This window comes from Neoarius graeffei, chromosome 5 (assembly GCF_027579695.1).
Source record: "Neoarius graeffei isolate fNeoGra1 chromosome 5, fNeoGra1.pri, whole genome shotgun sequence".
In the NCBI taxonomy this organism is placed as follows: domain Eukaryota; kingdom Metazoa; phylum Chordata; class Actinopteri; order Siluriformes; family Ariidae; genus Neoarius; species Neoarius graeffei.
The window spans coordinates 64291201-64363289 of NC_083573.1; the positions used below are offsets into that span (position 1 = coordinate 64291201).

The window sequence follows — 72089 nt, forward strand, 5'->3', positions numbered from 1 at the left end:
GCCCGTAGTCAGCTGGGATAGGCTCCAGCTTGCCTGCGACCCTGTAGAACAGGATAAAGCGGCTAGAGATAATGAGATGAGATGTATGTAGTATATATTTATTTTGTAATTATATATTTATATAGATATTTATGAAGTGTATATATGGTATAGAGTATATTTTTTTTGTAGTTATATAGATATTTATGAAGTGTATATATGGTATGTAGTATATATTTATTTTCGCAATTATATATTTATATAGATATTTATGAAGTGTATATATGGTATATAGTATACAGTTAGGGCCATAAATATTTGGACAGAGACAACATTTTTCTAATTTTGGTTCTGTACATTACCACAATGAATTTTGAACAAAACAATTCAGATGCAGTTGAAGTTCAGACTTTCAGCTTTAATTCAGTGGGTTGAACAAAATAAAAATGTGAGGAACTAAAGCATTTTTTAAACACAATCCCTTCATTTCAGGGGCTCAAAAGTAATTGGACAAATTAAATAATTGTAAATAAAATGTTCATTTCTAATACTTGGATGAAAACCCTTTGTTGGCAATGACTGCCTGAAGTCTTGAACTCATGGACATCACTAGACGCTGCGTTTTCTCCTTTTTAATGCTCTGCCAGGCCTTTACTGCAGCGGTTTTCAGTTGCTGTTTGTTTGTGGGCCTTTCTGTCTGAAGTTTAGTCTTTAACAAGTGAAATGCATGCTCAATTGGGTTGAGATCAGGTGACTGACTTGGCCATTCAAGAATATTCCACTTCTTTGCTTTAATAAACTCCTGGGTTGCTTTGGCTTTATGTTTTGGGTCATTGTCCATCTGTATTATGAAACGCCGACCAATCAGTTTGGCTGGATTTGAGCACACAGTATGTCTCTGAATACCTCAGAATTCATCCGGCTGCTTCTGTCCTGTGTCACATCATCAATAAACATTAGTGACCCAGTGCCACTGGCAGCCATGCATGCCCAAGCCATCACGCTGCTTCCGCCGTGTTTTACAGATGATGTGGTATGCTTTGGATCACGAGCTGTACCACGCCTTCGCCATACTTTTTTCTTTTCATCATTCTGGTAGAGATTGATCTTGGTTTCATCTGTCCAAAGAATGTTCTTTCAGAACTGTGCTGGCTCTTTTAGATGTTTTTTAGCAAAGTCCAATCTAGCCTTTTTATTCTTGAGGCTTATGAGTGGCTTGCACCGTGCAGTGAACCCTCTGTATTTACTTTCATGCAGTCTTCTCTTTATGGTAGATTTGGATATTGATACGCCTGCTTCCTGGAGAGCGTTGTTCACTTGGTTGGCTGTTGTGAAGGGGTTCCTCTTCACCATGGAAATTATTCTGCAATCATCCACCACTGTTGTCTTCTGTGGGCATCCAGGTCTTTTTGCATTGATGAGTTCACCAGTGCTTTCTTTCTTTCTCAGGATGTACCAAACTGTAGATTTTGCCACTCCTAATATTGTAGCAATTTCTCGGATGGGTTTTTTCTGTTTTCGCAGCTTAAGGATGGCTTGTTTCACCTGCATGGAGAGCTCCTTTGACCGCATGTTTTCTTCACAGCAAAATCTTCCAAATGCAAGCACCACACCGCAAATCAACTCCAGGCCTTTTATCTGCTTAATTGAGAATTACATAACGAAGGAATTCCCCACACCTGCCCATGAAATAGCCTTTGAGTCAATTGTCCAATTACTTTTGGTCCCTTTAAAAACAGGGTGGCACATGTTAAGGAGCTGAAACTCCTAAACCCTTCATCCAATTTTAATGTGGATACCCTCAAATGAAAGCTGAAAGTCTGGACTTTATGTCCATATCCATTATATAACTATAACCTGAATATGTTTCAGTAAACAGGTAAAAAAAGAAAATTTGTGTCAGTGTCTGAATATATATGGACCTAACTGTATATATATTTTTGTAGTTATATATTTATATAGATATTTATGAAGTGTATATATGGTATATAGGATATATATTTTTTTGTAGTTATATATTTATATAGATATTTATTAAGTGTATATATGGTATGTAGTATATATTTATTTTTGTAGTTATATATTTATATAGAGGGTGGCACGGTGGTGTAGTGGTTAGCGCTGTCGCCTCACAGCAAGAAGGTCCGGGTTCGAGCCCCATGGCCGGCGAGGGCCTTTCTGTGCGGAGTTTGCATGTTCTCCCCGTGTCTGCGTGGGTTTCTTCCGGGTGCTCCAGTTTCCCCCACAGTCCAAAGACATGCAGGGTAGGTTAACTGGTGACTCTAAATTGACCGTAGGTGTGAATGTGAGTGTGAATGGTTGTCTGTGTCTATGTGTCGGCCCTGTGATGACCTGGCGACTTGTCCAGGGTGTACCCCGCCTTTCGCCCGTAGTCAGCTGGGATAGGCTCCAGCTTGCCTGCGACCCTGTAGAAGGATAAAGCGGCTGGAGATAATGAGATGAGATGAGATATTTATATAGATATTCATGAAGTGTATATGTGGTATATATTTATATAGGTGTATTAATGTAGTTAGGATTTCAGGGTAGTTAAAAAGGGGTGGGAAATTAAAAAAGTATTGTACCTCTTCCCACTCCTTTTTCGAACAATGTGCGGTGTTTTGTAATGTCTTAGCTCTTTATGTTATTTTATTTTTTTAATTTCTCGTTTTCTTTCTTTTGTACGTACAAATACTTATACATGTTTTATACATCTCATCTCATTATCTCTAGCCGCTTTATCCTGTTCTACAGGGTCGCAGGCAAGCTGGAGCCTATCCCAGCTGACTACGGGCGAAAGGTGGGGTACACCCTGGACAAGTCGCCAGGTCATCACACGGCTTACACACAGACACAGACAACCATTCATACTCACATTCACACCTACGGTCAATTTAGAGTCACCGGTTAACCTAACCTGCATGTCTTTGGACTGTGGGGGAAACCGGAGCACCCGGAGGAAACCCACGCGGACACGGGGAGAACATGCAAACTCCACACAGAAAGGCCCTCGCTGGCTACGGGGCTCGAACCCAGGACCTTCTTGCTGTGAGGCGACAGCGCTAACCACTACACCACCGTGCCGCCATGTTTTATACATGTTCGAAATAAATAAATTCATTCATTCATTCAAAATAAGAGTATTATTTCAGATTTTTCACTCTGAGCTCTCTCATGCCTGATACACGAATCCCAGAACCTACATAACTGATAGAACAATATCAGCATCAGACCCTCGGCCAGCTGAAAATGTCTTTCATGCTCTTTTCTCCCCATGAGAATTTTTGAAAAGTTGGCAAGTATGAGCTTTTAATATGGATTTTTAATAAATATTTAGTGCATAGAAGAGCTCAGTCTTGTCCAGTCCACTCCCAGCCAGTGGTGTTTCAGTACTGATCCAGAATCACAAGCACATCACTATTGTTATGATCCCAAGTGGACACGTGACTTTTGTTTTCTGGTTGTGGCTGAGCAATACAGCTTTTCAGTCTCATCTGCTTCTGTACTTCATGATTACACGACTCGTGCTTGTCTGTTATTCGTAAATAAACCTGTATAAGACGGTGCACGACCTTTCTAGCCTGTTTACAGTCAGTGCCCCAGGCTATGGGGGCAATAATAATAAAGAGCAGCGGGTTGGACTGGCTCTTACATAACCACTGTGTTTCCTATCATTGTGCAAAATGTTGAGCCCATGTCGTATAATGTTGAGTAGCAATATGTCGGAATACATAGCGTAGGCCTATTAAAGCACGGATATCAGAGTCAAATCACTGGGGAAATGAATAATAAAGAGACAGTAGACTAGCTTACCGCTGAGTGCAGTATTGCGGGTCCCCTACAGCACACACACACTGCTAACACACATGCTGATGAAGGAGCACCTGCCTCTGGACTGGGAGAGGATTTCACCCCCCTCTCTCTCTCTCTCTCAGTCGTGAACTATGAGACAAGACTGAGGGGGGTGTATAGATATAGACACTGCCAAGCAAACAGGACTGTACCATTCCATACAGGAAACTGGGTGTGAGAAAAGGGAGGGCTGGTGCTTCCAGTCAAACGGTTCAGAGGCCTGGGAGAAACGTTGGGTTGCCAGGTATGTCTACAAACACATCACAAAACCAGCTCAATGCTAATACCCTTCCAGCAAGGGCGCAGATGGCACTGGGGACGGGGGAGACATGTCCTCCCAGATTTATAGTGACCCCTATCTGTCCCCCCCCACCCACCGTCCCTACGTAAGGCGCCAAACATAGGTAGAAAAAGTGAGGATTAATGTTCCGTTAGTTAGGCTAAAGTCCTCTGCATGCTCTTGCGACAAGGCTTTCGCAGATAGCTTTTCGCAGACAGTTGTAATTTATCGTTGAGCGGGGAGTAATAGGCGTGCGCGATGTTATTCACCGCCACAACGCAAGGGGGCGCAAAGTCGCGAAATCGCTAGGAGTAGTTGGTGGGTGTGGTTAGTGGAGTGTTTATCCTCCGGTTACTTATAATGACTAGAACTGGAGTCGTATAGATGTACGTACTTCCTCACTTCCTCGATCAACCACTCTTCGTGCTGCCATCTTCGCTCGTGTTTTTAATAATGGCGGTCGTGAAAACAAAACAAACCGGGAAAGTAGGGAAGCGGAAGTGCGTGTACAGCGGATGTAGAGTGGACCAATCAGAGCCCTCTTGTCTGCGACGCTGTCTGCGAGGCTTCTGCGGTGGTCACAATTTTTGGGAGGTGCGCGCAGAGCGTCTGCGAAGGTGGGGGAGCTACGCAGACGCTATCTGCGGCGCCGTCTGCGAGGACTGGGTTGTCAGCATAAATTGGCCTTTACTTACACTGCAGCACAAAGTTGAAATGGCAGTAACCTTGTCTGTGATCAATCCACATTACACCGATTCAAGAAGGGGAAAGGCCGGAGCAGATCCCTGCAGAGTTGGGAAAGCAAGGTGTTCAATTTTCCACGTGATTCTCGGTTAATAACACTGCACAGCTTGTCCACTTGATAGTAACGGTGTTTCTGCTACGACTAATGGTGCGCTCAGTTGTACTCGTAAGTTGGAAGTTTGAAGTCGGAAAAGCACTGAAATCTAGCATCTACCAGCATAAAAGTTGGGGTTTTCGTTTCATTTCATTAACTGTCCATTTTTTTTCGAATTCCATGTTCCATGATGTCCCAGTTTTTAAACTGGGAAGCGGCGGAGAGATGTTTTTGGGACCTACTGAGTCTGCTTCTAGACAGTAAATTTGTTTGGCTGCAGAGGGATTTTTTTTCTATCAATTTTGTCTCATCTCATCTCATTATCTGTAGCCGCTTTATCCTTCTACAGGGTCGCAGGCAAGCTGGAGCCTATCCCAGCTGACTACGGGCGAAAGGCGGGGTACACCCTGGACAAGTCACCAGGTCATCACAGGGCTGACATATAGACATAGACAACCATTCACACTCACATTCACACCTACGGTCAATTTAGAGCCACCAGTTAACCTAACCTGCATGTCTTTGGACTGTGGGGGAAACCGGAGCACCCGGAGGAAACCCACGCGGACACGGGGAGAACATGCAAACTCCACACAGAAAGGCCCTCGCCGGCCACGGGGAGTCGAACCCAGACCTTCTTGCTGTGAGGCGACAGCGCTAACCACTACACCACCGTGCCGCCCTCTATCAATTTTGTTTATTGGAAAAAATACTTTTTATTTTTATTTGTGTGAATCTGTTGTTCAAGTGTTTATACTTCTGTTTTCATACACATTTTATGTTTCTAATCATTTACATGAAGGCACGAGTGTGAATCATTTCAATTTTATTTTGCTATTAATTTTTGGACATTCCCTTTTTGTTAGAAGTTACAGTTAAAGTTTCTGTGATGAGATTCTTCATCCTGCTGAGACATGAAGTTTTGGAGCATGATTAACATACCAGACAAATAACAATTTGATCATGTATGGCTAGTGTTGACCAGGTACGCCTTTGTCTACCAATGTTCATTCAGTTAGAAAACTCACAATTCTAATGTATATTGAAGCTTCAGTACATATATATATATATATATATATATATATATATATATATATAGGGGCGGCACGGTGGTGTAGTGGTTAGCGCTGTCGCCTCACAGCAAGAAGGTCCTGGGTTCGAGCCCCGGGGCCGGCGAGGGCCTTTCTGTGCAGAGTTTGTATGTTCTCCCCGTGTCCGCGTGGGTTTCCTCCGGGTGCTCCGGTTTCCCCCACAGTCCAAAGACATGCAGGTTAGGTTAACTGGTGACTCTAAATTGACCGTAGGTGTGAATGAGAGTGTGAATGGTTGTCTGTGTCTATGTGTCAGCCCTGTGATGACCTGGCAACTTGTCCAGGGTGTACCCCGCCTTTCGCCCGTAGTCAGCTGGGATAGGCTCCAGCTTGCCTGCGACCCTGTTGAAGGATAAAGCGGCTAGAGATAATGAGATGAGATGAGATATATTATATATATATATATATATATATATGCATTTACACAAAATGGAATCATTTACCGACAGCTCAGTCCCCCCCAGTTCAAAAATCCTATCTGCGCCCTGCCCTTCCATCCATCCAAGGGAGTAACTTTGATTTTGACATTGGTGGGGACACAAAAGTGATCCAAGGCAGAGCTTCCGAAAGGTGTTTTTTTTTTCCATTAGCAATCATAATCATAGGGAGTTGGTCTTTGGATCCCAGGGTTGCAGGTTCAAATCCCACCCTTATCTCTCCCTACATCTCCATCCATGGCTGAAGTGCCCTTGAGCAAGGCACCTAACCCAACATTGCTCCAGGGACTGTAACCAATACCCTGTACCAAAATAGTAACAGTAAGTTGCTTTGGATAAAAGCGTCAGCTAAATGTAATGTCATGTAATGAAAGTCAAGGAGGCAACTTCAGAGTTCTCAGCTTTACTCATGCAGGATGTTAAGGGCTGCAAAAGTGCAACATACTGTCAATTAACATACATTGAACATCAAGAACATTGAAACACATAACTGTAACATGTAAGTACACATAAATGAAATGTAAATTTCATTTATACACTTACATTCTTGACTTTGAAGAAGAATGAACGAATGTCTCGTTTCTTGGGAGGGGGGCCGTCATCCATGATACTCAAGTCAGCATGCGAGTCGTAGGGCAAGCATGCATGGACATCGAAGTCCAGCTCAATTTGTAGGCTGATGGAGAGTGGGGGGTGCGTGGGGTAGGTCAGGTGTGTACGTGTGAGATACGGGGGGGTCGATGGGCGGGTAGTCACGGCTGCTGTGGGAAGTGTGCTGCTTTTACAGCAGATGGAGTGACAGCTGGGATAGCCAACCATGTACAGTAAGTTAGCGAGAAACAGGTAGCTAATCAGAGAATGTATATCTACATTAGAGGGGGGATTATTAGCAGTGTCATACATTTAACCCTTTGTGTGCCATATAATCATTGCTCAGGTTAGGACATCGGTTTTATTGATAGTGATTACACAGTAGCGGCTGAATATTGGTAGGGACACGTCCCTAGCGTCCCTACCCAAAATTACGCCCTAGCATCCATCCATCCATCCATCCATCCATCCATCCATTATCTGGGTTTTCATTAGTAACCGATTGCCAGTCAAAATCATCAGTTGTAATGACGTCTGAATCGGTCGTTTTTCAGCCAAATGCAACTTTCCCGTAATTGTTCGAACTTTCTCGTCGGACTTATTCAGAGCATTTTTTAAGGATATTCCACTAGGAGACCAACTGGTCTGGGCAGTACAATCACAGGCCCCAGAGTCCATGCGGCTGCACCGCTGCAGCATATTCTGTGATGCAAATTGCCGCATTACGAATCCTCGTTTCAGCCAGCATAATATCAACATAGTTAATGCAGTGCCAAGTTACCATAACTTCATCATAAGTATGGTAAAATACTAAAATTACACTGAGTTTAAGTTATTGTTTTATCAACTTTCATAATATTACGTATTTTAAGAAACAGTGAAAAATAAGAAATAAGAAAATCTTCAATTTTATTGCTCAATGTGAAACATAGTATCAAATAACTATATTTAGTCTATAATTCGGAAATTGGAACAGTCTTGACAACCCAACTTCAATATTTCTTAAAACATTCCAAACCAAAGAAAATAGTCTTATGAATTTGGACCAGCAATTCAAACATCTCCCATAATCCCATTTCAGTTTTACCCTTCAGCATCAATCTAACATAACTTGGTTTAAAATTTGGTCTCCCCGTGAAGCTGGTTTGGCATTGACTAGGAGACCAAATCTGGCCACTGGGAGACCATTTGGTCTCCCAGTAACTATGTTAAAAAATGCTCTGGACTTATTTGATAAGCAATGCCATTACTTGAGCACAGTTTGGTTGCTGAGGCTGTGTACGTGTGACTAGATAAAATGTAGGAACCGATTGGCTAATCCTTCTTATATCGTCCAATCATTTGGCGCGTATTAAATTATAGCATATCACATGGTTCCCACATGGTAAAATAGCGACCCTATCCTGTATGGTATAGCGTGATGGCGACTGCGAAAAAATGAATGCGAACGCTGTTCGATTTTGGTTTCGCAGAAAAAACTGGTAAGTCTTGCGGAAAATGCCTCCTCGGGTGCTTTTAAAGTGGTGCACCGCCACCCTTCCCTTGGCCAAAAAAATAATAATAATAATAATAATAACTTCATCAGTGTGAATGGTTGTCTGTGTCTATGTGTCAGCCCTGTGATGACCTGGCGACTTGTCCAGGGTGTACCCCGCCTTTCGCCCGGAGTCAGCTGGGATAGGCTCCAGCTTGCCTGCAACCCTGTAGAAGGATAAAGCAGCTAGAGATAATGAGATGAGATGAGATAACTTCATCAGTATACACCAAATAAATCATAAAGTATTTGCTGTATTATAATTTTGTAACTATTTAACATGCAGAAGACCATTAAACGAATGCATACGGGGCTACCTGAAGTGGCCAAAATAACTAGCCAGCAGCTAAATCACTTTGCGGGTGTTTGTAGCATTATTGTGCAATGGTTACGCTTATCTATCGTCTTTTCTGCCATACACAGTTAGTCATCATATAACAGCGCACACACACACACACGTTAGTTAAGTTCAGGTCTTTTATTTTATGTATCTGTGATCGTGTAGGCGAGAGCTGCATTTCCCTGCTGCTTCAGTGTTTGTTTACTGCAGGACTTCCAGGTTCCTGAGTCAAAGGACCTGAACTGCGGAGGCCGGGGTGGCATTGTAGTGCCAGTCTCGGGCATGTGCACCAGCTTGTGCATGGATTGGAGTGATTTCACCCAATTAACATTATGTGTATTGTTAAAAATATATGCGTTTATTGTAATTGGGTATTTTGTTTATGCATGGAAGTTCATTTATTTTTCACACACAGAAAAAAATATAATTAATTCAGGGATGCGCAACAGGTGCATCAGTCTCAACGGAAATGTCAAATGAGTCTCACATTGACAATAAAGATATGTACAGTGAGAATGTGTTAATTTTTTGTAAAATGATTTTAACAATGATTTAGCATTTCCTATCCATTTATTGGCCAGTTTCACTCTCAAAAAAGCCCAAAGTCCGTCAGCTTAAGGGGGACTTCGTCCCCTTGGCCCCCCACTGGGGCCCTGCCCCCTCCTCCACCTTTTATTTTTGAAAAGTGGAGAACCCTGCCCAGTTTACATTTTAAAAGTTATTGCTACTTTGCATGTTTGTCGTTATACTTTCGATTTCTTCGTTCTGCAAGCGTTCATGTTATGTTCTGAGTTCCCAAATCTTGATTGGGCTTTGTGGCATACGAACTGTAATTGCCATGAGATCCAGGAATGACTGTTGAATTTCTATTTCAGATGGGCCATGGAAAGCTAACGATTGGCTGTTAGAAATTGCGAAATTCGTTTTCGGCCGGGGGCAACACCACTACACCACCGTGCCACCCCTCAATACTAATACGAAAAAACAAAATTCCCTCCAAAATAATTTACCGTGATTTTCACTCTTTTTACCAGAAGACCAAAAAAAGGAATTTCTGCCTGTTTTGGAGGTGCCAGTGTTCAGCATTGAATTTATTTGCGATGTCACACCCCACAGTAGTGAATATGGGTCAGTGGTTATTGGCTATGAAATGAAAGTAAACACTCACAGCAGTTTTTCATAAGTATTCCTTTCCTTATTTCACCTCCTACCGTACGTTTAAATGTTAATATAGATATTTAAGTACTGCCTAAAAGTATGAGAAAAATATGTGCAAGGACACAAAATCAACCTGAATAGAATAATAATATTATAGCAAATGAGCCATCGAATTGTGTAGTGTAGTGTATTTCGCGTCAACAAATTACTGTATTTTCTTGTGACTGTGATACCAATAATAAGATATGCATCACAGTTACGAATACATATTTATTACTTTCTTTGACACCATATGCCATGCACCAGAAACAACACCACGACATTTATTGTGCTGTGACTCTGCTGGGTGCGTGGTGGGCAGCAGTGAACCAGGGCTTTCACTTTACATCTTTACTACTGTATGAAACCAAGAAGCCTTTATTTGTCACATGTACACTCAAGCACAGACTTAAGCACACAGTGAAATTTAACCTCTGCATTTAACCCATCTGAAGCAGTGAACACACACATGCACACATACCCAGAGCATTGGGCAGCTATGCTACAGCACCCAGGGAGCAGTTGTGAGTTAGATGCCCTTACTCAAGGGCACTAAAGCCCAACCTCAGGCCATGGCTGCCCCATGTTGACCTAACTGCATGTCTTTGAACTATGGGGGAAACCGGAGCACCCAGAGGAAACCCACGCGGATACAGAGAGAACATGCAAACTCCACACAGAAAGGTCCCCATCGGCCGCTGGGCTAGAACCTAGAACCTTCTTGCTGTGAGGCAACAATGCTAACCACTACACCACTATATTTAATTATGATTGAATATCAAACTTGATATGTACAGTTGTCTGGTTACATCTTTCATGTTCATGCACGTTGGAGCTCAGAGCGCGCAGCCACAGATTGAAAGCAAGCACACACCATTAGTACTAATTACCATGCACCTGTTCCTGATTAGAGCGCAATCACAGCGTATACATATAAGGACCATCAGTAACACATAGACTTTGTGAAAACCTTGTATTTTGTATACTTTTTCTAGTTTTGACCCTGTTTGTGTTTTTGAACTTTGAGTATTGTATTACCTCTAATATCCTGTCTGTGCATCACTTGATCACTGCCTGTATTTACACTTCCTATTTAACAATCACTGATTACTTCAGTTACTTCTGTTGTGTTGACTAAACATCTTTTTGTAAATGTCATTTTAGATCATTTAAATATTTTAAAACTGTGTCTACTGTCATCTGTACAGAGTGCATAAGCTTGCTTCTTTGTTTTGATGATGATGTGACAGTGCAGGAACGTTGCATACATTGAGTTTCAGTATCTGATGACAAACAGAACTGATCAGACTCTGTCATATAGCTTATACAACAATTTTATCAAAGCCTGACTTTCAGTTTGTGACGAAATCACACTTACCGAGCAAGGTTTCAGACAGCCTGAACATTTACTGCTATAAAGTGGCTCAATTTGATCAATGATCTTTGCAGGCTTTGCAGATAAAGTTAGAAATGAAAAGTAACCTAAAATTAACATAAACTAAATTTACACATTGTTTCAATAAGATATATATTTATGTATTCTTAAAGTAGAATATCAAAGCTTTGCATGATTTGGCCATAATAACATCCGATGGGTCGCTACACATATAGGTTAACCTTCACTGAGGAATACTAGTAGCCCCAAACGGGTTAGTTATCATTTCAATTATATTTTAAACTTTTCTGGATCCCAGACCTAACATAAAGCTCAGACAAACTTAAGTATGACCTTTATGAAATCCGCACAGGCTCAGGAAGGACATGTGGAGCTCAGGAGAAACCTCAGTGCCTCAAGCTTTAAGCTGCGGCTAAATTTTTATATTTGTGATAGTTATTTATTTTAATTATAAGTCTATGGAGCTTCGATGCTAACAAAAGTATTTGAATGTAAATTTAGTATATTTGAAGTATATACACGTCACTGTAAAATACAATTTTTTTCATTCCTGTGATATATTTGTAAATTTATAAATGTTTTATTCACTGTTTCAAACCTCCTAGGAATAAGATTTGTTTTAAAACATATAATGCAGTTGCGGTTTGAGGTTTTTTTTTTTTAGTCAGAACTTCAAATACAAAACTCAAAACTTTTAATCTCAGAAATTAGAATTTTATGCAAATGAAGCATCTGGGATTCTCAGGGAAAAGTACATACTTTCAGAGTAGTCGAATAATAATAATAATAAAAGTTTATGTTACATCCAAATACAGTAGCTAGTTTGCTCATGCTTAGTGTGTGCCCAGCATGTACAGGTAATGTTCTATAGCTAGTTACACTGACAATCAACTAGTCTGTACAACATACAGATGTACTTAGATGTACTTACTGTACCTCATTATGGTTCATATCTTCCTTTTTGTCTCAAAGTTCACTTCATGGTGCAAGACTGGCAGACGACTGTGATACTGTGACACTTCAGTTTGAGATTTGAGATGTCTGAGATTTGTGTTTAAGGTTCTCATCTCATCTCATTATCTCTAGCCGCTTTATCCTGTTCTACAGGGTCGCAGGCAAGCTGGAGCCTATCCCAGCTGACTCCGGGCGAAAGGCGGGGTGCACCCTGGACAAGTCGCCAGGTCATCACAGGGCTGACACATAGACACAGACAACCATTCACACTCACATTCACACCTACGGTCAATTTAGAGTCACCAGTTAACCTAACCTGCATGTCTTTGGACTGTGGGGGAAACCGGAGCACCCGGAGGAAACCCACGTGGACATGGGAGAACATGCAAACTCCGCACAGAAAGGCCCTCGCCGGCCACGGGGCTCGAACCCGAACCTTCTTGCTGTGAGGCGACAGCGCTAACCGCTACACCACCGTGCCGACCTGTTTAAGGTTCTGATTTTCTTTTTTTTTTCCCAGTCTGTAATTGTAACCTATAATTTAGAATAATTTGTTTTTAAAGATAAATCTTACCCTAGCAATTTCAAAATAAAGAAGAAAAAAACACTGGCATTTGAAATGTATTCACTATTACATGATCCACTGCAACACTGTCCAGGATAAGGTGGTCACCGAAATTGATTAGTCTCTGTGATCCTCTGAAACCTCATCCAGGATTACTGAAAATGAAGCAGTTATTAAAAATTAATGAGTGAATAATGACTGGTCAAAACTGTACCAGTCACACTCATGTTTCTTTAATAGCTTAACAAGCATTATTTCAATTTGGTCTGTTACTTTTTTAATTTTTATTTTAACTTTACAAATACAATACAAGTTACTCAGTGTGAGTGGTTTGGATTTTACATAAATGGACATTACATTAATGGAATTTAGCAGGTGCTCTTATCCAGAAAGACTGCAGCTCGGAGAGCAGTTGGGGGTTAGGCGCCTTGCTCAAGGGCACTTCAGCCATTCCTGTTGGTCAAGGGAATTGAAACGGAAATCTTTTGGTCCCACGGCTGTTTCTCTAAGCATTAGACCATGGCTTCTCCCCCCCCCCCCCCCCCAGATGTTCAGTGGAACATTTTAGAGGTTAAAAAAAAAGGCTTTGATCCATATTTTCCTAATATTTGAAATGTCATCATTGTCACTGCTGAACCCGATCTGGGCTTGAGCCATGTTTCGTTGACTTGACCAGAATTGCAGCAGTAGAGTGGCCAGTTCCTTTCTGCACACTCACACACACATTCACACCTATGGGCAATTTAGAGGAGCCAGTTAACCTCACTTTGGACTGTGGGGGAAACCAGAACACCCGGCAAAACCCCACACAGACACTGGGAGAACATGCAAACTCCACACAGAAAGGCCCCCTTCAGCCACTGGGCTTGAACCTAGAACCTTCTTGCTGTGAGGTGACAGTACTAAATACTGCACCACTGTGCTGCCCATTTGGGATGTCAGGTTAGGAAGCAATAGGGCTTCACAAATCAGCTGTAGACTGGTTTGCCTCATACTTACAGAACAGACAGCAACGTGTTGAACTGGGGAACACATTATCTGAACCAGCAAATATTACCTGTGGTGTACCCCAAGGATCTGTTCTTGGTCCGCTGCTGTTCTTAGTCTATGTAAATGATATTGCCTCAGCTGTTACTTGTAAATTGCTCCTATATGCAGATGACTCAGCCCTTATTGTGGCAGACAAGAGTCCTGAGGCTATCCAACATAGACTTTCAAGGGAAATGGAATCAATCAGAGAATGGCTGATTGACAATAGGCTCTCCCTACATCTCGGTAAAACTGAGTCAATTCTCTTTGCTTCAAAGAGAAAACTCGACAATATAAATTCAATATAAATTCCATTCAGGTGCAATGTACTGGCGACAAACTTGCATGCTGCTCGCATGTCAAGTATCTGGGCTTAACTTTAGATCAATCTCTGAATGGAGAAAGCATTGTGGATAATATAGTTAAAAAATCCAATGTAAACTAAAGTTTATCTATCGGCAAGTAAATCATGTGACCTGAGAAACAAAGAAATTGCTCGTATTGGCCCTTGCTCAATGTCACTATGACTATGCCAGTACTTCATGGTATTCTGAGTTATCGAAAAAGTTCCAAAATAGACTACAGGCATACCAGAATAAATTAATTCGGTATATTTTGAATGCACCAACCAGAAGTCATATTGGTGCTGAGGAATTTAAGCAGGCCAATATGTTACCAGTGAGTATGTGCATTGCCCAGTTGAAGCTTAATCTTGTTTTCAAAATTCTAAATGGTTCTGCCCCAAATCTTTTGGCCCAAGGCTTCACCTATACAAATGAACTCCATTTAGTCAATGCAAGATCTAGTGCCTCATCCTTGCAGATACCTAGGGTCAAGTCTTTTGGTAAATCTAGTTTCCTTTACACTGGTTTTCAGGCATGGAACAGTCTTCCTTCAGAGTTACACTACATACAAGATCTGTCTAATTTTAAGAAAGCTGTAAAAAGTCTTTATTTTAATCAGATATCACACCAGGAGAGAAACACTTTTGTTTACTATTAGCTTCCATTGTGGTCTGTGTTAATGTTCACTAGTCATGTTTTCTTCTTGTAAATTTATTCTAGTTTTTACTCTGGTGCTATGTCCTTTTTGTTACCATCCATTCATCCATCCATCCATCCATTATCTGTAGCCACTTATCCTGTTCTACAGGGTCGCAGGCAAGCTGGAGTCTATCCCAGCTGACTATGGGCAAGAGTACACGCTGGACAAGTTGCCAGGTTATTGCAGGGCTAACACAGAGACAAACAACCATTCACACTCACATTCACACCTACGGTCAATTAGAGTCACCGGTTAACCTAACCTGCATGTCTTTGGACTGTGGGGGAAACCGGAGCACCCGGAGGAAACCCACGCGGACACAGGAAGAACATGCAAACTCCACACAGAAAGGCCCTCGCCGGCCATGGGGCTCAAACCCAGAACCTTCTTGCTGTGAGGTGACAGTGCTAACCACGACACTCCTTTTTGTTACCATATTATTATTATTATCTCATCTCATCTCATTATCTCTAGCCCCTGTTCTACAGGGTTGCAGGCAAGCCGGAGCCTATCCCAGCTGACTATGGGCGAAAGGCGGGTTACACCCTGGACAAGTCTCCAGGTCATCACAGGGCTGACACATAGACACAGACAACCATTCACACTCACATTCACACCTACGGTCAATTTAGAGTCACCAGTTAACCTAACCTGCATGTCTTTGGACTGTGGGGGAAACCGGAGTACCCGGAGGAAACCCACACAGACATGGGGAGAACATACAAACTCCTCACAGAAAGGCCCTCGCTGGCCACGGGGCTCGAACCCAGACCTTCTTGCTGTGAGGCGACAGCGCTAACCACTACACCACCGTGCTGCCCCATTATTATTATTATTTAATGCCCTGGAGTTGGTGCAGGTGTCTGAGTTGGGTTCAAGTGAGTTTCTTCAAGTGTTTTCGGTAGAGTATCATGGTTTCTGTGGAGTACAGCAGTACAGGGATAACAACAGTGTTGTATAGTTTGATTTTAGTGGCAAGTTTGATGTCATGGCGGGACCATAGCCGTTTGTGCAAGGCACCGAAGGCTTTGTTCGTAGATTGTATGCGTCTATCCACTTCTAAGTCACAGCTGTTGGTACTTGTAACAGTGCTGCCTCGATAAGTGAAGGATTCAGTAAGTTTCTGAATCCTGGCAAGATAAAATCCCTGATGTCGATGTTCTGAAACAAGCAAACACCATAAGTGTAGAAGTGATCATCACCGCCTCACAACTCAAGTGGGCAGGGCACATGAGAAGGATGTCAGACACTCGGCTGCCCAAGATGGTGTTCTATGGAGAGCTCGCTAGAGGAATGAGGAACCAAGGAGGACAAAGGCTTTGTTACAAAGACGTACATATGAAGACCAGCCAAATCAACCCCAACATATGGGAGAAGAATGCTGAGGACCGCAAGAAGTGGCAACAGAAAATCAGCAGAGCCAAGAGAGCTGTGGAGGAAAAATGGAGAGAATCGTACCTCAAGAAGCACCGAATGCGTCACATGTTACTGACAGGAACAAACTTTCAATGCCACCGATGTAGACGTTTTTGCTGCACAAATGTGGGCCTTGTAGCTCATAGGCGTGCCTGCAAAGAATAACTAACTCCCCTTACACCGATGTCATCATCGAACTTGATGGGCTGCCAAAGAAGAAGAAGATTATTATTATTTGATATTATTATTATTATTATTATTGATAGTGTTAGTATTACTATTTTTGGCAGCATTATTATTATTATTATTATTATTATTATTATTATTATTATTATTATTATTTATTGTATTACTTTATTATTGATTATCCATCCATCCATTATCTGTAGCCGCTTATCCTGTTCTGCAGGGTCGCAGGCAAGCTGGACCCTAACCCAGCTGACTATGGGTGAGAGGCGGGGTACACCCTGGACACAAGTCCTGGGTACACAAGTTGCCAGGTCATCGCAGGGCTGACACAGAGACAAACAACCATTCACACTCACATTCAAGTTCAAGTTCAAAGTGTTTATTGTCATATGCACAGTAAGGACATGTCCACTTGCACAATGAAATTCTTAGTTTGCTGTCCACCATGAATGCCAATTACAAATAAATAAATAAATAGGTGGAAGAAGTAATACAAAGTAAGGCAATATAGTGCAAAAAGAAAAGCAAAGAAAAGCAACAAAAACACCCAGTGTAGTACAAAATAAAGGTTAAATGTAGTGCAAAATAGGTAGTGTAATACAAAAATAATGCAATGATCAGATGTAGCAGCAGAAGGGCAGTCATGTGTTACATGTCAGTCAGTAATGTGTTCTGAGTTACATGTCGGCCCTGGGATCGAGATGCTGACCTCTTCTGCTCCTCAGACCTGCCTGATCCATCCTGGTGCCCTGTGTCTGGTTGGAGTCTCATCGCATCGCTCCTGTGGAGGGCGGCCCCATGTGGACAGTTGGGGGTCGCGTCTGGAGGACGCTCTGGACTCTTGCGGTGGTGCTTTTGTGGCTGGGGACTGCAGTTGACTTGCTGACTTTGGGACTGCGGTTGTCGTGAACGGTTTTGCGCTCGGGTTTCCGTCGGTGGGGGGTTTATAGCATCAACGAAGCTGACTTTATGTTAGGACTGTTAATGTTATAGTCATGTTGTCTGTTGTTGCCCAAATGAGGATGGGTTCCCTTTTGAGTCTGGTTCCTCTCGAGGTTTCTTCTTCATGTCGTCTGAGAGAGTTTTTCCTTGCCACCGTCGCCACAGGCTTGCTCACTGGGGATAGATTAGGGATAAAATTAGCTCATGTTTTAAGTCATTCAAATTCTGTAAAGCTGCTTTGCGACAATGTTTATTGTTAAAAGCGCTATACAAATAAACTTGACTTGTGCAAACAATGTAATCATTCACACCTAGGGTCAATTTAGAGCCACCAATTAGCCTAACCTGCATGTCTTTGGACTGTGGGGGAAACCGGAGCACCCAGAGGAAACCTACGCAGACAACATGCAAACTCCGCACAGAAAGACCATGTCGGACGCTGGGCTTGAACCCAGAACCTTCTTGCTGTGAGGCAACAGTGCTAACCACTACACCACTATTATTCATCTCATCTCATTATCTCTAGCCGCTTTATCCTGTTCTACAGGGTCGCAGGCAAGCTGGAGCCTATCCCAGCTGACTACGGGTGAAAGGCGGGGTACACCCTGGACAAGTCGCCAGGTCATCACAGGGCTGACACATAGACACAGACAACCATTCACACTCACATTCACACCTACGGTCAATTTAGAGTCACCAGTTAACCTAACCTGCATGTCTTTGGACTGTGGGGGAAACCGGAGCACCCGGAGGAAACCCACATGGACACGGGGAGAACATGCAAACTCCGCACAGAAAGGCCCTCGCCGGCCACAGGGGCTCGAACCCAGGACCTTCTTGCTGTGAGGCGACAACGCTAACCACTACACCACCGTGCCGCCCTAAATCAAATAATCTCATCTCATCTTATTATCTGTAGCCGCTTTATCCTGTTCTACAGGGTCGCAGGCAAGCTGGAGCCTATCCCAGCTGACTACGGGTGAAAGGCGGGGTACACCCTGGACAAGTCGCCAGGTCATCACAGGGCTGACACATAGACACAGACAACCATTCACACTCACATTCACACCTACGGTCAATTTAGAGTCACCAGTTAACCTAACCTGCATGTCTTTGGACTGTGGGGGAAACCGGAGCACCCGGAGGAAACCCACGCGGACACGGGGAGAACATGCAAACTCCACACAGAAAGGCCCTCGCCGGCCACGGGGCTCGAACCCAGGACCTTCTTGCTGTGAGGCGACAGCGCTAACCACTACACCACCGTGCCGCCCTAAATCAAATCAAATGAAATAGATTTAATTAATAAATGAGGACTTTATCAGGGAATGGGTTTGGTTTGATGGGGTGGCTCTCTGAAGACTTTTATTATGACTTGTTGTAGCGGGTTCGATTTCGCAGCTTCACTCTTCAGCTTGAGAGCGGCTCCAGCGGCTGGCTGTTCATTAGGGGATAAGTTAGCGGTGGCTGAACACCGAAGTAACAAAAACTTAATTCATATTTAATGTTTGGTTGAAAATGGGGGCTTGTATGGCGTTATGTTCACTTGCAAGCTGCGTAAGTGTCTTATTTCTTGTTTGAGTTTCTGTTGCACTCAGGCGGAAGGGAGCTGACTGGCTTTGCTAAGAGGCAGAAATATACTGTTTATTCACTCAGCTAGCATTTGGGCTAATTTAACTGGTTCAGGTAACTTTTAACGAGTTATAATTAGCGTCATGGCGACAACAGCCTTTCTGTCTCAGTGGTTTGTTTACAGAGACAGTGAAACTGAAATGGCTTCCTGTTTGCTGTGTTGTGCAATTTTAAAATGGTGTAAAAGCAGTTATTTCAGGTTATACTGGTTATACATATCGAATAAAGCATCTGTTTTTGGATGCAGCTTCCTCTTGTTGATTTCGGTCAACAGGAATTGTTTGTATTTATCATCGCAGTTGGATCTTTAACACACACACACACACCCCAAGGCGTCGCCTGGTTTCTTCTGTGTTTTTAATCAGAATCAGAACCAGAACCGAGTTTATTGCCAGGTCTGTTCTCATATGAGTGATTCCACGCTTATGGGTACTGAAATGGGGACATGAATTTATTCACCTAAAACCATTTCTTTTTTTTACCATCAGGTCACAAAACATGTAATCTTTAATGAATGATATGTTAAAAGATAACTTTAATTTTCTGAGATGTAATAAAAACATATTTATATGCCAAGGTCAAGCCTATGAGTTCCAAAATGATGTCTGTTCCATTACATCTGTTACGATTGTCCATCTCGCGTCTGTTACAAATTAATTACAATCTAGCTATATACCATGTTAATCTTATTGAAAGAATGTGTATGTTTATTCTACTACACATGTTTATTAATTATATTTGCTAAAACATCACCGTCCTATGTTTCAAAAAGTAATTCTACATTGTTAAAATTGAGAATCTATATGTCCACAACACTTCTGTTACGTTCTGACTTTGGCATATAAATATGTTTTTATTACATCTCAGAAAATTAAAGTTATCTTTTAACATATCATTCATTAAAGATTACATGTTTTGTGACCTGATGGTAAAAAAAAAAGAAATGGTTTTAGGTGAATTTTTAAAAATAAGTTCATGTCCCCATTTCAGTACCCGGGCAATTCCATGTAAATGTCAACCTCACCATGCAAAATTAAAGCAACATGTAATACATCAAAACCACTCCCAGAGATCTCACCTACGCCTGTATTTTACAGATGTGAATAAGTTGAACCAATTTGTAACCAACCTAATATGTCACTGTCAGTCTTTCTTTCTTATAATGTAAAACCCAAGCTAAAATCAACTTTGATCATGTACAATTCTATATTATTGCCACAAGCCACAGAAATGTATGCTAAAATCCACAAAACAGCAAAACAATAGCCATCCTAAATATTATTTAAGAACTTTGATAGTTTTAGCTGATATTTAGAGAGTTTTTCAAAGGGTTATGGTGGTTATATTGCTGATTTTCTAAACATATGCCATGTCTATTTCAGACGCGTCACATCCATAACAGAATTTCGTCACATCCATAACGCTGACTTTTCCTTCCGAAACTCTGCATGAAATACAAAATATTTTAAACAAAGATTTTTTAATATTCACCTTGGACCCCTCTATCAAATGGATATCTCCATTTCGACATTAGGTTTACAATTTCAGAGTTTGATAAAAATGTACAGTCACCCAAGAAAAGTGATACTTTTTCTGTCACGTCCATAACGCATCTTTTATTGGCGTTTTCTGGCATGCCCTAGATGTACTATTGTACATCTATTGGGAATTGTTCTTGTTCTATCACTTCTCCAGTATGGTACAGCCTTAAAATATGCAACACCTGTTTAAATACTGGGAGACAATAAAACATGCACTGGGTCATTTGTTGCCATTTTGAGTTCAAGTGTCACGTCCATAACGCTGGAATTGCTCACCCATAAGCGTGGAATCACTCATATACAAGGAAATTGCTTTCACTGCAAAAACCCGGCTTACAAAAACAAGAAAAAAAAGTAATAAAATTAGGAATATTTTACTTAAAATAAGCAAAATTATCTGCCAACAGAACAAGAAAATTTGACTTGGCAAGATTTTTAAAAACAAGTAAATATATCTAGCTTTAGAAACCCCACAGATGTCTTAAAACTAGTGTATTTATACTAAAAACAAGTAAAGTTGTACTACTCATTTTAACATGCTAGATACTTTGTCCCCCAACCAACAGTTTGACTATTTCATCTGGGCATATTGGTGTGCTCTGTTTAAGTAAGTGTTTATACCAACTGAGACCGCCAAATAAATCAAAGTCAAAACAACAAACCAATCCATTTTGTAGCCTATTTTTGTTGCCAGATTGACAATACAACAATTCATTTAATTTAGTGATCTATTTTGTGTTAAGAGATTAAAAGAAAGGATAAGATGCTTGAAATAAGAAATCCTGACTTTGACAAACTTGTCATGGTTAATATAACACCGATGAAATTATGGTAATTCTCATTTTAAGACAGAACTTACTCATAACCAGTAATAAAATCTCAATAACAAGTTATAATACCTTATTAAGATAATTGAGGGAAAAAATGCTTAAAGTAAGTGAAATACTCTTACACAAAACCTGCCTGGAAAGGAGAATTATCTTGGCAGACAAATAACAAGCATATTTTGTCTTGATTTAAGATATTTAATCTTGGTTAGATTTTACTTTTTGCAGTGTTGGTGATTGGTGCTTGAACAGTTAAGAGAGAAAAACTAAAAAAAAAATGGTTGATTTATATAAATAGAATAATAATGAGAAGAATCTAAAATATCTCATCTCATTATCTGTAGCCGCTTTATCCTTCTACAGGGTTGCAGGCAAGCTGGAGCCTATCCCAGCTGACTACGGGCGAAAGGCGGGGTACACCCTGGACAAGTCGCCAGGTCATCACAGGGCTGACACTGAGGCCAAGTTTACATTAGACCGTATCTGTCTCGTTTTCTTCGCGGATGCACTGTCCGTTTACATTAAAACGCCGGGAAACGGGAATCCGTCAGGGTCCACGTATTCAATCCAGATCATGTCTGGTCCGGTGCTGTGTAAACATTGAGAATATGCGGATACGCTGTGCTGAGCTCTAGCTGGCGTCGTCATTGGACAACGTCACTGTGACATCCACCTTCCTGATTCGCTGGCGTTGGTCATGTGACGCGACTGCTGAAAAACGGTGCGGACTTCCGCCTTGTATCACCTTTCATTAAAGAGTATAAAAGTATGAAAATACTGCAAATACTGATGCAAATACTGCCCATTGTGTAGTTATGATTGTCTTTAGGCTTGCCATCCTTCCACTTGCAAGTGGTAAGTGACGCGCATGCCCGACATGCATTGAGATCTCACACACAGCGGCTCAGTCCCAAATCACTGCTTGTGCACTTCACTCGCGCGCTCTGTGAGCTGCGCAGGGCCGGAGTGCGCACCCTCCAGAGGGCACTCGCTGTTCAGGGCGGAGTGATTTGGAGTGCAGGATGCCTGCGGAGCCGAGCGTATCCGTGTATTGGCGTTGCTGTGTGCACGCAAATCGTGTATTGGTGTTGCTGTGTGCACACTAATCGTTTTAAAAACGTTAATCTGATGATCCGCTGATACGGTCTAATGTAAACCCCACCTGATACCCTGTCCATACTAGGGATTTTGTACCGATACGATACTACTTTCGTACCACAACACCTGTCCACACTAGCAACTATACTGGTACTGTAGCGGTATAACTGTAGCGGTACGAAACCCACAAATGTATCGGTACTGTAGCGCTTCACTGAAGTGTGGACAGATGAAGCGGTTCTGTATCGATACAAATATAATGCGCAAGCACAATGAACCATTCCTACGTCTTCCGGTTATTCATACAATACAATACGCCTGTGCTTTCCAGCTGTAAATAAAATGTCAAAATGGCTCAAAACGACCGTGGAGCTACATGGAGTAAAGAAAGGAGGAAGAGGGGAAAAGGGAGGGGAAGAGGGAGAAAGGGAGATTCGTTTTCTTTGTTTCTTTCTCAACTGCCTCGCGTGTTTTATACGATTCGACTGAAGAAATGACCACCAGAAATACAGACTGTACATTGACAACAAAAAGCGCGCACACGTTGTTTCATCCGCCATATTCTCGGAAGGAAGTTACTTGGTAACCACGGAAACATTCCGCGCACGCGCATTTCAACTACCGTGAAAGAAAACCGCAAACATTTCTCACTAGTGTGGACAGGTGCACTAAACTGTACTGGTATACTTTGTATCGATACAGTTACACCACTATCGTACCGGTATAAGTGTGAACACAGCAATAGACACAGACAACCATTCACACTCACATTCACACCTACGGTCAGTTTAGAGTCACCAGTTAACCTAACCTGCATGTCTTTGGACTGTGGGGGAAACCGGAGCACCCGGAGGAAACCCACGGGGAGAACATGCAAACTCCGCACAGAAAGGCCCTCGCCGGCCATGGGTCTCGAACCCGGACCTTCTTGCTGTGAGGCAACAGCGCTAACCACTACACCACCGTGCCGCCCTAATCTAAAATATACAAATGTAAAAAGTGGACATGTTTTAGGGTTATGTGCATGGGTTGTTTTTGAAATCCAAGCTGTACAGTATGTGTGGAAAGTCCAAAATAGGTCAGATGATTAAGAGTCATGTCGTGTGTGAGAAGAGAATATGTGCAATGGGTTAAATAAATTAGCCAAGCTGTACAGTGTGTGCTGGAATGTGCAATAAAAGTTCACAGGATGAAGATGCATGAAATGTGCAAAGTGGCAGTTCAGAGATGAAGAAGAAACCTTTTATTTGTCACATGCACACTTCAAGCACAGTGAGATTCATCATCTGCATTTAACCCATCTGAAGCAGTGAACACACACAGAGCAGTGGGCAGACATACTACAGTGCCCGGGGAGCAGTCAGGGGTTGGGTACCTTGCTCAAGGGCACTTCAGCCCAAGGCCGCCCCATGTTAACCTAACTGTATGTCTTGGAACTGTGGAGGAACCCGGAGGGAACCCACGCTGACAGGAGGAGGACATGCAAACTCCACACAGAAAGGCCCCCACCGGCGAACCCAGAACCTTCTTGCTGTGAGGTGACAGTGCTAACCACTCCATCACCGTGCCGCCTTAATGATGAAGTGTGTTAATGTCACAAATTGAAAGTGTGAGGTTAGTCAGTGGGGTCTCTGATCTTATTGATGAGGCCAGCTGCAGTGGGGAAAAAGCTGGCCTTATGGCGTGACTTTTTGGTTCTAATGGACCGCAGCCTCCTACTGGAGGGGAGCGGTTCGAAAAGTTTGTGTCTGGGGTGAGAGGGGTCGGCCACAATCCTTTCTGCTCTCCTCAGGGTCCTGGACTCGTACAGGTCCTGAAGACACAGAAGGTTGCAGCCAATTGTCCTCTCGGCAGAGCAACTGATGCGCTGCAGTCTGCCCCTAGCAGTGGCAGCAGCGTACCAGAAGGTGATGGAGGAGGTGAGGATAGACTCAATGATGGTGGTGTAAAAGTGCACTATCATTGTCTTTGGCAGATTGAACAACTTCAACTGCTGCAGGAAGTACATCCTCTGCTGTGCTTTCTTGGTGAGAGAGGAGGTATTTGTCTCCCATTTGAGGTCCTGAGTGATTATAGTGCCCAGGAAGTGGAAATATTTCACAGAGGTTTACTGGGGAGTCAAACAGGATGATGGGGGAGGGTCTGGCAGAGCTCCTTCTGAAGTCAAGTCATCTCCGCTGTCTTTAGAGTATTAAGCTCCAAGTTGTTCTGCTTGCACCTGGACACTAGATGGTCAATCTCCCGCCTATGAGGGTGGTGTCGTCTGCGAGCTTCAGGAGCTTGACAGACTGATGACTGGAGGTGTAGCTGTTGGTGTACAGGGAGAAGAGTAGAGGTGGAGTCAGGCACACTCAGCTGGGAGAGCTTGTCCTGCAGAAGAGCTGGGATGATGGTGTTGAAAGCAGAACTGAAATCCACAAACAGGATCCTAGCATAGGTTCCTGGGGAGTCCTAAACCACCAAGATAATGAAGGAGCATCCACCGGGGAGGATGAGCTGAAGAGCCATGTTGACAGCATTGTCAGCAGATCTGTTGGGTCTGTAGGTAAACTGTATGGCATCCTGGAGTGGGTCAGTGATGGCTTTAAGGTGGTAAAGCACAAGGTGCTTGAAGGATTTCATAATCGCAGCGGTCGGGGCGATGGGTCTGTAGTCATTAAATCTTGTGATCTTTGGCTTTTTGGGGACAGGTATAATGGTGGCGGCCTTGAAGCAGGTTGGCATATGGCATGCCTCCAGTGAGGTGTTGAAGATATCTGTGAACATTGGAGACAGCTGATCAGCACGGTGCTTCAGGGTAAATGGTGAGCCAGAGTCGGGACCTGCTGCTTTGTGGGGTTTCAGCTTCTTAAAGAGCTCGCTGAGGTCCCTCTCCAGAATGGAGAGAGTCGAGGTTGTGGTGGTGGGAGGATGGGCCTCCAGGGTGAGAGGTTGGAGAGAGGCCCCAGCAGCAGTCGAGGTGGGGGTGGTGAGCTGGAGTGTGAAGTCACGGGAGATGATATCAAGACAGTCCCATTGTCTTTCAAAGGGACCGTAGAACTCATCCAGTTGGTTGGCCAGGTGCAGGTCGTTAAGAGAGGGAGGCTGAAGGTTTGTAATTGCTGGGTTTCACGTGACCACACATCCACCTCATTAGTTATTCAAAACTTTTAGCTGGTCTACCAAAGCTCAGTTGACAAAGCGTTTGTACGGAGAAGGTGCATTGCTCACATGATAAATGCCTTACGCTTGCGTTGTTTTAGGTTGTTCGAATCGTTCAAACTGTGAAACCGAAAAGTTTCTTCAGGGTTCTCTGTGAACTAATAATAAAAAAACGGGTGGACGAACACAGGATTTCACAAAAAGACGTCGAGAAAGGTGACTTTTGAACCTCTCACTGAAATCGAAGGGAGCCGAGTCGAAGCATGCTCGAGTTTGCAGTGATCACTTGGTGAAGGGCTTGTATCTCCCTCTGAGCTATGTCCTTAGTGTTTTCCAAGTACTTTTCTTGCAACATATGTCTCGTTATTTTGCGTTACTTTTTTTTCGTCACGAAGTGCTAAACAGGCGGAGTTTTTTTGTTTTGTTTTGTTTACTCCTCACAAAGTCCATATGTATGAATGTCGTGACAGAATTCTTCCCCACTCGTACAGTTACAATGCGCTGTGATCACTTCTCCGTCTTGTTTAACTAAGATCCAGGTCTTTAAAGGGGTTTCTGATTACCTTTGTGAATGATTTACCTGAGAGATGAGAGCCAACGCAAGTGAGAATCAAGTGAACTGTTTGTTTACACTTCAACTTGCAGCGCTTCGTTGTAAAGACATGAACGAAAAGCTTAAATACACGGGCGAAAACAATACAGGATTCATTCGGCAGCGACTTGATACCGAGGTCCTTTACCTAGCTACATACAAAAAAAGTTGTTAGCCTCCATACTCTTCCATGCTTTCATCTGTTTTGCGGTGTAGAAGGACGTCTGCAACACCAGATATTTCCTGACATCTCGAACTTCGACTGAAGGGTCGTTTTCGAGATCGTATGACACATCCTACTTTCCCAGACTGTAGGGGTCAATTCCATTGCACATGGCAATCTTCTGAATATATCTAAAGTGAGCAGTGGCTTGTAGATTACGAGCATACTCTAAGTTATCGCTAGTTGCTTGCACTACGGCGGCTATTTAGACCACCAGCTATTTTACTTCTGGTAAAACTGCTAAGAAAAATCATGTGACCTGAAACCCAGCAGTTGGTGATCTGTCTGAGCCCTTTCCAGACAGATGTAGTCATTGGCTGAAAACTGGTATTGGAGTTTCTCCGAGTACAGTTGTTTAGCTTCTGTCACCGCCTTGCTAAACCTGTTCCTGTCCCCACTTCTGAACGCTTCTTCCATTTGTAACCTTAGCTGTCTGAACTTATCTGTGAACCAGGGTTTGTCATTATTGTAAATCACCCTGGTTCATGATGGAACGCAGCAGTCCTTACAGAAGCTGATGTAGGACGTTCTAGCCTCTGTGTACTCATCCAGACTGTGTTGGTAGCAGTCCTGAACACATCCCAGTTTGTACAGTCTCTAAGCACCCCTGAAGGTTCTCTGCAGCCTCATTGCTCCACATCTTTGTTGTGCTCACTACATGTTTCCTCAGCTTTAATTTCTGCCTGTATGCAGGAATTAGGTGGACTATGACGTGGTCAGAGTGGCCCAGTGCAGCGTGGGGGATGGCGTGGTGGGCATTGTTGACTGTAGTGTAGCAGTGATCCAAAATATTCTCCTCCCTGGTTTGGGCATTTAATTTGGGTAGCTCATGGCTGAGATTACCTTTAGGTCAAAAAAAAAAGTGTGTTTCCGGTAACCCGACCGATCGAGAATTTCCGCGTCGAAATTGCCGACCGTAAAGTTTTTATTACAAATTTCCCTCGATATTTTAGTGTAAGCGGCATTAGTTTGTCATTTTTTGTTTCAACGCATTCAAGTTGTGAAAGAAACGATAAAAAGTAAAATGTTTCGCCACTTCTATCAGCCCTCCTGCATAAACATGGAAGCGCACTTGTATACTGAAGGAGGAAGGGAAAACTGAGCTGAGCCGCCATTTTAAATCCTCATTCAAGGCTGTAATGCAAATTGCTTCCTCTTCAGTATACAAGTGCACTTCCATGGCAGGGAAAAACACTACATTTTGCCGCCTATGTAGTCCCCTATTTATACAAATAGGAGTCATTCAGGATTCAGCCATGTTTTTGCTCGACCCAAGTTCTACAGTAGGCTAGGCGAGGCCGTCTGTTTTTAATGGAAGTAGCCTAGCCTAGGACGTTATTTTCACGTTATTTCTTGATAAGGTGTTTTCACGTTATTACATGAAAATATCATGAAATAACGTCATGAAATTACGTGATATGTGTTTACATGATAAATATATTGTAAAAACGTGATAACTTTGTTAACAATATCTTTTCATGTAATTACTTGATTCTAAGCCAATTTTTTGAGTGTGGCAGCAATATGCTTCCGTAGATCATAACTCAAACTCTCGCGATTTTTTTTTAATTCGTTTAAAGATTTAAAACACTTTTTTTAATTTTATGATGATGTGTGGTATAAAGGATTCTGTGTCAAAATACTATTTTGTAAGATGTTTTTGTGTTAATTTTTTCGAACAAAATAAAAAAAATTAAGAAAAAAAAAAAAAAACTTTTTCCTACCTACCGACCTTGTTTTAGTATTTCGTGTTACCTGAAACACTTTTTTTTTTTTTTTGGCCTTATTAAAGTCACCAAGGGCAATAACTAGGGAGTCCGGGTTAGTCTGCTCCACACCCAGTATTTGGTCGGCCAGCGTGCGCTGTGTGCTACACATTGGCCTGCGGTGGAATGTAAACACCGACCAGGATGAATGAAGCAAGCTCGCGGGGGGAGTAGAAGGGTTTGCAATGCATGGAAAATGTTTCCAGGTCGGGAGAACAGGAAAATCAGGATCACTGACCCATCACCGCACCAGCCGGAACCCGTTTTTACGTAGAGATCCGTGTTGCGGTCCCCTCTGAAAAGTTGGAAGCCAGCCAGCTGCAGCGCAGAGTCCAGTAGGAGTCTGTATAGCCATGTCTCCATGAAGTATAAAACGGATGATGTAGAAAAGTCCCTGTTTCTCTATATCAGCAGCTGGAGTTTGTCCAGTTTGCTGCACAGTGAGCACATGTTGGAGAGGAATATCGCAGGTACAGGAGTGCGAAGTCCGTGCCAACGGAAGCGCACCAGCGCATTTCCCTCTCCTCCGGCATCTTGCTGAGTGAGCAAAGATAAGAGTATCTTTGACCAGAATGTCCAGTCAGAGACATCCACGGAAGACACCAGAAAGTTAGTAATAAGTCTGCTGGAGTTGTTCTCCTGATGGTCAGGAGCTCTTCTCTGGTAAAAGAGATTTGAGTATCGCAACTGCAAACAGAGCTTACAAACAAAATAAAAGACAACGATGTGCACCAACACCCCGAAGCAGCCATCCACAGCGTCATCTTGATATTACTAAATATTGTTAAGAGACCCACAGGTTTTTCAAACCCTTGTACAGTTATGTCTCTATTTGTTGTGTGTTTTTTGTTTTTTTTTCCATTAGTAACCGATTGCCGATCGAAATCATTGGTTGTAATGACGTCTGAATCGGTTGTTTTGCAATTTTCCCGTAACTGTTCGAACTTTCTCGTTGGACTTATTTGATAAGCAACGCTGTCACTTGCATGCTGTTCGGTTGCTGAGGCTGTGTACATGTGACTAGATTAAAGGTGGGAACCGATTGGCTAATCCTTCTTGTATCGTCCAATCATTTAGCGCGTATTAAATTATATCATGTGGTTCCCACATGGTAAAATGGCGACCCTATCCTGGATGTTGTAGCGTAATGGCAACTGCGAAAAAAATGAAGGCGACCGCTGTTCGATTTCGGCTTCACAGAAAAAACTGGTAAGTCTAGCGGAAAATGCCCAGCAGTGTTCTTCACGAGCGCTTTTAAAGTGACGCACCGCCACCCTTCCCTTGGCCAAAAAAAAGGTAACTTCATCAATATACATCAAATAAATCGTAACGTGTTCGCTTTATTATAATTTTGTAACTATTTAACACGCAGAAGACCATTAAATGAATACATACAGGGCTACCTGAAGTAGCCAAAATAACTAGCCAGCAGCTAAATAACTTGTTATTGTGCAACGGTTACGCTTATCTATCGTCTCTTCTGACCATACACAGTTACAGTAATCGTATAACAGCACACACACATTAGTTAAGTTCAGGTCTTTTATTTTATGTGTCTGTGATCGTGTTGGCGAGAGCTGCATTTTCCCGCTGCTTCAGTGTTTTACTGCAGGACTTCTGGGTTCCTGGGTCAAAGGACCCGAACTATGGAGGTCGGGGTGGCTTTGTAGTGCCAGTCTCGGGCACGCGCACCAGCTTGTGCATTGATTGGTGTGGTTTCACCTAATTAACATTGTGTATTGTAAAAAATATATGCGTTTATTGTAATTGGGTATCTTGTTTATGCATGGAAGTTCATTTATTTTTCACACACAGAAAAAAAATTCTCAACTCAGGGTTCTCCACGGATTGAAAATATAGGGGGGTGGGGGTCAATCGGATGACCTTGAAACAAATGTGCATAAATTTACATATGTCATTTGCATAAAATTTCCATAAAATACTCTCAAATAGTAATCATTTAGAATAGAGGAATCGATTGGACTGGTACAAAACACATCATACATCAAACATTACACACTTACACATATTCAGACACATTGTTTGAAATGGAACTGGAAAAAATATTTTTATTTAGCAAACTACAAAAAAAGAACAGAAAAGTACAGAAAAATTTTTGTATTAACCTCCTAGGGCTTAGCGGTCACATGCGTGGACAGCACTTTTTAGAAATTCGGAACAAGAATCCACATATGTGGACATACTTTTTCTCTAAAAGTACATCTTATCAAAAGATGATCCTTAGTTTTTATTCTAATCAGGTTCTAATAAGCCCAAATAGCAAAGAGAAATAAAAAATGCATGTAAAAAAACAGCTTGGGCCTTAGGAGGTTAACTATATTCACACTGCTCCACAAAAGCTGACATTTGTTTGAAATGGAAATGTAATTGCAGGCACCACTGGAAAAACTAATTTTTTTTTTTTAGAGAGTAAAGTACATTGAAAAGATGTTGTTTTAACTATATAATATAGTTAAAACAACATCTTTTCAATGTACTTTACTCTCTAAAAAAAAATTATTTTTTCCAGTCAGCGTATAGTTAATACAGTTTTATAGACCTCTTGCAGTCACGTGACCGAATCCCGGCTGGAATGTAAACAGCCGCCATCTTGTCGGTCAACAACACAGCTGAATATTGTTGCACTCGTATACAAAATGGATCAATGTCAACCGATGGACTACATGGCTCATTTTTCTAATGAACAGATAACTAGATATATGTCTAAAATAAATGACCTACAGATTAGTGACCCTTATCGATTACCCCTACAGTTTTTGAATGAGAAGCCTGAGAGTAAGGGGAGGTCAGGCGCGCTGCCCCATAGGCTCCCATTATAAACGTGGCAGCGCTTGTACTGCAAAATCAGAAAAGTCACTTGTTTTTAACTCGCTCTAACGTCCTCATTTTTTTACACTACAGACAAAAATATTACATCAACGTGTTCAGGAGAGCCTTGTGGCACTCAATGTGAAAGAATTTTGTGAATATCTCCTTCCAATTTCGTGTAAATCCCCGTTGTTTGGAGGGTGCACTCTGAGCAAATACTGCCCTTTGTGTGCCTTAGTGTCTCTGCTCGCAGCGTGCGGGTGGGGGAGGGTCTGCACTCACTCACTCACTCACTCACACTCTCTCTCTCTCTCTCACACACACACACACACACACACACACACACACACAATGAGTTTCACACTCGGGTGTTGTCGCGTTGTCGGTACTCCAACAGAGAAAGGCTATCTGTCACAAAGAAAACAAAGGGACGTCTCTTCCTTTTGTACAGGGGCGGTAGAAATTATACGGGGGCGGGAATCACAGAAAGGGGGGTGGCCCGCACCTCTAAAACCCCTCGTGGAGAACCCTGCAACTGAAATGTCAAATGAGTCTCACATTGACAAAAAGATATGTACAGTAAGGCTACATCCACACGGCAACGAGATTTAAAAAAAAAAAACATCGCGTCCACATGGGCAACGGATCAGTAAAATATCAGGTACATATGGCAATGCAACGCTTGCTGAAAACGATGCAATACACATGCCACACCTCTAGGGGCGCTGTAAGACGGTCCCATCGGAGACACCAGAATAATAGAAGTAAGGACGCATGCGCATAAACTATTATGCGCGAGACTTCATATTAGCCACAGTCAGAAAAATCTGTTCGTAAAATTGTTATAATGACCAAATACAATGAAAAGTATTTTTCCAGTCTCACCTGTGAAAGGTAATCCCATGTGATCTTGTTTGGACGGCAAACCTGTTGGTACAGTTAAACGCAGCACATGAATGAGGCATCTTTATTCTCCGCTTTGCCCCATCCAATATGGCGGCGAGGATGACGTATGATTCTACACGGAAGGCGGCGTCTTTAATGGTCCGGAATAAATTGAATGCTACACGTTGATGGATTTAATTTGTTCTTCTACGCCCTTTTTGAGGAATGTATTGTAGGACTTAAACCAACATCTGAAGAAGTGAGATCGCTCCTTTTTTTTCCCTGTTTTTGCTGGCGGGATTGACTCTGCCCTAAGGGCTATTCTCTCTCTCTCTCTGTCTCTCTCTCTCTCTCTCTCTCTCTCTCTCACACACACACACACACACACACACACACACACACACACACACACTGCACCATTACACAATAAATATTCACAGTGAAAATATTTTGTAAGCGCGTTTCATGAACCAAGTTATAGGATTTGTTGACAACTCGCATCGAGTTTGTTACACTTCTACCCGGCGTGAAGCACGTGGTTGTGACGTCATCGTAAACAAATCCGTTCTACCTATCCAGACGACTTCGCAACGGCGCCGTTGCCAGATCTTTCCACTCTGGAACCCGTTCTCAAAAGATTTCGTTTTGGGGCACCCAAAACGCCGGTGCCGTGTGGACGCCAGGCCGAAACGATAAACAATTTTATCAGATTTACCTGAATCCGTTGCCGTGTGGACAGGGCCTGATAAGTGCGAATTATTATTATTATTATTATTTATTTATTTATTTATTTTTTGTAAAATGATTTTAACAATGATTTAGCATTCCCTATCCATTTATTGGCCAGTTTCACTGTCAAAAAAGCCCAAAGTCAGTCATCATCAGGAGGACTTTGTCCCCCTGGGGCCCTGCCCCCTCCGCTACCTTTCACTTTTGAACAGTGGAGAACCCTGCCCAGTTTACATTTTAAAAGTTATTGCTATTTTGCATGTTTGTTATACATTCGATTTCTTCGTTCTGCAAGCATTCGTGTTATGTTCTGATTTCCCAAATCTTGATTGGGCTTTGTGGCATACGAACCGAAATTGCCATGAGACCCAGGAATGACTGTTGAATTTCTGTTTCAGATGGACCATGGAAAGCTAACGATTGGCTGTTAGAAATTGCGAAATTTGTTCGTTTTACACACGCGCGCACAATGTTCTGTAATTTGATTTGCTCGCTCTATCTATCATTTTACATTAACTGGAAGACAGAGTGGGTGGGGTTTTTGATGTCACAGAATATTCAACAATCCTGAATTTCTGCTTTTGGCTTTATACATAAGACTGTGTTCTTTGTATAATATGGCTTCAACTCAGACAGGCTTCTGAATTATATTTCAAACTAGGACACTCAGTAGAATGTGTCTACCTCCGCCAAGCCACATATTTGGATTTGCATCAAAATCTAATCAATTGTTCCTTGGTCCATGGCCCATCTTTCCTCAATTTCATCAAAATCTGTTCACTACTTTTTGAGTTATGTTGGGAACAGACAGACAAACGGAGGCAAAAACATAACCTTGTCCAGCGTAGTTGGCGGAGGTAATGAAATCTCACTGCGTATTTATATTGGAAACTTCCATTACAGCACAGTGAAGCTATGATGAAATATTTCTTCTCTTGACACTACGATTGCAGTAAACTGTGTCAGTAGAGAAGTAATAATCCAACGCACTATGTTCTCCTCCTACACCTCTAAGTCAGGAAGTGATTATTTGTATTCTGACCAGTTTGTCATTGTTGTCCATGTAAACGAGAGAGAAAGCTGGGAGATTATTTGAATGCTTTTTTTTTTTCCGCTATGTATAATTCTCTAGGCATCATGTTTGTGTGGCTCTGCCCCTTGTGTTCTCTGTGGGTGCTGTCCATCATCCAACAACTCTACAGTCACGCGGCTGATCTTCTCCTTCTTCCTGTTGCTGGGCACGCTCGTGTCTATAATTATGATCCTGCCTGGCATGGAGACTCAGCTTCGTAAGGTGATAATGGCGTCATCCCATCTGTGCTTTTTGATGTGGTGGTTTAATCATAGCCTTACCCACTTTTTTTTTTTTTTTTTTGGTGACATTTCTCCAGATTCCTGGCTTCTGTCAAGGTGGGGCCACTCTACCAGTGTTCGAGAACCAGTTTAACTGTGATGTAATTGTGGGCTACAAATCCGTGTACCGCATGTGCTTTGCCATGTCCTGTTTCTTCTTCCTCTTTGCTGCCCTCATGATTCGCGTACGGAACAGCAAAGATCCTCGGGCTGCTATTCAGAATGGGTGAGCTGTAGAATTACTGTATCTGTTGTATGATGTCTGAGAGAATGATTGATTGCATTATGGAAAGGTACAGCATTATTCCCATAATCATGTAGTCCTGTAGTCTAAACTGTCTACTCTGTTGCTTTTATGTTTATAGATTCTGGTTCTTCAAGTTTCTAATCTTGGTGGGGATCACCGTTGGAGCCTTCTTCATCCCTGATGGAACATTTCACAATGGTATATCTAGTATAGTGTAAATATTGTGATGTATATTACTGTAGAAGAGGTGCCAATCTCAAATTAGCTTCAGACATCATCTGAAAGAATTGTACAAACCCAGAAGGAGCATTTTGAGGACACATAACTACAGTGCCATGCACAAGTATTCACCTCCCTTGAACCTTTTTACAATATGTAGTGTTTTAAACTGTTGTCATTCACCTGTTAGAAGGTGAACTTATGCCCCAGTCTCAAGTCTTAAAAAAAAAAAAAAAATTATTTTAGTGTTGCCATGTATTAGGCTCCAACTTTCTCACCATCAACCTTGACTAGTTTTCCAACCCTTGCGGTTGAAAGAATCCCCACAAAGTGATACTATCACCACTGTGTTTCACTAAGGAAGTGATGTTTTCAGGCCGATTAGCTCAGGCTGTTTGGTTTCCGCCAAAGTAGCACCAAAACCTTCAATTTCTCATCAGGCCAGACAACCTTTTGCTGCAGTTGCCAGCATTGTCTTTTGGCAAACTCCAAACAGGATTTAATTTTTGGTGTGGTGTTTTTTTTTTTTTTGTTCCCCCTCCTGTCTTTCAGACTTCTTGCAACTATAAAGTTCCAACTTCCATAAAGGCTAGCCCAGCTGTCCTGTTACTAGCTTTTTGCCTCCAAGCCGTGGCTCTCTCCATCTCCTTTAGAGTTACCCTTGGCCTCTTAGTTGCTTCACTGATTAATGCCCTTCTTACTTGGCTGCTGAATTTTAGTGTACGGCCTCCTCTAGACAGAGTTGAAATTGTGCCACGTTCTTTCCCCCTTTCACTGGCGAGTGGCCTAGTGGTTAGCGTGTCCGCCTCTTGATCGGGAAATCGTGAATTCTCCTCACGGTCAGGTCGTACCAAAGACCATTATGAAAATGGTGCCTGCTACCATCTGGCGAGGCACGCTGCAATACAGCTGCGAGTGGAGAGTCAAACTCTCACGGTTACCAGAGGACTAGCCCCCCACTGTAACCCTAGCTATGTAAGAGGCCGAGGGCTACGAAACGGAGATCGGTGCCGCCAAACGCACCATGAATGGTGTGGGGAGGACTTTGACTTTTTTTACTTTCCCCTTTTAATTATGGATTTTGAATAATGATGCTCTGAGAGCTTTAAAGTTTGGGGTGGGTTTGTTTTTTTAAATAACCAAACCTTGATACTCTTCCAGAATTTTTTCCCCAGACTTGTTTTCTTAGCCCTTCAGCTTTTTTGATGGCTAGATATGTTCTCTAACACAATCTGGGGCCTTTTGAGGAACAAGTGTATACACACACTGGCTATACTGTAAGTATCCTGACACTTGAACATTACACCCATATATGGGCCTTCCCCAAACTCTTGCCACAAAGTTGTGGAAGCACACTGTTCTCTACAATGTCTCTGTATGCTGTAGCATTAAAATTTCCTTTCACTTTAAGAGACCTATAAACCCAAACGTGTTCTACAACACCCGTTCCAAAATAGTTGGCAAGCTGTGTAAAATGTAAATAAGAACAGAACGCAATGATGTGCAAATCATGGAAACCCAATGTTTCATTGAAAACAGAACAAAGACAACGTATCAAATGAGAATTCATATAGTTTCAGAAAAACAATATATGCTCGTTTTGAAGTTAGTGCCAGCAATACATTTAAAAAAAGATGGGATGGGGCAACAAAAGTCTGGAAAAGTTATGTAATGCTTTTAAAAAAAAAAAAAAACAGCTACCGTATTTTTCGGACTATAAGTTGCACTTTTTTTCATGGTTCGGCTAGCCATGCGACTTATACTCCGGTGCAACGTATATATGGGTTTTTTTTGTTTTTTTTTGTTTTTTCACCGCGGAATAACTGGAGCTGATGCTGAGTCTGACGACAGCCACGCAGAAGAAGAGGAAACGGCGCTTCGTCTGCCGCTGGAGGCAGAGTTGTTCAGAAGCGACACCGAGGATGAGGAATTCAATGGATTTGCTGATTTGGAGTGAAATCGCCAGCTTGATAAACTTGATTGACCTGTGTTTTATTATTAATGATAGGCCTATAGTTATTTAAATAAGTTATGTAGTGATTTTAGGCAGTGCTTAATTTGTGAAGTGGGAGGTCCCGGAACGCAGGAGGTGGGTGGGTCCGGCGACTCAAAAAAAAAAAAAAAAAAGGTGGGCGGTGGTTTACTATAACTTTACGCATATGCGCTTATTGTGTGTGTAAAATAATAATAATAATATCAGACATTATGATCTTAGAAAACGCTTTAGTGACAAACAGTTACAGACAGTAATATGTCGTGATATGTTATAAAATATTATTTTTATTAGGCTATATATTAAATTATATATTAAATTTATCTTCTAAAATAACAGACTACTCATATCACAACCGGTTTATTTCACCATTGGAGATCAGATCACACAAGACATGAGTTAAATTACTCTTTTTAAGGATTTAAGTAGGGGATTTAAAAGCGGTTGTTGTTTTTTTTTCCACTAGACGGTTGTCTTTGGAGATGATATACCTATAGCCTACTTGACCTCTGATTTAATGAAATAAAATTCGACAAAAATGAAGAATGACTCTCCTCGATGATGACTACAGCTTTAATAACAAAGATGAAAGAGCCATGGGGCGATAATAAGCCCTACCGGTAAAAATATTCTAAAAGCAAACTGATTAATGCATCAGTAATAGGCTACTAATATTAGTTATAATAATAATAATATAGGCTATTAGTAATAACGATAGTGATAGTATTAAAGGTAGTAGATATTTAAAATAATCAGACTAGGCTACTTACAGGGCAAAGGGTGCGTTATCACTGCTCAGCTGTTCGTTTATTAAATAAACAATGCAGTCGCGCAGTAACCACGCGCCGCTTATCAGATACAATCACAGATTCTATGGATAGAATAACCCTTCAAAAAAGTGCGACTTATAGTCCGGTGCGACGTATATATGTTTTTTTCGTCTTCATAATGCATTTTTTGGCTGATGCGACTTAAACTCCGGAGCGACGTATAGTCCGGAAAATACGGTAATTATGTTAATTAGCAACAGGTCAGTAAAATGACTGGGCAACTCAGAAAGGCTGAATGTGGACCTGAGCTCATTTATGATGGACTGAGGGTGAAGTGGAAAACTGTCTTGTGGTCTGACTATTTGAAATTCCTTTTGAAAATCATGGACACCATGTCTTCCGGGCTAAAGAGGCGAGGGACCATTTGGCTTGTCATCAGCATACAATTCAAAGTCCAGCATCTGTGATGGTATGGGGGTGTTAGTGTAAACAGCATTGGTAGCTTTCACCTCTGGGAAGGCACCATTTAATGCTGAATGATGTATACAGGATTTGGAGCAACATGCTGTCATCCAGATGACCTCTTTTTCAGCGAAGGCCTTCCTCCTTTCAGCAAGACGATGCTAAACCGCATTTTTAAACTTATTACACCTGGATGACCCCATAGTAAGAGTCCAAGTGCTAAACTGGCCTGCCTGCTGTCCAGACCTGTCCCTCATTGAAAACATTTGGCACGTTATGAAGTACAAAATGCAACAAAGGAGACCCGGGCTGAGCAACTGAAATTGTATATCGGGGAAGAATGGTACAACAGTTCACTTTCAAAACTACAGCAACTAGACTTCTCATTTCCCAAACATTTAGAGTGTTTTTAAAAGAAGTGGTGATGCAACACAGTGGTAAACATGCCCCTGTCCCAACTTTTTCGAAATGTGTTGCTGACATCAAATTCAAAATGAGCGTGTAAACTTCAGTTTCAACATTTTGATGTGATGTTTTTGTACCATTTTCAATTAAATGGATGAATTTCCATGGTTTGCAAATCATCACATTTTGTTTTTAATCTGTTTTTCACATAGCATCCCAACTCTCTTGGAATTGGGATTGTAGCATGGCGATGCCACTGTGCACAAAGCAAGCTCCACACACATGGTTTGCTAAAGTTGGTGTGGAAGGACTCGAGTGGCCTGCACAGAGCCCTGACTTCAAGCCCACTTAACATCTTTAAGATGAATTGGAACACTGACTGTGCACCAGGCCTCCTCACCCAACATCAGTGCCCAGCATGCTAAAACTCTTGATGAACGAGCACAAATCCCCACAGCCGCATTCAAATCTAGTGGCAAGCCTTCCCAGAAGAGTGAAGGCGGTTTTGGCAGCAAAAGAGCGACCAACTTTTGGAATGGGATGGTCAAAAAACACATGGGTATGACGGTCAGGTTTCCACATACCTTTGGCCCTATACTGTATGTATCTAGTATGGCCTATTTGGTATTTATTCATGGCATACAATCCCAGTTACAGTAAGTCCGTTAAACTTCCAGTTTGTGACCCAAGATATGGAAAGATTTGGGCGTGAGAGTGGTCTAAATTCTTATGGCATTCATTGTTTTGCTTATTGATCATATGTGTTGGAATTGCTGTCTGATTCCGCTGTATTATTATATTTAAAAGTTCTGTGCATGGTTACAACACAGGAAATGGCACATGAATTCAGCAGGCAGTAATCACAGAATAGGCTAATAATAATGTTTATGGTAATGGAATTCTCAGGACCATTGTGGGGAAGTGATATTGAATATTTAGGGATTGGAAACTGTTTGCAGTTGCAGAGAAGGTAATTATTTTTAATGAGGTTTTTGAGATTTGTGGATATGGTACCGGAAATGGGCCAAGATGTTATTGTGTGCCTCATTGTATGAGTACCTGCTATTTCACTGACTCACAAAAGACTCACCCTGAGGGAAATTAAAGAAACTCCGGAGCAATATAGAGAATTCAGGGCTGGGTTTTATTTGGTGGCCGCTTTTCAAATTTAATCTGCACCATAGTGACACTTTTTTTTGTGCTTTTTATTTGGTGAGTTATTGTTTGTGGTTGGCAAATAATTCTCTGGTTCTTATTCCCATTCCTCTGCATATATGTGTTTATGGCTTGTGTAAATGAACACCTAATTAAAAAGAAACTCGAGCACTGTATGTGTTGTAAAATAGCACAAGTGTGTATGTGTGTGTAGGGCATATGGTCCAAGATCCACCAGTGTAGTTAATCATTGTTTATAACTAATGATCCTTACTCATTTCATATGTCTTGATTTTTCTTTGTGTGTGTGTGTGTGTGTGTGTGTGTACACAGTGTGGTTCTACTTTGGCATTGTAGGTTCCTTTATGTTCATCTTGATCCAGCTGATCCTACTGATCGACTTTGCCCACTCATGGAATGAGGTGTGGGTTAGGAATGCTGAGGAGGGAAACAGTAAAGGCTGGTTTTTTGGTAAGGCTGGAACTCTACTTCCTCAGGATGGCTTTTCATGTTGTACACCCGTACCTGAGATGTAATCTGAGAATGTGGTTGGTTGGTTTGTGTATAGGTCTCTTATTCTTTACCATCCTGCACTACGCCCTGGCTTTTACTGCTGTGGTGCTTTTCTATCTGTACTACACCAAACCTGACGGCTGTACCGAACACAAGGTCTTCATCAGCCTGAACCTCATCTTCTGTATCATCGTCTCTGTGGTGTCCGTTCTGCCAAAAGTACAGGTATTATGATGGGACACTAGACTTGTTGATGGCTTTATTGAATGCGTGTCCTGCTGTACTCTTAAGCTGCATATGAAGCGATTCCCCCCCCCCCCCCCCCCCCGACTTATTTCAATAAACATGCATCTGCAAAGTTTGAGACAGCAATAATAAAAACAGATGTTTTTATGAGACAAGGAGGTTTTGCAGGTTTACTAAACAATTGTCCGTTCATAACTCGCGGCTAAAACGTATCCTACAACACCGCCGTTGGTCGCAAACTTACTATCGCATCGCATTTCACTGTGGCAGGCAGTAAACGCAAAAAATGTGGAGGGCGATATTGTGTCGTTGAAGCACCAAAGAATTAAGTTATTCCACAAACTCAAGTCGTACGTGAACTGATGGCTGACGAGGCGCGTAGCACAGAGTGGGCTATATGCCATGTATGATAAAACTGAGTGGAATAACTGTTTTATTCTATCCAAATTCACTGGACTTTGAGAAACAAATTTTTTTTTTTGACAAATATCAATAAAGAACTATATACACAACGTCAGACAAAATCATTTCCACTTGGAATGTAAACAAACCAGCGAAATGAGTCGGAATTTGTAAAAAATGTTATTCTTGGAAAAAAAAACTATTATTCCGTGTTTTGGGGGATTTTGTTTTCGTAGTTTTTATTTCATCCTCAGCTGGTTCAGCAACACGTGCCGCCATTTTGTTTTTCTTTACTCATGGTATATGAGCTGATATCCTAGTCGTAGAGTAGCCAATCAGAGCATGTGATTGCTCATATTCAGTGAATGTGGATAGAGTAATGTTGGTTGTATGAACACAACTTTTACCCCCCGGTCTAAGGATGCATCGGTTCCCATCCGATCCGGCTCGGCAACAAAAATTGGTCAAGTTTGTGTAGCGGCATTGCCCGGACTTTAAACCTCTGAGCAAGTATATTTCGCTATGCTCAGTGCATTTCAAAGACGGCTGTTATGAAAGAAGGCATTCTGCCTTGATGGTTGGTGAAAATAAATTACAGGCCATCTTGCGAGAAGGGTCCATACCAACTGGAGACTGTCACGACAGAACCACCAAAAAGACAAGTTTATACACCAAAATGTTATAGCGAGTGAACAATCTGTCTCACACGATTTATTGTCCTTACTGTTCGTTTCACAGAACATCACTGCAAGTAAGCCTAATAAGACTTATTCTTGTAGCGATGGAATAATGAATAAACATTCAGGCAGGACTTGTTCATTATGCAACAAAACTAGGTATTGTTTCGGAAAGAGCCTTATCAATACCACTAAAGGTAAACTGAAAACAAAAGGCTAGGTTTCATATTGTATTCCATGCTGTTGTCATGACATGTCAGCGATGCAGCGCTTTGTCATATCGCAGCCCTGATCAGTCTATTATAGTCATACAAATGGCGCTGCATAAGACACACAATTTGCTTTGCTTTTTCTTTCCTTCAAGGAATCTTTTTATTCAAATAATGCAGTTTAAGGTGCATATCACAGGTAAATTCAGGAGCAAGATCAATGTAATTCTCCTATTTTATATTAAGCTTTGGTCAAATATCTGTAACATTCTGCATTCTCTGCAATTTTTTTTTACCTTGCACAATACCAGAAAAATTCAGTTGAAATTAAGCCATTTGAGGCGAATTGGTCTGCCTCTGAAAAAACTTGCCATTTGGATTTCCCGGCAAACACTGATTTTTCGTGACGTCATCTGTGAGACACCTCCTTCTGAATCCTACGTCAGCGCTGGTTTGTTTGAGAAAACGACCTGAGAAAATTCTGCAAATTTCTTCAACGTTATCGCGTAATTATTAAAATGGTTAACAGATGTATTGTAGGAGGGTGTAGCAACACCAATCATGATGGGATTAGTACTCATCGTTTCCCAAAAGACCGGACAATGAGAGAGAAATGGGAGCGCTTGGTCTACACAGGCTGTGCACTGAAACCGTGCAAAGCTCGAGCAGCCTGCTGCCGCTTCCGCAGGTAACGTCACGATTCTGGCTCCAGACTCCCTTGGGATTTTTCCAGACGTGTTTTATTTTATTTATTTTTTTCTGCTGTAGACAGATGGCCTTGTGCAAAATAACCCTTCTGGATGAGTGTGTAAAGGGACATACTTTCATATAAAAAAAAAAACGAAATTGGTCCAGAATATGCACTTTAAAACTTGCATCAGCTGCTACCATTCTTTCATAATGTGCTTCTAATACTATTTGAGTAAGACCATCAATATCAGCTTGTTCATCCGTATTGTTGTCTTGCTCATTGTTGTCTTTATCAGCGAGTGGTTTGTCTTTGTATGGTACGTATTGGCTGTTAACTTCGTAGTCTGCTTCATTTGAAATGCGTTGAGCGCTAGAGACTGGTGATTCACTCCACTCAATTTTTTAATTGTTATTTAAAAGGATGGTGTACGTTCTACAGACTACTGTAAACAAAGCTTTGTGAAAGACAAGCACTTGGCAACCAACGTGATGTCAGCAAAGTACATTTGCAAAAGAAAGCCAGCCCAGTCCTCTGGACTTTATTTATTTTGTTTATTTTTTAAATCATTTAAATAAATAGGGTTTTTGACTAAAATTTAAGTGTTTTTTGTTTTTACGGATTTTCCTAAGTGTTTTTCTTAGTTGCTTTTTGCACAATAGGTAAAAAAAATTAAAAGAATTGCTTCATATGCACTTGAATAAGAAGGGCTTTGATGCAGTAAGGAATGCAGTTTTTGTCTGCCTCATATGCTGTTTGTGCTTGAAATGTGTTGATCATGAGCATGCAGTGTGTTTTCACACCAACACTCTGCCTTTGCTAATTACGAGTCAATGCTGATGTTTTTTGAATGTAGACACTGTTAGGAAATTCTGTGGCAATCACAGAACTTTTCATGAATTCTATTGTCAGTAAGCCTTGAAGTCTCGGTCACAGCTTTGACACCTTGCATATTTGAAGATTGCCTTGCTGATCTCCTGAATAGGAAAAGCTCCGTATACTGTGCATAGATCATACAACCACTTGTGTGGTTGAACTGTGCTTGTTTGAACTGTGCTTGTTCATACAACTACAGCTGTTTGTTTATTGTGTGCCATTATTATAATTACAAAAGAATTACTGAATTGTAGCATTTTCTGTTTTGGTCTGAAATGGGCTCTGGTGGGGGGGAATCACATTGAAAATCAAAGCAGCAGAGCATAATGTAATACTCGGACCATTATAAATCCACAACCCCTTTTACACAGCCTGTTCAAGGCAGGAATCTTGTTCCTTTATTCCACCTCGCATTCTCTATAAAACCGTCTGTCGTTTGGCCTCCGAGCCGGAACGATTGGTAGCAAGAGCATGAATTCAAACATCTCGGTCTATGGCGTCTAAGGTCCATGCCCCTTTCTACCTCAGATCTCTTCCTACTTCTTTTCACTTTTTCCTCCAACCGTACGTGCTAAAGAAGGCAACTGGACTTGCTTGAAATCCTTGAAGATGTTTCATCTCTCGTCTGAAAGGCTTCTTCAGTTCTGTCTGTCTAGTCTCCACTGTGCCTGTGAGGAAATGAATTGTTTTGATAAATTTGTAATATTCACACATTTAGCTTGAAGAAATGAAGTTTATCTTCTCGTGTTAAAACTCATATTTTTCCGTACAAAATACATCGCGGATCTGAGTGACATATTTAAATAATATTGGCTGGCGTTAAATGATCTATCAGATATATTCTGTTCAGCTAGCATGATATTGAACAAGTCAAAGACATGCAATATCATAAACCATATTCAATGCTCATTCTCCATTGGGTAGAGTGTCATAATACACAGGCTAAGCGATATGCTAACAATATTGCATGTTATCAAACCAAATGAATGAAACCCACTAGAAGGGACTAGAATACATATGTTATTTGCCAGCTGGGAGGTCCGTATGGTGAAATTCCGTGACCGAGGTCTTGAAAGTACTGAGCGAGGCCCTCTGGGCCAAGGTCATGGTATTCACCATACGGACCGACCTTAAGCTGGTAAATAATATATTTATTTTTTTCTTTACCAAATTCTAACAGAAAACGAGAGCGCCCGAAAGGGAGAGCCGAGCCGAGCCGCCATTTTGAATCCTCATTCACGGCTGTAACGCAAATGGCTTCCTCCTCGGTATACAAGTGCACTTCCATGGCAGGAAAAAAAACCCTACGTTTTGCCGCCTAAGTTGTCCCCTATTTATACAAATAGGAGTCATTCAGGATTCAGCCATGTTTTTGCTCGGCGTTAGCAACAGTTAGAGGTTTTTAGCTTTCTCCTGAAATGTCTTCTTTTATTTCTTCTTCCTCAGGGTAGTAAAACTCGCTTTTGCTGTGAACATTGTCGTTATCGCTATCCATGCTGTAAAATTAATGCTATTCTCCTGAGAAATGCTGGCAAAAATGTATAAGATTTTTGATAATCTTATAAAAAAAATAAAAAATAAACATTGACAAAAAATGCTACCATGTTTGTTGTGAACGAGCAAGTCGCCTGGGGTCCGTATCGTAGGATATGGACCCGCTCGCCAGCCAGAGCGCAGGATTTGATGGAAACCGGACTGCGAAAAAAAAAATATGGTTTTATTCCATCGAAAGTGTCCTGTATGTATAATAATACTTCCTGATATTTCACCCAGATGACATCACTGCCACTGTTTTCACGCTGACTAGATACGTGTTGTCAAAATGATAAACTGGTTCAAAATTAAAATTCTTTTAATTAACTTGCACTTATTTATTTTTATATATTAACAAAATAAAATATAATGTAGAATAGAAAAATTTCACTCTGACCCCCAACTTTTGAACATTATTAAAAATTTATTCTCGACAAACGTTTCGGCCTTCTTCAGTGTCATAAAAACCTAAAAAAAATTACATAGTGGTATGGGCTTGGTCTTATATATACAAAGTTGTGAATTCTTTAAAATTTTAAATAAAGGACAAAGACAAAAATAAACTAATTACATAATTTAATAAGTATTGTTAAAAAGAATGTGATTTTTAGATTTATATTTTTTGCTTGTTTAACCCATAAGGGGCTAAAGTAAACAATCGTGACATCCAGTACACTTCCCTATTTAGAAGCACGTTGTCTAAACGATCTTGAGCAGCGTTAACTATTGTTTCTATACAAATGAATTCAAAATCATTCAAATTATGGAGAGACTGATTAAAATGTTTGGCTACTTCAATTTTTTTTTTTTCCATACTAGATTTATGGTTGCGAAAACGTACCTTAAACTCTGTAGTACAAGAGCCAACATATTGGAGATTACATTTACGGCAAGTTTCTAAATATATTGTATTGCAGGAAGTACAAGAAAGATGTTGGCGAATTTTGTATTTCCTTCCGGTTATGGAGCTGACGACAAAAATTTGACTCAGTGAAAGTTATTACATAAATCGCATTTTATTTATTTTTATTTTTTTATTTTTTTGTTACACTTAAAGCAGCCTTGTTCACGCTCTTGATTATAGACTTCCGTGTCATATAAAATTTATTTTTCTTGTGGATGTGTCCATATAATATAAAGAATATTACACGAAGATATGAAGTTTATCATCTTGTGTTGAAAAATATTTCACGATTGAGCAAAGTGAACGAGTTCTACAGACAGGACTCATTAGGTCCTAGGTGACATGGGTTGTTTGAGATATTAACGTTTGGATCAAACCCATTTTATTTAAGTGTCCAGTTAAATTGGCTAATCAAATAAATCTAATTTTGATAATGGTGGGTTGTGACTTCACCACTGTAGCACAATTTATCATGTGCCTCCTGGCTATTTTTTACTGATCCGTGGGGTATCCTGGACCCTACTTTCACTTGTTTAGAGAATCAGAATTTTCAGATAGTTTAGTCTCACTTCGGTTTCTCCTTACCTTGTGTGTCGCAGGATGCCTCTCCACAGTCTGGTCTGCTCCAGTCATCCGTCATCAGTTTGTACACCATGTACGTCACCTGGTCTGCCATGACCAACAACCCTAGTAAGTTCTTCACAAGATGCCAGTAGGTTTTTTTTTTTTTTTTCTTTTTTCCATGCTTGTTTTAAGTCGTGTTTTGTTATACAAATTGTTATCTTTAACTTCCTCAGGTTAATGTATTTGGAGGTGTGAGTATCATGCTGTAGAATAGGATTGTGCTCCTTGGCTGTATCCTGTTGTCCTGTTAATTTATTGCCTCGAGAGAAGGGCTTGTTTTTAGTTTGCTCTAGTTATCCCCCAGTAAACATATGGAAGCGTTCAAGGGGCAAAAGCAGACAATTGCATTTTTCTTGCTTTCTATAAATAAGCTTTTGGTCTGATTTCTCTGGTAAAACTTGCCATTTCATATAAGATTAATCTGAATTGGTGTGCAATAAGCAATGAATTGCCATGATCCGAAAAATTAAACTTTTTATTAAAACAAAACTAAAAACAGGTTTTTGGAGCACCTTTGGTGGCAAAAATGGAAAACTTTATTATTATTATTACTTTTTTCCTCCCCGAAAACGGACATCAGAATAACTTGGGGGGATGTGATAAAATGGCAATTTTTTTTTTTTTATGACTGAATGGTTGATTCAAGAGAAATAGTCTGATTTTTCCCACAGTAAAGCCATGGGCCAACAAACAAAGTAGTCATTAAGGATTGTATCTGAGGTATGTAGTGTTGCATCTCACTCCTTCATAAAAGGAAAACGGAATGGTGGTGCTTCACTGAAGATTTTGCAACTTTGACTTCTATGTTATGGTCCCAAAAGTGTGTCCCTGCACTATTTTTAAAGTGAATGCATAGATTTGTGTGCTGTAACCAGCTTAAATTGGGGATTGACCGCAATATCTGTCATGTGTGTATAAAAATAGAAAAGCACATCCTGTTAACAGTGGGTTTTGGGTTTTTAAATCTTATTCTTGTCTCCATTCATTGAAACCCCCCCTTTCAATGAATGGAGACAAGAATAAGATTTAAAAACCCAAAACCCACTGTTAACAGGATGTGCTTTTCTATTTTTATATATTTCAGGGGTTTTTTTTGTGTGTGTTTGTTTTGGGGGGTGGGGGCTACTCTAGAACATTACTCAAAGTGATTTATTGGTAGTTGATTGTCAGACAGGGAAATCACCATGTGCAGGTTTGCAAGAAATATGGGCAATGGCATTCTTTTTTTCACGTGAGCGAGCTGAATTGGATTAGGTTTCTTTTTATTGCCAGCCACCTTTTCATCGATCTCATCCATGTTTTAAAGGTAGACTGCCTTTCAGATTTTTCAAGTTTGTCATAAAAAGAATTTTCCCTGAAACCCAATTATTTTTGTTTAGTAGACCGAAAGCTACTGAATTTGAATCGCAGACTTCCAATTTTATTAGTTTTTTTTCTTCTTTTCTCTCCCCCTTCCCATAAAACAATTAATGAATTTAGGGTCATGTGGCCCTAAATTTTCCGCTATTTTTTTTTATTTTTATTTTTTCTTGCTTCACCATGACCCAATTCAAGATACTATGTCATGCATCATGTGGTGGGCTTTCCCCATTCACACAAGGCATTGTGGGATACACATTTGAAACAGGAGAGAAAAATGGAGGACGCGAGTGTGCGAATGAAATGTGAAAGACTGACTACAGTAACGGAAAGCAAGAAGAAAAGAGGTTATGTTGCGAAGGAAAGGAAACGCAGGACCAAACTAATGTTGGCGGTCAGCGAGCACCTCGGTGTGATCAGCTCTTTGTTTAGGGACAATGATGTAAAACTCGGTGCACAGTCAAGGCAAACCTGTGCATGCGCACACGGACTTCCTCTGTCTGCTTGACTCCGTGAAGTGAGTGATTTTATGTACGTTATTTGGTAGGGAATCCCCTCAAATTAAATAACTTCCCAGCCACAGAATGGGCTGATGTTTTGTTAGATATTACAGAAATGAGTATGTATCACAATGACCAAATTTCAGAGGGGACTAAATTTCATTGATTTTTATGAAATCGAAAGGCCGTCTAGCTTTAATGCAGTAGGTGGTGAAATAAATGGCAATTTATTGGAGCACTGGTTTGCTGTAATGGAGTTGTTGGCATCCATGAAAAATGGGACATGGCAGATGTAGGTTTCTGAAGCAAAACCTCCAGTGTATCCAGAATTTACAAAGTCCGGTTTTGCGAGGGGGGAAAGCAAAGTTGGCACCACCATTGATCTGGTAATGGTATTGGTTTAGCTTTTTCCAGGTTGGCTTTTGCACTTGAACATGTGTGTGTGTGTGTGTTTATGCCCAAAGACTTTCTACAGGATTTATATACAATACTGCGCAAAATTTATGCACCCTAATTTTGTTCACATTAATTTTCTCTTGGGTGTTTTTTTTGTTATGACTTCTGCATTTTTGCGACAATTTTTACATTTATTTCAACGGTTTCTTTTCCAACAAAAATTAAATGTTACACCCCCCACCCCCACCCCCCAGTATGTCAGTAACAAAAGTAACAGATTACAAAATGGACCACTTTTCAGACAAAAACATAATGAAGGCTGTCAGGAATTATTTGGGGGTGGGAGAGAAACAAAAATAAATAGAAAACAAGCAAGTGCAACAGTCCAAATCTCCCATAAACTGTGGCAGGGTTTCCAAAATGCTTATAAGAGCTTACCTGCCAATAGTCCCATAAGTGCACCCGAGACTACGGATTAATTTTTAGTGGGGGATTTTTTTGGGGGGGGGTCGCTCTTTTTTTTTTTTTTTTTAATGTAGAAAATCTTCAGTTTCCTTGTTTGTTTGTGAATGCATTTTTTGAGTTACAGCATTTCTTTACATGTGCCGAAGACTATTTTGCTCAGTACTGTACACATTGAATATATGGGAGGAGCAATTTTATGAACTTCTATATAGCCTTATTACAGTGACCGGAATAATGCATGTACTATACACTGCTTATTGTAGGGCTGGTTCAGAAACTACCTGTAGGAAGTTTTCGTAGCGCTTTTCCAGTTTCCATTGTTACTACTGTGTTTTGGTTTATAATGCCTTTTATGTATACCTTGTGTAGTAAGCAGACATCGTGAATATGAATTTTGGAATGAGACCAAAGCTTCAGATGCCTTTTTTTTTTTTTAATTGTTCATAAGAAAGAAACCAAAAAAATGGTTAAATGGGTATTAATTAAATGGCTTTTCAGTTGAGAAGAGAAAGAAGCATTGCAGAAAGCTGTTATATCCAGAGTTCTTTTTTTTTTTTTAATCAGGACAATCCTAACAAGTGTGTATCATCTATTAATGGTTTGTACAATTTCTTGCCCAGCCTCTCTCTCTCTCCTATATTTTCCTTCCTACCTACCCACCCACCTCCCTCCCTCCCACCCAATTCATTCAGGATACTTGGTTGTAGAATATACTCAATTAAAAAAAAAAAAAGTGATCATGATTTGCCACACCATGTTGTATCATATGACCATGATCACCTAATGTAGTAGTATTATGCATTTTTCCTCTTCATGTAATACAGCATAACCTGCATATTTCTATGCCTTCTCTTGATTTTGGCGTTTGTGTGAATTTCTCTTAGATCGCGAGTGTAACCCCAGCCTGCTGAGCCTGGTGTCCAGTGTGAACATAAGCACTACACAGCCCACACCAACCAGTGCCCCGGGCATCGTGCAGTGGTGGGACGCCCAGGGCATAGTGGGGCTAGTCATTTTCCTCTTTTGCACTTTTTATGCCAGGTATAACATGCAAGTCAAATAACGTGAACAAATACGATAATTATCCCCCACCACGAAGTGGGATATAGGAATGGGGTCTGTCCTTCTGTCCGTCCATCTGTTTCAGTCTGGACAAGTTTTCTCAGAAACTACATGAGCTACATCAATGAAACTTTGCGTGCTCGTACTACTGAAAAAAGCTGGGTAGCGTTTTATGAAGGTGTCATAGCACTTACAACATCATAAGTAAATATTAAAGCAACAGGCTTATAAGGGCGTAAGTGTTAAGAGGTCTTCATAAAATGCTTGTGGCGGGAGATAGTGATGACCATGTCGTCTCGTTCTGCATTAGTGTCACGTTTTCTCTTGATTCTATGGAGGGATGACTCTTTCCTGAGAACATTACAATGCTTTGGTAAAGCTGTGGCTTTGGTTGACTACGTTTCACAAATGTTTCTAGATGTTTCGCAAGTTCTAAGACAAGATATGTCGAATAAGAAAACGTTAAAATCTGTGTTTCTATCAGATGCTGAGAGAGGAGTCACCTCTCGCACCCAGTTAATATGGATCTAACCTGCCTCCCAGTGTTTGTTACAGAGGATGCAAAAAAAATTTAATTTTTGGAGTCAAGCATTAATTAAAAAAAAAAAAAAATGGCCGTCTAATCAGCATCTCCAAAGTAAAAGCAACTGACTTGGAAACTTGGAATTTTTGTGTCCTTTTATTTGAAGTTATTGTTAGTGCAGTGAAATATGAATAAAGAGCAGGCAGTGCAGCTAAGCACGTTTCAATTAACAGCCATAAACAAATTACATTTCCAGCTTAATGACCAGAATAAATAGTGCGATTAAAAACATGCAAAATAATAAATCTGTGTATTGTTGCGCTATTTAAGGATGTCCTAATTTTAAGAAGGCACTCGTGTGGATACACTGGAGGCTCAGCTGAAAACACTGTAACTGAGAGCATGCAGTGTGGAAACTTAAGTCTATCAGCAGAGCCCTCCTTATTGCTCAATAACCAGCTTTATTTCAGTTGCCTATAGCTTATGGGGCGGCACGGTGGTGTAGTGGTTAGCGCTGTTGCCTCACAGCAAGAAGGTTCTGGGTTCAAGCCCAGCGGTCAGCAGGGGCCTTTCGGTGTGGAGTTTGCATGTTCTCCCCGTGTCCGCGTGGGTTTCCTCCGGGTGCTCCGGTTTCCCCCACAGTCCAAAGACATGCAGGTTAGGTTAACTGGTGACTCTAAATTGACCGTAGGTGAGAGTGTGAATGGTTGAGTCTATAATAATCCAGTAGAAGGCAACGGGAAACCGCTACTGTAATGTTCCTTAGACACTTTGATAGCGGCCACGTCACTGTAGTGATGTACCAAAATAGCTTAAGAGCTGACTAAAGTCTTAAGGATAACAAAGTGCACCCACCCTCCCCTTCAAAGTGATCTGGAAGTGATAACATTCCATTGAAGTAAAGGTGAAAAATAAATATACTTCTCACATAGTCTTACAGACTACAGTACATGTGACTGTAGAATTTATTTATCCAGTCTGAAATATTTTCAGACTAACATTTTACATTTAGCTTACTTTCTTTACTGCCTGTCTTGCTGTTTGTTAGACTTCCCTGACTAGTTGAAAGCTTCCCATATTCCCATAGCATATGTATTAGTCAGTAAATCAGTTAAGGCCAATTTATGCTGACAATCCAGTCCTCGCAGATGGCGTCTGCAAAGCCCCCCCACCTTCGCAGACGCTCTGCGCGCACCTCCCAAAAATTGTGACCATCGCAGACAAGAGGGCTCTGATTGGTCCACTCTACATCCGCTGTACACGCACTTCCGCTTCCCTACTTTCCCAGTTTGGTTTGTTTTCACGACCGCCATTTTTAAAAACACGAGCGAAGATGGAGCAGCACGAAGAGCGGTTGATTGAGGAAGTGAGGAAGTACGTACATCTATACGACTCCAGTTCTAGTCATTATAAGTAACCGGAGGATAAACACTCCACTAACCACACCCACCAACTACTCCTAGCGACTTCGCGCCCCCTTGCGTTGTGGCGGTGAATAACATCGCGCACGCCTATTACTCCCCGCTCAACGATAAATTACAACTGTCTGCGAAAAGCTATCTGCGAAAGCCTTGTCGCAAGAGCATGCAGAGGCCCTTAGTCCACAGCGACCCCTGATTTGGTGTAAAGTAAGGCCCAATCCCAATTCTAATTTCTACCCCTTCCCCTCCGCCTTCCCCTTGGCCCTTCCCCTTGAAACTGAGCTACAAGGGATAGGGCTTGAAATTCAACCCTTACGTATTGGGATAGCCCTTCAACGATCGCATACGTCATCGCGTACCTCCGTCAGCGTTTACGTTAGCAAAACGCAACCAAATGCGTCATTGGCTGCGACCAGCCGCTACAGTCAGAGCCAGAAATCTCTGCTGGCAGGGTGTGATTTGTTAACTAACACCACTGAATGGGAGATCTTTGGCGCTTCGTGCACCACATCCGACAGAATGAGGTGTCAGAACACTCATGTAAACAATAAAAGCGAGAATAACAGAACAAAACGTACGCAGTAAAGCAACCGAAAACAATACTCACTCCCAAAGCTTTTTAGCAGCAGCTTGGATTTCAGAAATCGCTGCTCATTCTCAGCTCGAAAGCGAATCAAGCGGCGTGTTTCCTCTGGATAACAACTTAAAACACGTAAATAATGGAGAAAATACATTTATGACAATCTTTCGCCGCGGGAACCGCCATCTTTATGAAATCCGCATGAAATCTCGCTGAAATCCGCATGGCATTGTGGGAAATCACTCAAACCCCTTCGTTCGGAGTCTGCTCCAGGAAAATCTCCGTTTGGAGGGGTACAGAAGCCCTCCCCCTTCCCCTACCCCTCCGCGTTAACTGGGATTGGGATACCCCTACCCCTTCACGTGAACGCGCAAAATGGAGGGGAAGGGCCAAGGGGTTGGTCCAAGGGGTGAAATGGGATTCGGCCTTAGAGATGCTTGAGTGCTGCTGTCAACATTTTCCTGACCAAACACTCCTCCTGTCTGTGCACAGTATCCGCTCGTCCAGTAATGCTCAGGTGAACAAGCTGATGCAAACCGAGGAGGGTCGCGGCTCAGACGCGGAGGGACCGGTGGGGGAGGACGGCCTTCGGCGAGTGGTGGATAATGAGGAGGACGGCGTCACCTATAGTTACTCGTTCTTTCATTTTCACCTCTTCCTGGCCTCACTCTACATCATGATGACCCTCACCAACTGGTACAAGTAAGTGGGTCTATTGAACAGTATTGTATTGGACTAGGACTTGAAGCTGACTTCCCTTCTGTAATGTCTAGAAGCAGGAAATTAAATTGTATTCTTGAGAATATCCGAGGAGCAATGACTGAATGGTGGGGAAATCCCCTGGCGTTTTCTATATCTGTGTGATTGTATGGTGTCCTTAAACTTAAGTCATATGACCTGATTAGTCATCTTTGCACTGATGAAACCAAAGGTCAGTGAGTGGAACCCTTGGACATCTGATTTGGAGCTGAAACAACAAGGCTACAGTTCCTAGGGTGTGTCTTCATTGTGACTCTTTCACCAACACTCGGACCTGAAACCATGAAAATACGACCCCTTTATTTAGATTTTACTCTAAAGATCAAAATCTTAAAATTATGGCTGATTTGGTTGCAGTGAAGCTTGCCCTGCTGCTTATTACTCGGTGAATCTCTTAAGGTTTTTTCTCAATCCTCTTTTGCATACCTTTTTGTATTTTGACCTTAAGAAGCTCTTTTATAAACTTCAGCACCTGTTAATTCTTCTTGAATTGCTTAATTTGGTGGCATATCTGGCGAAATTTGTCATACTCCAAATTGGCTGAACTTAGCTTTTACATATTTGATGATGGCAGGTTTTGGGAGAAAGAATAAATGCACCATTAGAGCATTAAAAGTAAACAAAGTATTGACTTTGGGACAGGAGTTAGTAACAAATGAGCTAGCTGTAAGTATAACCAGTTCACGTAAAATTGTTATAAGACAGTGGTATGGAGAACCAGAATAAGCTCTTTGTTCACTGTGTTGCAGTGATGAGTTTTACTGTACAAGTTTTGCTGTGCAGCTCCAGCCCACGCAATTCTAAATAAAGTTTCCTGAGTATAGAAAAAATTAGTGGTGTGTGCGCATGCAGATTTAGTCTAGGACCTGGCTTAGGCATGTATGCACATAATTTAGGAGAGAATAACTAAACTGTTATAGGCTAATTTGACCCCAAGGAATAACTTGGGATGTGTGCCAAAATCTCACACTGGGGTGAACAGCCTGAAAATGATTGATTCAAGATGGCTGCCGGTATTACGGTATTATTGTGTTACTCTTCATGTTCCTGACCCTGGTTTATGTGATACAAAAACAGTAATAATCTCATCTCATTATCTGTAGCCGCTTTATCCTGTTCTACAGGGACACAGGCAAGCTGGAGCCTATCCCAGCTGACTACGGGCAAAAACAGTAATAATGTGATGTTAAAAGTTGTATTGTTGGCTGTTAAACATCTAGGCTCTCAAGATATTGCTGCCTACTAAAGTAATGTTGTTGGTTTTTTTTGTATTTTTCACTAAGTTAGCATTCCATTTATCATAATGGTATGATTTTGAAGATACAATTTCTTTATATTAATCAAATGCTTGCTTTTTTATTTTTATTTTTTTTTATACTCCTAAATTATGTGCATAGGTCTCCCTATTCCATGATTTCATGTTTGAGGAAGGGTTATTTTGTTTTTCTCATGTTTTCTGTGAAAACTGCAATTTTGGCCAATTTTTGGTGTGTGGGTTTGGGGTGTTTTTATATATTTATTTTAAATAAAAAAAGCCCTTGACTATAGCTTGTTCCCTTTTCCTTCAATCATGGAAATGCCATTAATGGATTCCCCATACCCAAAAACCCATAAAATGAGGTATTACACATGCATCTGTGGTGAGTGGTTCAAAAATTTATATTTTCAATATGGCTACCGGCAGCCATCTTGGATTGGTAATTTTTGGCCTGTTTGCCCGGATAGCGATTTTCAAGTTGTTCCTTGGGTTGAAATTAGCCTATAACAGTCGAATTATCCTCTCCTAAATTATGTGCATACATATCTAACCCAGGTCCTCTACTAATTTATGCTCATTTTCACAAGTGAGAACCAGGCTTGTGGTATTCGAGTCCAGGACTCAGACTTGAGTCTGACTCGTGCCCTAATTTTAAGGACTCGTGACTTGACTTGGACTTGAGCACTGATTACTCGGACTCATGCATTAACTGCATTCGGACTCGTAAATTTGAGATGAGGACTCAGATTTTTTCTTTTTTTTTTTTTTTGTAACGTACCATAATAATTTGGCAAACGATATTTATATCTAATTTTTATACTAATTTTGTGCAAGAGTGTGCACTTTCACTAGATGAAAAATGCTTGTGTAACATTTTGAAATGCACACAAGTGCTAGCAGCACAGCAAAACAAATCCAAGTTCCCTGCCATGTAGTTCCATGGTGTCCGAATCAAAGCTTTCGCTTTTGAGATGCATCATGTTTGTGTAACATGGTTGTTTTTGAACTGCATTTGTTACAGTAAAGCACATTTTAGTGTTCTGTTTGTGAGTTACATTTTTGACATGGATGCTTAACATTAGTGCAACCAGCCTTTTCCTAAATATTCCTGATAGACATCTATTATTTTTTGGTGACTTTATTGTAGGCTATGGTATGGGACATGCATCTTCACACTACTCAAAGCTATCAATGTGTTTGAGTGTGCGTGTGTCATTTGTGTCGGACTCGACTTGAAATTTTCTTTAATAACTCGTACTTGAACACTGGGGACTCAGGACTGGACTCGAGGTTGAGAGGTTGTCCACACGGCAACAGATTCAGGTGAATCTGATAAAATTGTTTATCGTTTCGGCCTGGCGTCCACACGGCACCGGCGTTTTGGGTGCCCCAAAACGAGAATGGGTTCCAGAGTGGAAAAATCTGGCAACGGCGCCGTTGCAAAGTCGTCTGGATGAGTAGAACGGAATTGTTTACGATGACGTCACAACCACATGACTAGAACAAGCCGCACTCTCGCTGTTTTTGTATGAACCACTCACTGCATTGCATTCACTTTTGTACACAGCTTTTCTTTTAAATAAACAAGTAACTGAACCATTTCTTGAATTTCTTTTTTTTTTTTTTATTGGATAAGACTGCTTTTCAAAATGTTCACACACAATATAAAAAGTTATATAAATTATATAAAAATGCTTTTCAAAATGTTCACACACAATAAGAAAATTAAGTTATATAAAACTATGCACACTAATAAAACTAATTTGTACACACAGAAGGCACGATTTCCTCGCGTAGTCGCAGCCGCCATCTTGTTGTTGTGTGTTTGTTCCTGAGTGCTTCACGCCGGGAAGAAGGGGTTTATGCGCATGCGTCTACTTCTTCTATTGTTCTGGTGTCTCCGATGGGACCGTCTTACAGCGCACGTAGAGGTGTGGCATGTGTATTGCATCGTTTTCAGCAAGCGTTGCGTTGCCATACGTACCTGATATTTTACTGATCCGTTGCCCATGTGGATGTGATTGATTTTTTTTTTTTAAATAATCTCGTTGTCGTGTGGATGTAGCCTTAGTGACTCAACTGCAACACTGGTGAGAGCATTTACGTATAGTGTGGGTTTTTTAATGCAGCAGGACAGTCACACTTTTACAGTTGTACATCTCACAATGCTGCCATGGATTGAAGCATCACTTAAAAATAAAAGTGTAATCCGTTTGGTGAGATTTGGCCCGGACCAGGTTTGGCAGTGAGAAAGTGAGTGTTGAAGTTTTGAGGTGTGAATTGGAGCGAACCTGTGCCAGTTAGTGAGTCAAGATAAAATGTCTGCTTTCCAGGAAATTAGTAATCGTGAAGGAACTAAGAAATCAAATCGCTTTGTTGAGCTGGAAATAGCTGATGAGAGGTATCGGACCTGGGAGGGTCGTTCCCCCCCTTTCTCGTCTTAGCCATAACTCAAGGCAGCTGGACTGCAGTAAAGTTGCCGCATGTATAAGTACCCAAGTTCAAATGTCATATGGCGCCCATGCATATTCATCATTTTTTCTTCTTGTAGGCCTGACACTACCACCCAGGCCATGCAGAGCAGCATGCCTGCAGTGTGGGTGAAGATCTCCTCCAGCTGGTTGGGATTGGCTCTCTACCTTTGGACCCTTCTGGCCCCAATCGTCCTCCCCAACCGGGATTTCAGCTGAGCAATATTTCTTCCTTACATGGGGATGTGTGCGCATGTACAGTACATGAGAGTGGCATGGTGCTACTTCTCTTCATAATGTTAGAGTTCTAGCTGTCAACATAGTGTATTATAGGATAAATGGTTGAAGTGTGTGTTATTCGTATGTTTCTGTTCCAACAAATCTACTCCTGCGTCAGATTTCATTATGACCGTAGGTGCATTTCATGAAGTCTCTTTACTGGTGCGAATTTATCTTCATAACTTTATATACTTGTATTCTTAAAGGGACGACATAAACACCCTCCTGAGACAAAAGGTGATGGTGCGGGACCGTTCAACAGTCCGTTTACTTTACTGATCTCGCCACGAATATTAATCTGCACGTTTACTGCTGCTGCAAACCTTCTCTACCTAAAGTGAATACAGTATTTTACTGGGGGCTATCATTTCTCTGTCAGGGTTAAATATTTCACATTAGTCAGGCACTTTGTCCTCAAGCAATTTCAGCATGGATGTGAGCATGTGATACCGACTGTGCTGATGGCCGTGGGGCTGTCAGAAGGGGTTGTTTATTTCCGGCCCTTACTGGAGCCCCATGGAGACCGTGTGTGGGAGAGATAAGCACACCCTACACTATTGCAAGCCATGCTGCATCACACTTACTCAGAACTGTAATATTCAACACTGATCTGTATTGCAAATATGGTGGTGCTTTTTCACCGTGTTGCACTAGATCTTGGACAGATAATCAAATGTGCAAACACCAAACTGTTGTACAGTGTCATGCAACTGTACTTTGTTATATCAGTGAGTGCTGACGAGGCCATGTTTGGAGTGAACTGTAGTGCTATAGTTTAACATTTTCCAATAGTTAACTATGTAAAACTATGCATGCACTAAAACGTTTTATTTTTGAATCCATGGTTACATTGTCGAAGGCAACTAAACGAGACGCTCTGATCTTTTACTCTCAAAAGCTTCGTACTATGCATCGATTTACTGATCAGTTAATGCATGGAGAGTCACTTTTTTTTTTTTCCTTTTTTTTTTTTTTTTTTTTAATTAATTTCTTCCTGCTTTTGACATTGTGAAATGGATGGGGGAGATTTTATGTGAACATTTCATTACTTTTATGTACGGAAAGTCCTTTCTATTTTAACACATTTTGCACTGTATGTACACTGTTTTTCATTCAAGTACATGTTGATGGTTATAAGTGATGGCAATTTTTAGTTTTAAATATTGTCAGTTTTGAATCCTATTGTCCAGTGAAATGAGAGTTTCTTGTCGTGAATCGGTGGATTATCCACTGAACTCCATTTAACTTCAAAGAGTTCTAGGTGTATTTTCTTGACGTGACTATTGTAAACGGTGAGATGTATTGCTTGCATTTAGAACTGTCCTCATGGTCACAGTGGCAAGATTTTAATGTTAATAAATAAACATGTAAACGCGTCTGGTATATTTTGCCCAGAGTAGCTAATAAACTCAAGCATTCTAGTGCACTCATTGTATTGATTTAGAAGCGACCTACCTGCAAGGTTTTCGGTGGTGTCGAAACACTAAAAGTGCCTTCACTGATAACCTGGCTTATCAACAACGTTCAGGCCTGGACCCAGACCTGAAGACACAAGTGCCTTGCTTGATTTATACCATCCAAAAGGAGCAGGTCTGGCATTGCACATTTGTTCAAACATGGAGATTTATTGTAGTTTGACCTGCATGTGGCAATTCCTAAATACTTCAATAAAAATGATACAGCTAATGAATGTGTTTTGTCTGTTCTCTCTCTCTGATATGGCGCAGGTATGTTACGTAACATCTATTTGGAGAGATGAGGTGTGTGTGTGTCCACTAGGTGGAACTGAGGTACTTCTCATATCTGTTTAGAAGGTAATATCCAAGATGCTGTGATTATGCATGTAGAGAAGGCATCGTTCAAATGCCTAGTGTCAAGTCAATGAGCAAATACGCTTTACATTGATCTTGATGATCAAGGATGAACTAAGGTTGGTGTTTCTCCCCCCAAAAAACTGGTATGTACAATGGGTTCTCCATGTGCAAACCATTTTTTTTTTCATCGTTTTTCCTGTTTGCTCTTTTTAAACGCATTTTTGTGATTTTAAGCTGCTAGACTTCATCCGTTTCAGGTCTCAGGACCTCACTTTGGGCCCCACTGAACATAAAACCATTTTTCATTTACAAGCAATTACTGCTCTAACGCTTCTGAGGTGTTTTGACGTGATGCACAGTTGAAATGAGTGGCTAAGAAAAACAGGCATATAAATTTTAGGAATGGTTCCATTTCAAAGCAGCGAGACAAAATATAATTGTTTGGTAAATTCTGCAGGCTTGGAACTGGACTTGTTATAGGTGGCTTAAACACACAGGATAGTCAACGTAGTCGACGCTTTAACCTGAGCAGTTTGAAAGTGTGCATTTAAAATACAATTGAACAAATTATTGTTGCTTATTTTATCACACAGTAGTATAGCGTCCATGTTTGCAGGTAGTTCTTTTTTTTTTTTCCCCCAGCATGTGGTGAAATGGTACAGTCCTTCCCTCTGGTTTTGGAAACAACACAGTAGTGTGTAATGTGATGAGTACTTTGTTTTACCACTTTGTTCTTTTCAAAGCAATGTGAGCAGTTAGTTTCTCAGTCCAGCCCTGGACGTACCATCGCTGTGCGTGTTTTGGTGTTTTCCCTGCTTCAAATGTAACTCTATCAGCTAATTAATAAGCCTAAATTAAGTTGGATTGGGTGAGTTAAAGGAGGGAAAATGTCAAGGTGCAAGGGGCTGGTACTCCAGGACCAGGATTGATGAACACCAACTGGATCTGATCAAAACCTCAATCATAGCCAAGAGCACGGCACCATTATTACATTTACTGTGTTCAGTGTTGCTATTCATGTGCTATGTGATGAACGTATTTCAATTTACATGTTGAAAGTTAATTTGTTCTTTTCAGCAGACTGTTTAGCATGTGTAATTTTTAAGGCTTTTTCATTTCTCGAGAGTAACGAAAGTAGGAGACGGTGTGAAAGCGAGAATCATGCTAGCTGGTGATGTTGATCATTATCTCCAAAAAAAAATACAAATGAGTTCCTAAAATTAGAGAAGGAAATAAAGAGTCATGTCATTATGAGCATTTGTCTAACACGGTATCCAGTATATGAAAAATCAATAATGAGGAGTCAGCAGTTCACTACTGCCAAGTTGTTGAACACTCCATTTTTGTCTGGATTAGAAGAGAAAATAAAAAAAAAAAATCTGCCCCAAATACTCAGGTGAAGAATAAAGTTACCCTGGCATATTCATTACATTTGGCCCTTATCCTCATTTTCTTGTACTCACGGGTTTATACTTCCTGGAAGCTCAAACCTATGCTGGGCTTCATCCCAATAAACCAAAACTCAGACAACACAGCAAAACCAATGGTTTTTGGCACTGACTACAAAAAAGATCAGATGAGGTCAAAGACTATTGCAGCTGTTGGACATGTATTAGTGTTTGCCAAAATCAACACCACGCTGTCTGGTAGAAGGGCTTGGGGAGAATAACTCGGCCAAATTCCACTTGATCAGTCTAACACGTTATTAATCACTAGTATTCCATGAGCCGCACTAATATCTGCTTTTCATCATCCTTACAAATTGGGTTACCAAATGCTCATTAAAATCCTTTATACGAGTGCGGTGTTTTAGGGAAGACAGCATGTGAAACTGTACATCTCAAGGCTGGTGAATCTGTGAGGCTTTTTTTTTTTTTTTTTGACTAGGTGATGCATCTCAAATTACTTTGTCTCACGTTGCCTACATAAAGACGTTTAAAAATAACACTGTCTTGAACATGTCTCTGCACTTGTCTTAAAACTAAGAATCTGCCACCTTTCTCTTGTTTAAATTTACTTACAGTGACCACTTGTTTATATGAGAAACAGGGTTATGCAAGGATACGCTCTCCTCCTCTAATATTGAATGGAACTTTTCATTTCGCAGTCAGGGATATCAGAGAAGTCATAATGTGTATCCTGTAAATAATTCTTCTGCATGTACCATTTTTTTTAAATTATGCAAATATGCGTCATTTGTGGTTACCTGATGCTAAATTCAAGAGGCTCTTTCATGAAATGATATCCATATGAAGCTTCTATACCGAGTCGCTGGTGGGTGAACAGGAAATTTGTCATGATTGCAGAAATTACATGCGGTAACTATTTTACATAAGCATTCACATCCATTTAAGCCACGTCATTAATATTAACCTGGAACAATTACAGAGCTTTCTCTTTTATCATAAGGCGGAAATAATCATCAAGCTGGCGAACAAACACGACTTATGATGAATGTGCTTTGTACTGACCTTCTTTTGCACTCAGTAATTCTCTTTGTTCTTAATCCAAACTTGCCAAACCAGCTCATTTATCCTGCCATGGTAGGTTTTCATCGAAAATATTCATTTTGAGAAGGACTGCACAAACCATGCCCTAATTGTGAAATGACGGAGCGTACTTGTCAGAGGTGTAATTGCATTCTAAGTGTAAGACCCAGGCACATTGGATTACAGTGCAGTATGGAGCACAGCTAATCAAGTTTGGGCACTGCTGGCACATGTGCACTGAGAACATCTACCCGACATTACCACACTATTAGTTTCTTTAGGACATAGAGCCTGCATGCCAGTGGGTTTGTAAGGTTGGAGCAGTCTGATTATCCTGAACCTGAGGGATGGGAGTAGTTCAGCAGGGTTCAGTAAGAAGCATATACGGTAGTATCACTGGAAAGTTTGGACACGCCTTATAAAATACTGGGTTTATTTTTTTCTTTTGACACTTCATATCTTAAAGTAATGATGGATGTCGTTTCTCTTTACTTAGTTGAGTGGTTCTTGATATAATATGGATTACTACAGTTGTGGAATAGGGCTATTTACTGTTTAATCTCAAACACATTAAGAGGCAAGAACTTGCACTAATTAACTTTTACCTGTTAATGTAAAAGCATTCTAGGTGACTACCTCACGAAGCTGGTTAAGATAATGCCAGTAGTGTGCAAAGCATTCAAAGTAAACAGTGGTTACGTTGAAGAATCTAAAATATGAAATATATTTTGTTAATTTGTTTTAATCAAATAACACCTGGAACATCCATCCATTATCTCTAGCCGCTTTATCCTGTTCTACAGGGTCGCAGGCAAGCTGGAGCCTATCCCAGCTACCTATGGGCGAAAGGCGGGGTACACCCTGGACAAGTCGCCAGGTCATCACAGGGCTGACACATAGACACAGACAACCATTCACACTCACATTCACACCTACGGTCAATTTAGAGTCACCAGTTAACCTAACCTGCATGTCTTTGGACTGTGGGGGAAACCCACGCGGACACGGGGAGAACATGCAAACTCTGCACAGAAAGGCCCTCGTCGGCCACGGGGCTCGAACCCGGACCTTCTTGCTGTGAGGAGACAGCGCTAACCACTACACCACCGTGCCGCCATGATAACATTCCATGTATGTAAAATTCTGTCTGCAACTACAGGTTTATAAAATTGACTTGAAAACCCAGTCCATACACAAAACACAGACACACCGTTCCACCAACCAACAGTCACAGTTATGCTCATTAATACTCTTCCACAACACGTATATGGAATTATTTCATAGTTTTGATGTCTTCAGTATTATTCTACAACGTAGAAAATTGTCAAAATACAGAAAAACCTATGAATGAGTAGGTGTGTCCAACCTTTTGACTGGTACTGTACACAGATACTGTATATACTCTTCTAATATAAGCAGGAACATTTATAGCTTGGGGTGGCACGGTGGTGTAGTGGTTAGCACTGTCGCCTCACAGCACGAAGGTCCGGGTTCGAGCCCCGTTGCCGGCGAGGGCCTTTCTGTGTCCGCGTGGGTTTCCTCCGGGTGCTCCGGTTTCCCCCACAGTCCAAAGACATGCAGGTTAGGTTAACTGGTGACTCTAAATTGAGCGTAGGTGTGAATGTGAGTGTGAATGGTTGTCTGTGTCTATGTGTCAGCCCTGTGATGACCTGGCGACTTGTCCAGGGTGTACCCCGCCTTTCGCCCGTAGTCAGCTGGGATAGGCTCCAGCTTGCCTGCGACCCTGTAGAACAGGATAAAGCGGCTAGAGATAATGAGATGAGATTTATAGCTTATTAAAGTACCACAGTCCCAGGATCACATTGTTAATGAAAATGTAGTTATGGTGTGACATTTATTGTAGATGAGACTCAGGAACCGTGTATATTAGCGGTATTTATTGAATTAAAAAGTCTGATAAGAACCAGATCTGGTGTAAAGTGTATGAGGGCTAAAATACACATTGTTGATTTTGCTTTTATACTAAAATGAGTGCATATTAGGTTAATTCATTTATGGATATTCTCAGAGAGAGAGAACGTTTTTTAGGGCAACATTATCTGCCTTATTGTTCCTTCTGCCTCTGCAGCATTATTTGAATATGTTTGTCACAGCAGCCTGCAGTACAATCTTGGTTTCTCTCTCTCTCTTCTCTCACTCCCTATCCCTTTAGTGTACATTGCGCAAGTGCAGCAGGCCTCTGAGGGGAGACTAGTGTGGTTATATAATACTCACTGTGCTGGTCGTCTGCTTGAAGGGATGCATGCAGGTAGCAGGATTACATAAGCCTGCAAGGATCGTATTGTCAAAGTGTGGCGCTCTCATACTGTAGTGTTCCTGCTGCTGCTCTGTCCATTCTTCTCTCTCTCTCTCTCTCTTCTTCAGGGTATGAAGCTTAACATGGTGGATATGAACATAAAACAGCAACACTGATGCCTTCCAAAGAGAATATAACTACATGGAGAGTACAAAGAGTTTCTGTGGTGCGCATACACACACACACACACACACACACACTTGACTGCAGATAAAAATGAACCCAACAGCACAGCTATTTTCGACAACATCCCCTTCTCCCCCTACACACTTTACCTCCATGCAGCACCATGTGTGAGTCAGCCTCGCGCCATGGCTGCCATGACGATAGACACGCCGCCCTCTCATTCTCTGCAGGGAGTCTGAGCAGTGCTGGCATCCGATGACAAGGCCAGAGCCCGAAGAGCTGTGACTCATCACCTGAGTGCCAGGTGAACTTTACTGTGCGCTGCAGGAGCTCCAGAAGCCTGTCACCTCTTTTTCGACTCAGAGTGCCAAATGATACACAACCATAGACTTTTTATCGACCGCTTTACCACTTTTTTTTTTTGGTATAAAGTCTTCACGTTTGCATATATTTCACGACAAGTTATATGCAATGATTTTTTTTTCTGCTCTGTGAGCAATGAGGAATCACTTATGTGCAAGTCTGCCCTCGAGCCAGACAATCTCAGCACCGTAAGAAATGAAATTGATGCAGCGTCCAATGATAATGTTTGAATATTCAATTGAATTGGCTGAATTGAACCAATAACTCTTATTACTAACAGTTATACTCGCGTTTGAGTGTGACACATATCATAAACACTGTTATGATGTCACTGAGAAAATAAAACGACAGCTCCCCAGAGCCTGCTTATAAATCCTGTACAACGTGGACTGTACTATACTTATGTATTTTATTACATCTAATAATTTGAACAGCCTGATGTCTCTCAGTAGGTTATACAGTATGTGGAGAGGAAAGGGGTCTCTGGAGAGTGTTCGAGGCAGAGTGAGTAACTCCATGCCAAACAGTGGGAGTGTGGGTGTGAGTAATTCCATCTCAAACAGACCATGGGAGAGCAAGAGAGAAAGAGGAAACAGTCGTGTCTGTACAATGCTGCCAAAGTAAACGGACAGTCTCCATGCTGCATAATTTGAGAGCAGAAGAGACGTATCTGACCTCCCGAAATGACAAGACACCCAACCAGTTGGCCCAGTAGAGCCGGCTTGGCTTTAGGCGATGAGACGACGGGTAATTAATTCACTGCTTCATCCTGCTCTGAGTGTTGCTCATTTTTTGTCTTTCAACCTTAAAAAACACCAAACGTTGATGGTACTAATTTAATTTTTATAGATCTGCACACTGGGATATAAAAGACTCATCATCATTGCATCACCATCCATTCATAGATCTAAAGAGTGTTACTGCAACACAAGTACATCAAAAGCAACAAAATATCCATAGCCTTTATAGAGAATATCACACAACACTATCAATTCTGGGGCGGCACGGTGGTGTAGTGGTTTGCGCTGTCGCCTCACAGCAAGAAGGTTCGAGCCCCGTGGCCGGCGAGGGCCTTTCTGTGCGGAGTTTGCATGTTCTCCCCGTGTCCGCGTGGGTTTCCTCCGGGTGCTCCGGTTTCCCCCACAGTCCAAAGACATGCAGGTTAGGTTAACTGGTGACTCTAAATTGAGCGTAGGTGTGAATGTGAGTGTGAATGGTTGTCTGTGTCTATGTGTCAGCCCTGTGATGACCTGGCGACTTGTCCAGGGTGTACCCCGCCTTTCGCCCGTAGTCAGCTGGGATAGGCTCCAGCTTGCCTGCGACCGTGTAGAACAGGATAAAGCGGCTAGAGATAATGAGATGAGATGAGACTATCAATTCTTCAAACTATTAAAGTTTACATAAATCACTAAGAAAGGACGGTCAACTTCACACAACTGGTTCTTTAAGGGATACTTTCTGAACAATAATGTCATTAAATGGAGGATTTCAATGAAGATGAATTCATTGCAATCCAACAACCGCAGATTGATGTAAATCAGCCACTTATTAACGATTCATATACAGCATTCACTGAAACAAAAAGTATGTCATATCCTATAAACTTTTCAGTCTCATTTTGCCTCTGTCCCAAGTTGTTTTTATTTTTAGTGTGTTGCAGGAATTAAATTCTAACTTCTTTCATATTTACAAGATACAATGAAGTTGGTCAGTAAAACTATTGAAAATCTTTTCTTTGTACTTTTGTCAGTTAAATAAAGCTTCGTGTGAATTAACAAATCACAGATTTTTATTTTTATTGCATTTTGGAAAATATCTTAACTTTTCTGGAAATGGGGTTAGTAGTTGCCATGTGAGCTGTTTATCACTTACTCACGGTTGCATTAAATAGCCTTATCTCAACCTGAGGAAGCTAAACAGTGCCGGGGAGTAAGAATGTGTCAGGGAATAAAAGAAAATGTGCTGATTTCAGCAACCATCTCTTCCCTGACACATGATATACTCATTTCTTACACCAAAAAGACAAAGCTTTTTATCCAAAAGACTTGATTTTGAGTGATTGGTGTACAAATCATTCCCATTAAAGGTTTTTTTCCCCCTCACTAATGGGACCAGGAACATATCAATATGGGTGGCACTGGAAAGCTATTGCCACCCCAAATGTCACCTCAAATCCCGTCTCTTACAAGTTTAGTACTACGTTGTAAGTCATGTAAAATTTAAAGCATAGGTTCTTACATTTTTTTTTAACTGGAAAGTAAATTGATTCCCTCAGTACAGATTTATATCATGAATATTATTTAAATATGTATGATAATATTTTGTCTATTTGTTAGAGCTTTAGAGCTTTCTGTTTCCTGAACTTTCCACAGACAGGTCCAAGTCGACGTTCATAGACCTACTTGCTTTTGAATTTGAGGTTTTGGATTAAACCCATTCAATTCAAGGAACCAGTGAAGGCAGCTAATAACTATAAGAAATCAATAATGATTCATTCATGCATCTCCGGTATCCACTTTATCCTAATCAGGGTTGCGGTTGATCCAGAACCTATCCCAGGAACACTGGGTGCAAGGTGGGAGAATTCACCCTGGATGGGACATCAGCCTATGGCAAAGCACCATGATTGCACACACACACACGTTCACACACTCATTCACACCTATGGGCAATTTAGCACATATTCAATCCACTTGTAGGCATGTTTTTGGACAGTGGGAGCCAACCAGAGAACCTGGATGAAACCCAAATAAAACAAAGGATGGAGTTTGCTGTTCTCTTTGTGTGGGTTTCCTCTATGTGCTTTGGTTTCCTCCCACAGTACAAAGACATTAGGTCAACTGGTGTGAATGTAACAGAGACTGTGAATGTCTCTGTTAGCCCTGAGATAGACAAGAACAAGAAGCCTTTATCTATCCTTTATTACACGTACACTGGCGCACGGTGGTGTAGTGGTTAGCACTGTTGCCTCACAGCAAGAAGGTCCTGGGTTCGAGCCCAGTGGCCGGCGAGGGCCTTTCTGTATGGAGTTTGCATGCTCTCCATGTGTCTGCGCTCCGGTTTCCCCCACAGTCCAAGGACATGCAGGTTAGGTTAATTGGTGGCTCTAAATTGGCCGTAGGTCTGAGTGTGAATGGTTGTTTGTCTGTGTCAGCCCTGCGATGACCTGGTGACTTGTCCAGGGTGTACCCTGCCTCTCACCCATAGTCAGCTGGGATAGGCTCCAGCTTGCCTGCAGAACAGGATAAGCGGCTACAGATAATGGATGGATGGACACGTACACTCAAGCACAGTGAAATGTCTCTTCTGCATTTAACCCATCCGAAGCAGTGAACACAGATATGTGTGGGCAGCTGTGCTGCAGTTGAGGGCACTTCAGCCCAAGGCTGTCCCATGTTAACTGGAAAACTGGAGCACCCAGACGAAACTTACGCAGACACAGGGAGAACATGCAAACTCCACAGAGATAGGCCCCCGTCAGCCACTGGGCTCGAACCCAGAACCTCCTTGCTATGAGGTGACAGTGCTAACCACTACACCACCGTGCCGCCAAGACTCCAGCTTCCCCGTGACCTTCAGTGGATAAGCGGTATAGAAAATAACTGAATGAATTAAATTAAACAATGATGGATCCCCAGCATATGCTTCCTAGACCCCATTTTGAGTATGACTGCTGTCGAACACAAATAGATACGTCATTATGTCGCTATTCATTTTGCACCCAGGAACAAATCAGATATTGTGCAAACCGATGCTTGTCCTGTGCATAATCAAATGGTCCCATCCCTTTCAGCAACCTCCACACACCTGTACTGACAGAGTAGTCACCCTGAACAGTTGGATTAGATTAGATTAGATTAGATTAGATTAGATTAGATTAGATTTTTATTGATCCCTTTGGGCAAGTTCCCTCAGGGAAATTAAAATTCCAGTAGCATCATTACAGGATAAGCAGAGAATAGAAAATAGAGAAAACTTCTAGATAAATTAAGTATTTCCAGTTATGTGCAAAATAATAGCAGTCTAACATCACTAATGTGTTTAATTACTGATTTTGGCAGAAAAGATAATACAACATGGGAAAACCAACAGAATCAACAGTCATGACATACACTCTGCTAATTGGGTGTAATTGACTCATTTAATGAAAGGGGCGTGTTCAAATTAATAGCAGTGTTCAAATTAATAGCAGTGTGGAGTTCAATTAGTGAGGTCATTCATTCTGTGAAGAAACAGGTGTCAATTATGGCCCTTATTTAAAGAAGGAGGGCAGCAAATGTTGTACCTGCTGGTTTTAGCCCTTGCTCAGTGAGTAAAATGAGTCGTTCCAGACATCGTACGGAAGGAGAAAGAACTTTGATCAAGAAGTTGATTGGAGAAGGGAAAACATATAAAGAAGTGCAGAAAATAATTGGATGCTCAATGATCTCAAATGCTTTAAAATGGCAAAAAAATACCGGACAATGTGTAATATAAAGTGCAATATCTCTCCTGCTGCCCACCTTTTCCCCTTTTTTCCCTACTCTCTCTGCCCCTTCCTCTCTTCCCCATATCTTATTCTTTTTATATTCATTCATTCATTCATTATCTCATCTCATCTTCTCTAGCTGCTTTATCCTTCTACAGGGTCGCAGGCAAGCTGGAGCCTATCCCAGCTGACTACGGGCGAAAGGCAGGGTACACCCTGGACAAGTCGCCAGGTCATCACAGGGCCGACACATAGACACAGACAACCATTCACATTCACACCTACGGTCAATTTAGAGTCACCAGTTAACCTAACCTGCATGTCTTTGAACTGTGGGGGAAACCGGAGTACCCGGAGGAAACCCACGCGGACACGGGGAGAACATGCAAACTCCACACAGAAAGGCCCTCGCCGGCCACGGGGCTCGAACCCAGGACCTTCTTGCTGTGAGGCGACAGCGCTAACCACTACACCACCGTGCCGCCTCTTTTTATATTTGTATATGCAAATACTTAATTTAATTTAATTTATCTAGAAGTTTTTCTCTATTTCTTTTCTCTGTTTATCTGTAATGATGTTGCTGGAATCTTAATTTCCCTGAGGGAACCCTCCCAAAGGGATCAATAAAGTTTTATCTAATCTAATCTAATCTAATCAAAACCCAAAAACACGTGGTAGGAAAAGAAATACTACCATCCACGTAGATCATAGAATAACAAGAATGGCAAAGAAGCATCCAATGATCAGCTCCAGGGAAATCAAAGAAGATCTTCAGTTACCTGGGAGTACTGCAACAATCAGAAGACGCCTATGTGAAGCCAAACTATTTGCAAGAAACCCTCGCAAAGTACCATTGCTGAAAAAGATACGTGTTGAAAAGGTTACAGTTTCCCAAAGAACACATTGGCTGGCCCAAAGAGAAGTGGCGCAACATTCTATGGACAGATGAGAACAAGATTGTTCTTATTGGGTCTAAAGGCCACAGACAGTTTGTGAGACGACCCATAAACACTGAATTCAAGCCACAGTACACTGTGAAGACTGTAAAACATGAACGTGCAAGCATAATGGTTTGGGGATGTTTCTCATACTTTGGAGTCGGGCCCATTTATCGCATACCAGGCACCATGGACCAGTTTGAATATATCAAAATACTGGAAGAGGTCACGTTGCCTTATGCTGAAGAAGGAATGCCCTTGAAATGGGTGTTTCAGCAGGACATTGACCCCAAACACACCAGCAAGCGGGCAACATCCTGGTTCCAGACCAACAAGATTGACGTTATGAAGTGGCCAGCCCGATCTCCAGACCGCAATCCGATTGAGAATTTGTGGAGTGGCATCAAAAATGCTGTTTTTGATGCAAAACCCAAGAATGCAGAAGAACTGTGGAATGTAGTCCAGTCAGCTTGGGCTGGAATATCTCTTCGCAGGTGTCAGATGTGAGTTGACTCCATGCCACACAGATGTAAAGCAGTTATCAGAAATAAAGGTTATACAACTAAATATGAGTTCAGTGATTAACAGAAAAGCTAAATCTGTAAACAAATTTCAGTTTATACTGTAAACATTCGAGTTTGTAAATGAAAATGCAGACACTACTATTTTTTTTGAACAGCCTATTATTCTTTTTTCCTCATTTTCAGTTTAAAATTGTTATTTTGTTCATGTTTTAATTTGGAATTGAATGTGCAGTGGGGCGGCACGGTGGTGTAGTGGTTAGTGCTGTCGCCTCACAGCAAGAAGGTCCGGGTTCGAGCCCCGTGGCCGGCGAGGGCCTTTCTGTGTGGAGTTTGCATGTTCTCCCCGTGTCCCCGTGGGTTTCCTCCGGGTGCTCCGGTTTCCCCCACAGTCCAAAGACATGCAGGTTAGGTTAACTGGTGACTCTAAATTGACCGTAGGTGTGAATGTGAGTGTGAATGGTTGTCTGTGTCTATGTGTCAGCCCTGTGATGACCTGGCGACTTGTCCAGGGTGTACCCCGCCTTTCGCCCGTAGTCAGCTGGGATAGGCTCCAGCTTGCCTGCGACCCTGTAGAACAGGATAAAGCGGCTACAGATAATGAGATGAGATGAGATGTGCAGTGCTCCCAGTGCCTTTGTGTATATGGAAATAAATGCTATAATGAGGATTGAGCTTTTTCTCAGTTGTTTTAAACACACTGCTATTATTTTGCACATAAGTGTACATATACAAATATATACAGTGGTGCTTGAAAGTTTGTGAACCCTTTAGAATTTTCTATATTTCAACATAAATATGACCTAAAACATCATCAGATTTTCACACAAGTCCTAAAAGTAGATAAAGAGAACCCAGTTAAACAAATGAGACAAAAATATTATACTTGGTCATTTATTTATTGAGGAAAATGATCCAATATTGCATATCTGTGAGTGGCAAAAGTATGTGAACCTTTGCTTTCAGTATCTGGTGTGACCCCCTTGTGCAGCAATAACTGCAACTAAATGTTTCCGCTAACTGTTGATCAGTCCTGCACACCGGCTTGGAGGAATTTTAGCCCGTTCCTCCGTACAGAACAGCTTCAACTCTGGGATGTTGGTGGGTTTCCTCACATGAACTGCTCGCTTCAGGTCCTTCCACAGCATTTCGATTGGATTAAGGTCAGGACTTTGACTTGGCCATTCCAGAACATTAACTTTATTCTTCTTTAACCATTCTTTGGTAGAACGACTTGTGTGCTTAGGGTCGTTGTCTTGCTGCATGACCCACCTTCTCTTGAGATTCAGTTCATGGACAGATGTCCTGACATTTTCCTTTAGAATTTGCTGGTATAATTCAGAATTCATTGTTCCATCAATGATGGCAAGCCATCCTGGCCCAGATGCAGCAAAACAGGCCCAAACCATGATACTACCACCACCATGTTTCACAGATGGGATAAGGTTCTTGTGCTAGAATGCAGTGTTTTCCTTTCTCCAAACATAACATTTCTCATTTAAACCAAAAAGTTCTATTTTGGTCTCATCCATCCACAAAACACTTTCTAATAACCTTCTGGCTTGTCCACGTGATCTTTAGCAAACTGAAGATGAGCAGCAATGTTCTTTTTGGAGAGCAGTGGCTTTCGCCTTGCAACCCTGCCATGCACACCATTTGTTGTTCAGTGTTCTCCTGATGGTGGACTCATGAACATTAACATTAGCCAATCTGAGAGAGGCCTTCAGTTGCTTAGAAGTTACCCTGGGGTCCTTTGTGACCTTGCCG

At 41.4% G+C, this 72089-nt stretch overlaps 1 protein-coding gene across 2 annotated transcripts; it reads left to right on the top strand.

Annotated features, from left to right (window-relative positions):
• The first annotated feature begins 19064 nt into the window (after nt 1-19064).
• Nucleotides 19065-58972, top strand: serinc2l (serine incorporator 2, like). Of its 2 annotated transcripts, none has more exons than XM_060922219.1 (10): nt 19065-19231; nt 34070-34231; nt 34329-34516; nt 34656-34735; nt 39875-40012; nt 40110-40279; nt 46189-46279; nt 49818-49974; nt 53012-53221; nt 57088-58972. In XM_060922219.1, the coding sequence occupies exons 1-10, from the start codon at nt 19193-19195 to the stop codon at nt 57224-57226; spliced, it is 1374 nt and encodes a 457-aa protein (XP_060778202.1). In that variant the 5' UTR covers nt 19065-19192; the 3' UTR covers nt 57227-58972. The 2 variants fall into 2 exon arrangements, with proteins under 2 accessions (XP_060778202.1, XP_060778203.1); XM_060922220.1 differs by having other exon boundaries at nt 19067-19153.
• The last annotated feature ends 13117 nt before the right edge of the window (nt 58973-72089 follow it).

Coding starts and splice junctions, on each gene's coding strand:
- serinc2l (XM_060922219.1), top strand. CDS start 19,193: ATGGGGGCTTGTATGGCGTTATGTTCACTTGCAAGCTGC. Junction 34,232..34,328: donor TGGAGACTCAGCTTCGTAAG/GTGATAATGGCG, acceptor ACATTTCTCCAG/ATTCCTGGCTTCTGTCAAGG. Junction 34,517..34,655: donor CGGGCTGCTATTCAGAATGG/GTGAGCTGTAGA, acceptor TTATGTTTATAG/ATTCTGGTTCTTCAAGTTTC.